This window comes from Scleropages formosus, chromosome 18, assembly GCF_900964775.1.
Source record: "Scleropages formosus chromosome 18, fSclFor1.1, whole genome shotgun sequence".
Lineage (NCBI taxonomy): Eukaryota > Metazoa > Chordata > Actinopteri > Osteoglossiformes > Osteoglossidae > Scleropages > Scleropages formosus.
In genome coordinates, this window is record NC_041823.1 from 10,977,959 (window position 1) to 11,049,616 (window position 71,658).

Genomic DNA, 71,658 nt, shown 5'->3' on the forward strand with positions numbered 1-71,658 from the left:
AAAATTTGTATTCCCCCCCGCCCCCTCGGTTAAAATTTTTGAGATATATTAACACAGTAAATAGAGAAGTTTCTATTCAGAAAATTACCTTTGTACATATTCCTGTAAATTTCTTTAAATACTTGAGCCTCTTGCTGAAGGGTCTCCATAAGAAGACGAGGATGAAGAAAGAGCCTTACGTTTAAATTTCTTCATCAGTTTGAATTTGTTGTATACAGGGATGCTCTTGTATAGTTTGTAAGTGCAGCTTAAATCCCTTTAGAAGTGTGGGGTATCAGTGCCCCCCCCCCTTAGTTTTTCATAGAATTACTTTTTTTTTTTAAAGGGAAGGGAGAGTATGTTCAGTTTTTTTTTTTTTTTTTTTTTTTTATTATTACTGAAAACTGAACAGTGTAGTAGCTACTCATGTTGCACTGAGCTTGTCAGTGATGACTGTCAAGAAGTCCTATGATCCAGTTCGTTGTTGGTTGTCTTTGCAGAAGACTGAACTGTTCGGAGTATTTAATTGAAAATAATGCGAGTGTATTCCAAACAAAACGTGGTTGTCAAGTTTTTATGGCCTTATGATGTATTTTTTTTTTTTCTTTCTACAGTGGAACTATGGCTTACAGACAAACTTAAATTATTTCCAGCTCCTCCTTCAATGTGGAACATGTTGGCTATTGCCAGTTTCTTACTTTTCAAGTTTGTAATTTTTAAGATTAAACACTTGTGTACAATTCACTGTCATTTATTTTACAGATCAGTGTGCTTCATTTTTGTGTTCATGACAGAACATTGAGCCCTAGCAAGCTGCACCAGGTGAACAGGTCCCGACAACAGGTGGCTGTCAGGGGATGATGGCATTCCTCTGGCACAACTACGGTCCTCGACAAGCTCAGCGTGTGCTGCTTTTTTGCTCAACCTGGGCTATTGTTTACATTATTGGCTGAACTGTCATCTCACCAGGTGTCTGTGGTGTCAATTAAGTGTTAATGAAGGTGTGTTCCTCCAAACCCACTGGGCTGTCTTCCAGCTAACACAACTCACAAGAAAAATAAATGCACACTATCCATCCAGTTTACCGTTAAACATTTTTAAATAAAGTACAGTATTAGGGGCCACAGTGTATCCCAAGAGAAAAAGGTTTTAAGAGAATTTTTAAAGGTGTACACACCTCGTCCGTGAGGGGGTGCAAAGTTCTCTTCTGAGACGAGCTTTGTTGCGTAAGGTAAGGCACCGTGACAAATTAAGTGCCTTGCATTGATGTCTCTGCTATTTGGGGGAAGACAGTTTTATGCTCGTTTCCCACCATCTTGGACCAAATCAGAATAGAGGATTTGCTTGAGGTAATCCATTCACAGAACACGCAAAATGCAAGTAAAAAAAATCTGTAAAAATATGAGCATTTATAACCAATCAATCATAGCTTTAATTCATGCAGATGAAAAATACAACAGCCCATACTGGAGCTTCAGAAAATATATAGAAAAGGGGATTCGAATCTGTAGTTTTGAGCCATTATACACATTAATCTAAGACTTGAACAATGGTTTGCAGCCCCAGGCCAAGACTGGTTTTGAGCACTTGATTAAGTAAAGTTATAAAGAAGGAAAATATAGTGTTAGATTTTTCCAGAGAGGAAAAGGGGAGTTTTGGGAGGTTTCATAAACAGAAACACCAGAAATGACTGAAGACCTCTTTCCCCTCCTGATACTGAAAGCAGGCAGTAGAGCAATTTTGGGCAGATGAGCAGTCCCTCACAGCTGCTGAGTCCCAGCCTACAAGGCCTGCGAGTCGCTGTCGTCAGAGTTCTTGAGGGACTCGCTATCAGGCAGCGTCTCCAGGACAGTGTCAGCCTGCACCTCCTCCTCATCCGACTGCACCACAGGGGAGGCGCTGCCCTCCTCGCTGGTCTCCTCGGCCCCTTCCGTTTCTGTGGCGGTGGAGGAGTAGGAGGACGATTCGTGGTGGAGTTCGGCCCGCGTGGGCACCTGTAGCGTGACCTCAGAGTCCAGGGTGTCCGGTTCTGGATCTGGAGAAACGGGAGAACTCTGGCTTGAGTCTCAGTCATAAAGTTACAGCCTTGACCCATTCAACCTCCTTCACCTAGCAAAACAATAGCGTTCATAGTAATGAAATGACCTCCCTTTTTCAGACAGTTGTAGAAAAAAGTATTCTTTCAGTGCAAGGGAGTGAAATCATGTCCAGCCCAGGTTTTTTCTCCAGGGACGGGGTTCATGCTGTTTCAGTACAGCACGCGCTTTCAACAGGCTCAAAGGACCTGGGGTCGTGGGCCACCCCAGGTGTGAGGTGTCATACTTGTACCCAGTGCTGGTGAGGCTGCATTGTTTTCCTCCGCTCCTGAGTTGAGGAACACGTCCAGTGCCTCCTGATCCGACACGTCCATCAGGTCCATCTGCTCCAGGATGTCCACGTTGACCTCCATTGAAGACATGCTCCCTATAGGCTCTGATAAAGGCAAGCGCAAATGTCACTCATTACCCAGAATGCATCAGCAAGGGTCTGAACCCAGGATGAGTAGCAAAAGTAATATTCATGAAGCCTTTATTCTAGCAAAAAAAATGGGCTCGTCAGACATTCCTGTTACTTTTTGTTACAAGACTGACACATCTGAAAATGCTATTTACAAAAAGAAAAACTGCTTAAATCCTCAGCAACTGAGGTGCATTGAGGAGGAAATACGACCCAAAATAATTCATCATGAAGAAAGTTGATGCCTCCTTGTAAAACTATGTTCTCACCACAGTGAGGTCCCCCACTGTGACAGAGTTGTTAAATTGGCTCCATGCAGAAGAAAGTTATCTGCAGACGGGAGTAATTTACAGTTCTGTCCCCTTTCCTGTACTGAATGTCTCATATGCAGCGATACAGCCAGTCTGAAATGCTATAATTATGCAGTTAACTAAAACTGAGTACATATTAATTCTAAACATTTTAAGCAATTGTTCTGTAATGAACGGAAGAATTTTCTGGAATGCATTTCACAAGCCCTCAGAACGCCAAGCAGACATCTTCGCCTCTTAATCACTGCGGACAGCTCATAGAACACCATGGGCAGTGAAAGGGGCGAAACAACACAAGCTGGAACACGTGAATAAGAAATGTCATTATGCAGCATCATGCATGACATGATGAACTTGACACCCGCAAAGCAGCACACGCTACAGGACATGATGATTAAAAAAAAAAAGTTCACAGTGGCACTGTAAAGAGGATCCCTGAGGGTATTACTGCGCATCACGTAATTCTGGGCCTTCAAGGAAGCTCTGACTTTCAAACTGATTATGCTAGACTAAGAATACATCTGTTATTTAATTTATATGCATAATGCGAATATTACTTACTACATTTAGTCATTTATTTAACTGTTTGGAATACTAATATCTGAACAGCTGCTTTCATGATTAAGGCAGTTAAGGATCGTGACCTCGTGTTGCGGTGAGCCGCCCGAAGATGTAAATGAGCCTGACATTGTCTTTGTGTTCCGCTGCAGCGCACACATTTGCTTTAATAATAGATAAAAATATCTACCGTCTGATGTCTGGAGCTCAGAAAACCCTGAGTGCTGCGCCGTTTCAGCGAGCAAACGTCTCATGTTTCTGCTCTGAATGCCACGTAATGATGTTTTATTTTCACATCTTTTTTCTGATGTCGTGCTGACATGAAACATTCATTCTAATGAAACGGGGCACCCAGCTCCAAGAGCGCACATGGTCTTAATAATCCGGACGCTCTGACACATCACCCCGAATCTATTCTGCTGGAATCAGTGGCTGTATTTGTTTTAACAAAGTGTCCGTCTCACTGACCATCAATGGAAAGGAGAGCCCGTCCATCAGGGTTACGTATGCGATGGGACCTGGGTCTCTCCGTATCGGCCAAACTTTGACATGTACTAGTGTAAAACAGTCTCTACTCACGTATACTATGCTTTACCAATGACAAAGATGGTTGCGGCAAAACATTTCAGACACCTGAAATCCTCCTGCCCCCATCAGTCCATCCGTCACTGAACACCCCCTGAGCCGCATTCAGACCAGGATCGGTGGCAGTCTGACACCTTCCGCTTATCTACAATGTGAAGGATTTCTCTATGGAAACGTTCACTTCTGACTTTATCGTCATAGATGAGCCAAGTCATCATGGTAAGATTATCAACTTTAACCTTGGTGACCCTTACTAAATGCAGGATGCCGCAGGCTCTCTTCTTCGGAGAGTTCACCAATACAGAAGAGGTAACACTCAATCCAGCCTCATTCAATAATGCTTAGTGATTTAAAGTGTTTTTGTAACAATCTTTCTATTAAAGTGACATCTGAGGAGATTTCTTTAAATGACCAAATTTAAACAATGTCTAATTTCTGCATTTCATTTTGTGCTTTCCTTGTACTATAAAAATAGTTTTTCCTCCTATTCCCTAATGAATCTGTAGTGTCCAGTGCTAAGCCATAATAACCATGCGCTTTCTCATTTCCATTTACAAACTATAACGTTTTGAACACATAAATTCTATAGCTTTGCGCTCCAGTGGTCACGGCAGACACAACGTGACAAGAGCATCCTTCTACAAGTGTGTGTTCTACTCAAGTGCTCAAGGCTCTGAGCGTCTCCTACGAGCACCAGGCCCACTCACCTCTTCTCTCTGCGATCTGCAGGTATCCTGTGGAAAGGTACTGCTCCATGTCCTGCTGGAAGGCCTCCTCAAAAAACTTCTGTCTCTCCTTCAGCTTCACCTGCTGGGAGTGCTCCATCTCCAGAACCTTCTGAGCATGCTCCGCGTCCAGCTCCGCTGTGGGGAGAGCAGTGCGGTCACAGACAGCCAACCTAGGGGCCCAGCAACAGAGCTTGTTTTACCACAGCAACAGTGCTACAGCACTCTACTGGAGTTATGTCCCATCAGGTCCAAACAGAGTGCAGGACACGGTTAATTCTGGCCAACAGTACGGACTCCTGACGGCTCAACTGAGAATCATGTCAATGACCACCGGTACCCAAGAGACAAGCCTGTAATCTATGGGTCTAATAAATTTATTTCATGCCTTATATTCTGAGGTGTGGTCAATTCCAGCTAGACCACTAGTGAACCACAAGTGCCGATAGCCATCAGGCGCTCAAAAAGCGACTGGGAGACCATTCGATCCCACAGAACATCCCCAGTAAACAGGCACAGTGTACTTTCAACGCTGTCCACTTGCGCAGCCCTGTAAAACACCAGATTGCCCTGGAGGGGTGGGCAGGGACAGGTACTTGGACCTCCGGGGGTTTATTTTTCCTCCCATTTCTTTGGTTTGAGAATTTTTTGTTTTCTTCTCCTCAGTTGCCAGTTGGCTTTCCTATGTACTGACTGCAAACCATTAGTTGTTCAGCACTGTCACCTTGTTGAGGAGAAAACAAAATAAAAATAAACTGAGCTGAGGAAAACATCCACTTCAAGGCTGTCAGAGATAAAAACATGGACAAGTTCTTAGACACACTGAATCCAAACACACCCTCTGTTTGCTGTTTGTCTTTATATAAGAAAATAATTAATTTAGCCTTTGATCACCAGAAGTATATTTTGAGCAGTTTGTAATTTTGAAATGAATCTTGCCAGCGTCACAGCCCCAACCCCATCCGGGAAGCCACCCATGCGCGGCACTCGGCACTCGGCACCCTGACGCTGGTTCAGAATAAAGGTCTGCAATGGTCACCTGTGTTGATTGAACCCGGGGACTCTCCCGAATGGTGGGAGATTTTTTACTTTTTCTTTCTTTTTTTTTTTTTTAAACTTCTTTAGAACTGCTAAAGAAGCTACAGGTCAACATTGGTTCAATTTTCACCTACAGAGGAAAGTTAAATATGAGCTCAGCGAAATATGGGAGAAACTGTCACACTGGATGATGAAGCCTTAAAAAAAAAAAAAAAAAAAAAAAAACTGAAAAAAGTTGAGGCCACTGCTCACACAACTACACACACTTTTTGTTCAGTGTAAACACAAGACTGATAACATCAATTTTGTATTTATTTTGAATTTAAAAAAAAAAAAAAAACACACATACAGTTACTGCTGTGAGTGCTGACCTCATAACACTATTTCAATTTTCAACTCCAATGTCTTTATATAAGGAAGAAAAGATTTCCAACATTCGGTGATGTGACACATCGAACTGGAAAGTGAAAAATCCTTAGAGCTGCGCCTCTTTTTTATGCTGAGTAACAACAGATAGAACACCAAATATCCTCGCATACTGCCACCTAAACTCCGGCAATGGCCCAGAAAAAATTATTTGACATTTCCTGCTGTTCTGCGGTTCCTGATTGTGCCGTTTCTGTCCTTATGAATGAAATGCTGACGACAGTTGTATGTGTACCGCGGTACAGCACGACTTCACTCAAACAGGACGGTCCAAATTAAATGGCAATGAGGAGGCCCAGTGTAAATCTCAGAGTGTCATAAGTACACAAGAGGGCAATTGTCACAGCCAGCGCTGTAAATTAACTCCCATAATGCATTTCCACACAGGATCGTTTCAGTAGCGTTCAGAGTTACTGTGATATACCCACAGTTGGTATAATACTATACTAATGATACTGAGCTACTATAAGATACTATGTTACTGTACTATTTCAGTGTTACATTTTCTATATTAAGAGTACGGACATAGGCGCAGCATTACAGTAGCCGCATAACACATCAACCAGAGCGTTGCATTTGTGTTTCTGGGAGGAAAAAGAGTTTCAGTTCCACTCCATGTGAGTTATGTAACTATCTGATCTGCCCGTTTGCTTAAATAGAGCAGCTGAACATATTCTGCTTTAGTCAGAGAACAGCCACATATTTTTAGTCAGGGGAAGCACTGCATCATTTTGGCAATTGCACTGTACAGCACTTCAGATTATATCCCCGGGAGGAACAGAAGCTCTACCTGCGGGACACGACTTATTTAAATTGTACAATAGAGACAAAAATAAAGAAGTGAATTTCAGTTGATCTTAATCACAGCCTTCAATAAAGGAGGCAAACGCAGTTTAAGGGACACGTACCGTATCTTCCACGGAGCGTTTTATCATGCCGCACCCTACACGTGCGAGTACCCTCCACCCTCCACCTGACTGTGCCCTCCTCCCCCCCCCGATCCTAACTCCCCTTTTCTAGGCTCGCCCAACACAGTCGTCTTTTCCTTTCGGAGAAAACGTGAAATGCATAGAGCGCGTAAAGAATACAGTAAGTCGCACGGGGGATGCTGGGGTCTGCAGCGCTGACGCTCCCAACTGGTACATGAGAGCTCCACATACTAGGGAAATGGTGCTGGACATCATCCAATGGGTGCAAAGACGTACGTGCACCGAGGATCTACACAGTGCCTAGGACCTTCTCCTCAAACCAACATGCAGCCCCTGTCTCCTCAGCCCTCCGGCTCGCTCTGGGGGAGTGCCTTCCCATTCGTGAATGATGCTGGGGCCTGGGGGTGTGGGGGACAGTCACTGTGCGATTATATACGACAGGCTTTTGAAAGATGCCTGCGAGAGACGACCTTCACGTGAGCAGCCGGGAGGGACGCGGGCACGCGTTCCTTCCAGCGCTGGTGTCACTCTACAGGACGCAGGATGACCGACGTACAGGTCATCCACTGCACCGCCACAAACTAAATCACACTTCCTAAAACACAGCAGATATGTGCATTAATACTGTTCATATTTGTTTTCTGCAATCATTAAACCATTCTACTTCTAAGGGCTCCAATTATATCTCCTGGACAACAATTATAGCCATAGTATTTAAAAAAAAAAAAAAAAAAATGTGTGTGTGTAGCAGCACAACCCTCATAGAAAGGATTGTGTCTGTGTATATACAGACACACACACACACACACACACAATCTTTTCTATGAGGGTTGTACTGCTATTCATATCTTTGAATACAAAGCCCATTAATTCAATATGCCTTTAAGGTGTCATTACTTGTCATTATTTTAGTTTGCATGACTGGAAAAAATAAACCACAGTATTTCAAGTGAGGGGATTTCAGGCCAACTACACACTGCACTAAAGAGAAGTTTATTTATGGAAGATGTGATTTGGATGGGTTGCTCAGGGTGTGATATGTTTAATACTGGCATCGTGTGTGTGTGTGTTCGTTCACAGGCATCAAGCCAAGCACAGGTCCCCAGTGTTCAGAACTCTCTGGAGAAAGCTATTTGGCCAAAGGTGAGAAGAGTGTGATCCCTCAGACCCTTAAAAGGAACATTTACATGACACTTTTCTCCAACGCGACTCACAATGTGAAGCTACTTTACCTGATGTTAACCTCATTTATTGGGCAGGACCATTTTTACTGGAACGACTCAAGGTAAGTACCTTCACCACGGGTACTACAGCAGGAGGTGGGATTCAAAACGGTGACTTGCAAGTCCAAAGGCAGCAGCTTTAGCACTACGCGACCGAGTCTTGGTACTCTTTACGCTGCAGGAATTCACCAGGGAGGTACGAGGCCATCCCGGGACACACGGCACAAACACAGAGACAAGGGACAGCTGTGATGACTGCACCGGTGCTCATCTCCCCTCATCTCCTCACATGGCCAGTTCCCTGAGAAGTCTCATGCTAGAGAGACGAAAGACAAAGTCCAGCGAAAGCAGCACTCCATGAGCACTCGACCCCCCAACCCCACATCCACCTTGGTCACACTCGCAAAACGAAAAAACGCACGTAAGCACCCCCAAGCCAAGTTAGTCACAGCGGGCCCCACGGGAGGACTGAGCACCCCTGACTCCCTCAAACGGAGGCAAACTATGAGGAATACATTTTTCAGAGGAGCAACAGTCTTGGTCCTACCTGTGAGAAAGCTCCCGATTCCCTGGAGTGTGCAGGCCTCCACTGCAGCCCATTCAGCTGTGTGAGAGGCAGGAAGTGAGAAGCAGGAAATGTGTGTGTGTGTGTGTGTGTGTGTGTGTGTGTGTGTGTGTGTGTGTGTTGGGTGGCTGAGCGAGGGAGCGGATACTTTAAGTGCAACTTCCTCTTTCACTCGTATAAACATACACTCATGAGTGGGCGGCACAGATAAATCACCGAGATATGACACTAACCTTTGCTAAGTGCCCCCGACGCTATGAACAGGTGCTGCCGAACATCCGCATCCAAGTTCATATACAACTTGGCGTTTTATTTCGTAGCACAAACAAATGGAAGGACTTCAACTGAGATATTCAGTGTCAAAATTATCATTTTGCAGGAAAAAAGTCTTAAATATATATCTTACATATCGCAAATATATTTATATTACGTCCCTCCCCCAGCCTTGCACCCAGTGCTTCCGGCATAGGCTCCGGTTTACCGCGACCGTGCTCAGGACAAGCGGTTATTAAAATTCGATCAATGAATTTGCATGTTTATGTTTAGCTGATGTTTTCCTCCAAAGTGACTGAGAATTTGCAGCGAGGTCATTTTTTACCGTACCGGTTCAGAGCGAATTTCTTGCCCAAGAGGTGGGATTCAAACCTGGATCCTGTAAGCACAGGGGCACAGTTCCAACCACCAACACCTGCAGGGGTTTCCTTAGGAAGAGCCTTGTAAAAAACGAACGAATACGGGCCCGCTGTTTGTGAGAAGCTGAGAACGTGTCCGTTTTCATACGCTCATATTCTCTGGGGAGGTGTTCGCGGCACAGTACGCTGACGTGCCAAGAAGATACTATGGTCCCACGGTTGGAAGAAAGCCTTTACCAGGGTGACGGTTTTGTGATATTTACGCCGGACTTGCGTGACATCACACCATTTATGAATATTATACCCACCTTGGGTGAGAGCGAGTTTCACCTGCTAATCTGGGCCTAAACAGTCAAACCAGTCTTTGTGGTTTATTGAGAGAAATGACACACTAACTTCGACGGCAGACTGCTCTGCAGGTATCGCGCAATTAAAACATGTTACCGAGCCTCCTACATCACAGTAATACGGTCAAAAGTCAGAGTAAAACAATAATGGGAGCTTTGTGGTTGTGTCCGAGCTGCAACTTCACACACTGGAAAATTGGCTCCAGAATTGCATAAACACAATTTAGTTGTACTTACATAGTTATACTAGATATTTACATTTACATTTACTCATTTAGCTAACACTAATATACTGGGGCAGCTGGTAGTGTAGTGGTTTAACCTGCTACCTTTGGAACCAAAGGTCACAGGTTTGAGTATCCTGCTGTAGTACCCTTGAGGAAGGTACTTACCCTAAATTACTCCAGTAAAGTTGCCCAGCTGTATAAATGGGTCAATAACTGTAAACATCAGCTACATGAATAAATGTAAATATGGTATATACAGTACTGTTTCTGTGATTTACCAGATCTTCAGTCTAGATCCAAGAGAAACCAAAAAAATAACCACACTTTAAATTAGTTCTTTACACTTAAGATGTCACTTTTTAGCACTTACTGCTCATACTTCATTTTGCCAGTTTCCAAGCACTTGTAAATCATTCAGCATTTTCATTCAGGGTTAATGCCAATGCAGTGTGAATAAACTATTAAACTAAACTCACAAGTATGAACTGACCAGATTACTCCAGTATTGTACTTAGCGCTCAGGTAGAAGGAAGCGCTCAACCAGAAGCGAAGACCGTCCCTCCAAGGACGGAGCTCTCGGCCCTGGTCCCCAGCATCTCCGTACATACCAAATTCAACCGGTTATGCATGACTCGAGCAAAGACCTAGGGCATATTCACTACTCTGAGGGGGGGATCCCTAAACTGATCATCAGTATTTAATTAGTGGCACAAATGCTCAAGGAACAGATCAATGTTCGGTATCGGTATGAACACGATGTCAAGGGGATCCTGACAAAGAGCGACAGGAAAGGGCAGAGGGCACCAGGTCAGAGCCAGAAATCGATAAACACCTCAATCAATCAACGCTAAGTGACTAATTGAGTGGGGCAAAAACAAGCAGGTGCAGTGAGTGGATCCCCGGGACCAGGATGATGAACCGCAGCTTTGGCGAGACAAACCAAAGTCTGACATGCAAAGCATATGAGATATTTTCAGCAGCATGAAGAGGGGGAAAAAAAAAAAAAAAAAAAAACACTGCCAGTCACCACTGGAAATTCACTCTTTGCTCTATCTTTAAGTCATTATTTTTTAGGCGCCGGAGCAATCGGCTTAAACCCACGAAACGTGTTATTGTTTCTAGTTTTCATCTTTCCAGCATTACCTCCTTGACTGTAACACCGAGAGGCCGAGTCTAATGCCGCATTATGCAAACCTGCACACAGAAGGTGGGGTGGGGGTTAGGGAGCCGAGGCTGTCGTACCCAAAGCGGAGTGTGACGCGAAGCACGCTGCCTGTATTCTCAGGTCTGGGCGTTGCGGGGAGTGAGCGAAAAGAGAAACAAATCCCTTTAGTTAAGCGCAACACCAACCATCACATGGAAACACAAAACGCATACTACCGTTTGCTTAAAAGTAGAAAAAGAGAGGCGGTAAAACTGCACACTCGAATCCCATGGCGAGCGTTGTCCCCTGTGGCCCCCCGACAGTAGTTACCCCCACCCTCGACCTTCATCTAGTTCAGCCACGTGGTCTCCAAGCTCCTACTCCCTCGCGTGGATCCTGGGCTGTTGCGGCACGTCCGACCCCCAGAAAAGAAGCACGTGTCCCACAAAGACCTTTCGCCATGGAGAAAACGTGACAGAAAACACAAGAAGAGGAGAACCCAAGGTGAACAGCGACCAAACCAGGGTAATTTGGTTACTTGTACGAACTGAACGCAGACCCCTTCGAGATGAACTTCATCACGGCGTAGACCAAAGAAAGCCTCGGGGTTCGGAGCACCGGGAAAGGCATCTCAAGCTCCCACCAACGCACAGTTTCCTGTCCCACCACCCAGACGGTAGCCGAGAGGACGGTCCACCCGAGAGGACAAAAGAAGGAAATGGGGGCTGCCGCTCACAAGCTGCGTGAGCGCGGTGACTCGGACACAACGGGTACGACGGCGAAACCAGGTCTCTAAGCACAGTGCTTTACCGTGATATTTCCCATACATCCACCGCAGCCTCTTGTCAGCCCTTTTCCGATGAGACATATTTATTGTGCTCAAAAATATGGCCACGTAACGCTTCCTGCGCTGCCAAAGAACGCTGCTTCCGGTCAAATAAAAAGCGCTCTTGCCAACTGTGCTCAAAGGAAAAGTGAGCATCAAAGGCTAAACTTAACACCTTGCTGGACTCGCGAGCGCAGCACAATAACTACGAACCACTGGCTGTCGTCTCCTCAAAATGATCATTTGCACGAGGAGAACCGAGCAAAGTCTTTCTCACAACGTGACCCGCGAACCCTTCGCCAAATCCGAGAGGCGCTCTAGAGGTGCGCTTCGAAGTCCCTCATCGTTTCTCTCTTTATCGTGCTGGAAAACGCACCACAACAGACGAGCCAGAGCTGGAAATTAATCATTAACAGAGCTGAACACAAGGACGGTTCTGAAAACTTAAGGACACGACATCCCGTATCTAATTGCGATACCGAAAGCAACCTGTCCAAAGGACCACTTAGCGACTCACCTTCCATAACGTACTGTTACATTCACTGCTGTTTTATTGCTGCCATCAATGTGGGTCATAAGCATTTCGCACAACAGCTGATTTATTATTATTTATTCCTTTAGATGACACTTTGCTCCAATGCAACTTACCACGTCAGGGTTATACACTCGGCTGCTTACAGTTACTTACTAATTTATGCAGCTGGGTAACTCTTACCAGAGCGGCACAGGGTAAGCACCTTTCTCAAGGGTCGTAGAGCAGTGCCGACAAGGCGCTCTTTGGGTTTGCGTGATGGAAGGGCAAGTACTGGAAAGTATTTCCGCCGCTTTTAACGAGCGAGACGGCGATCTTGACGTGAGGCGGTCAGACAGGTGAACGCCGATACGGGGAGAGCTCGCTTTGCGCCAAAACGACCGCACGCACTTGATCTCGGCCTCTGGGGCTTGGCAGATTCATTCCTCAATGTCGGGTTCACACTTTTAACCGAGAATTCCCACCTGGGATGGGATTATTGGAAATATTTCACAGAAAATAAGCAATAATCATTTCCAAGTGCTTTCGCAAGGTCTGGATTATGTAGCGCGTGGAGAAGGTGGTTTGTGGTTAGAAGCTCCCTGGTCACCTCCGTAAAGCAGCCTAAATTGCAGCACGCTGTTACTTGGACACGCGGGGAGTAGCACTGCTGCCTCACGGTGCCTGGGTGTAGCGAGAAAACATGGGTTCGATACCTGCTCACCCTGTGCCTGTGTGACTTTCCTCCTACAATCCAAAGACATGCGCTTCAGGTGGGCTGGTGACGTCAGATCGTGTCTAGTATGCGTGAATGGGCGACTCGGTGTGTGTGGGTACCCCGGGATGGACTGGCATCCCGTCCAGGCTGTACCCTCATGTCTTGCGCCCAATGCTTATAGGATAGGCTCCGGTTCACCACGACTCTGCTCAGGACAAGCGGTTATTTTTAATTGGTTGGATGGATGTCACTTGGACACTGCACTTCATTTAAACGAAAGTTTTCTGGTAACAAAAGCAAAAAAGAAAAAAGGGTAGTACAGCAGTGATGGGGATTTGAACCAAGGTCATTTGATTGCAAGGAGACAGCGCTACCCACTGCACCCCATTTTACCCCTGATGTGGGAGGAAATTTCACAGAAAAACAGGTACGGCAACAGCAGCGACAACAGGTCGTTGGCCTGAACAAACACAAGATGAGAGTGGACTCAGACACGCATGACAAAAACAACGAAAAAGCGACACTTGGAGCAGAGCGTGAACAGCGTCCACCGCACGAGGTTAACTTGTGCGAAGAGAAAGACGTGCACGCATTACAATAAAAAACCCACACGGCCACAAATGCTGAATATGGGCGATGACACAGCAGACAACACGTGACCTATCCACAGCAAGCTACCGAGCCCGATTACATGCTCCAAGTGTGGGTAAAGCACGATAATCATGGAGGCAACGTTGAGTGTCAGTACTACTAATCCACAAACAAAAGGTATCGGAGAAACGAACGTGGGTCCAGTAGTGACCGCATCAACATGTTGTTATCTTATGGAGGAGCACATACCCTCAAGTGCGCCGGGGTAATATTTGGCAGGTTCAGGCCCCAACGCCTCCACAAAGCCTGACGGGCAGAGCGACTCTGTCAGCCGCGGGCAATTCCTCCATTTGTCTCCACTGCGGCTACCGCTGCTGGGTCTAATCAGCTGTGAACCGTGCCCTGAGCACCACACATTCCTCCAGCAGTTATAGCTCTTATTCGCTGCGAGAGGTTTTGGTGACGCGCCGCCGTCTTTGTTTACCCATTCACCGCTCGATGAACTTGGCACGACTGATGCGGGCTCCTGCGGAGTTTGAAGAAAGATGGAGGAAGTTGGATCACGTGCAGCTCCTGCGCACAATTTCAACCTCAATCTCTCTCCTTCGCTCAGCCACGTTCTCCAGGAAGACCGGAACCTCGTTCGTCACGTGCGATGTAAATGTTGAACATATTCCGGATTCAAGCAGAGCGAGGGATGAAAACAAAGACTTACATGGTGGTGACCAGGTCAAGTCCCAAGAAAGGCCTTGAGAAAGATATCGTAACCCAGCAGTGGTTTTGTGGTGAAAGATCTTACTTTGTTAACAGGTAAACTAAGATGCTTTGGGTAAAAGTCATGCAATAAAAGAGTGACAATGATGAAGATGATGAGAAGTTGAGTGTTATAACATGTACAGAGGTGAGAGGTTACAGTACGGAGGTACACAAAGGCGAAGAGCAGGTAACTGATTCATATGCGGAGCCGCAGAGAGGTCATGTTTGCACTGCGATTTCATCACACAGCGAAAGTGACATCCTCTCCTGCTCGGGTGCTTTCTTTCACCCCGCTCTCACGGAGACGCGAGACTCCTCTCCAGCCTTTCCGCAGGGCTTTGCCAGTGTAGCGGCAGCCGACAGAATCTCTGCGAGGCGGCGAGCCCGCGTCCAACTCACTTCAATGCACCCAGAGCGGAAACGACAACAGACGACCCCCGCAGACAGCACCAACAAACAAAGAGTCCTTTGCACGAATAATTAATGAAAGGATTCATCTGTAATGCGAGAACGGCCGAGACTTACAGACGTCCTGCGGTAAAGTCACACGACAGCCTACGGGATTCAAAGGGAAATACGTAATTCGGTGTGAAGCAGTAAAAGCGGTACAAAGTGTTTCCGAAACGGAGTAACAAACGGCAGCATGAGGGTAGTATACCTGTAATAGGCAGGGTTAATTAAGCCACTGCTGTGATGCGATAAACCACAAACTAAGAGAGCCCTGATGAGAATAACAAACACATCTCTTCACCAGCAAACCATATGGGGCATAGTTCAACTCATACTGTACACAAAGGTAAACGCACCTCAACTCATACTCTACTCATACTCTTACTCTCCAGAATAATCACTGAATAACAACCACCTCGTAATCTGGAAGGGTAAAACACGGTACAGACTAAACACGCCTGTAGCACATACACGGCTATCTCATTAATGCAGCGCGAAGGCTCATCAGTTCTACGCCACTCAGTTTCTTGGCATTAATATTTAATGTGCAGAAGAACGAAACTTAATTCTGTGGCAAACGGGTTCTTGATTTTATTACATGAACAACTGCAGAGGAGCAGGAAGCGTGAAAGCAAGTCATCGATGCAGTTCAAAACTGCTCTTCGTTCAGCAGATCATCTCAGGCAGGGGTATCGACGCGCAACTCCCACCCGACCGATAACAGACGATCACGGGTCTGCATCTGAAGCTCTTTGTCCGTAATTCACTGCACTTTTTGCATTTCGCTTTGGAGAAAAGTGTGTGCGGAACGCATAAATAGAGACGTGAACGTAAACTGGGATTACGCAAACTACTCGAACCTAATTATATCAGGCTAGACTAACTAATCGATGCATTTCTTCCAAGAGACAAGTTCATGTAATAAAGTGTAGCTGGAGCTGATGGCAATTTCGGTGAACTATGCCTCCGAGTTGAACGCAAATTCTGCCGGAAGAGCTGTACAAGACCGAGCATCTGTCACCGGAGGAGTGGAGGAGACACGGACAAGCGCATTGGGACGAATGCGAGCAATCGAGTCCGCTGAGCAGCCTAGCAAAGACGCCACTGGTATTCACAGCACCACTAGTACTTGAGGACAGCGACAAAAAAACGAACCCTCGATTTGAGCTCCTCTAGGTTGCTCTCTCTACGCCGTGATGTTGACGGAGTCCGAGTTCGTGCAAATACCGGTGTCGGGGTACTGAGCGGAGGAAAATGACAGCGAAAAGAAGGACCGCTCTTCGGCGGAGACTTGTTGCGGTTCTCGGCAGCAGGGGCGAAGAAGCCGAGGGAGCATCGGAACAACAAAAGCAACAAGGAGACGCATCCGTCGCATGCGGTCAGTGTCAGTGGTGGAGGGCGCTCTTAATTACCGCTCCTACACACAGCAGAGAATCAAAGTGAATCACGCCGTGCTGTTAGTCATCGACGATCGCATCCGCTCGGGGTCCGTCCCCACGCCTCCGGCCGCCTTGCTTTCATGTCGAGGCTGCGGGAGCAATCCAGCAGAGGTCTGAAGTCTGTTAAAGGACTTTAAAAAGTAATTTCCAGCCAGAGAGGAAACAACCACGCAGACAGCATTTAGAGCACACGGCGAAAGGGCTCTGACACTAAGACACGACTTAAGACACCGACGCTGGATGAGGCGGTGCACTAGGAAGCACGGGCGGCAACGGCAGCGGGAACGTTTTCCGCTGCAGTCGCGCGCACACACACGCGCACACACAGCTACGCTGTCTAACGGGAGGTAATCCGACTGCAAGAACTTGACAAACGGTGAGGCATGTTTGCCGACTCAGGTTAAATGGCACTCGGTGCCATTTATTCATTTAACAAACTGTATTGAAACAGCAACTGAAAAAGATACTTTAAGATAAATTTAAGGTGCCTTTAACACAGGAATTCTGTAAGAGGCCTTTACACTTAAAAAATATACAGAAAGCTCATTATAAAAAGCAAACACAAAGGTCAACAATTTACTGAGTTAATATTAAACTCTGCAACCTAGACGACAAAGACAGCAACTAAAAACGTGATGAGGATTAAATAAATTTCTCAGAGTCCGTACGCACACAGGTGTGTATACACACACACACACACACACACACACACACACACACACACACACACAACGGGCCTTAGTGCCCCTGAACTCCAGGAATAAACTGATGAGGAAACAACGATGCCCCGAAGCGCCACATTAGGGACTCATGCAGGGAGACGTGCGAAGGCAAGGCAACGAGCAGAGGACCTACAGGAATCCCTAGTGCCGCCGTCCATGGATCTCGGCAAAGACGTTCCCACGTGGAGCGGCGGCGCAGTTGAACGCGGAGCCGTGAGGAGAAGGTAGCTGCTGGCAGCTACGCGGTGCTCATCCCTTCGGAGCTGCCGGAGGAGAGCAGCACGGCACAGCCAGAGTGCTCCAGTGGCGCTCGCTCGCTCATTCACTCTCTCTCTCTCTCTCTCTCTCTCTCTCTCACACACACACACTCCGCAATGGCACTACACCAGCACACATGCAGCCCCCGCGTTCACCCGCTCTAACCTGCGGTCTGACGGTCGTGACACGCCCAGATCGTACCACTCGCTCTAGTTGGGGGCGATCGCTCTACGGACGGAGGAACAATCAGCCAACCTTACAAAGACTTTCCTGCATCGAAGCAGTTTGGGCTAACCGGAAGTCCTGACCTGTCCAGGCAGGAGAGACCAAACCCTCACGAGGGGACCCTCACCATCAACAAGGATGGCTTTGACCTTCACCGCCAAATGCACACTTCATCATTAGAAACTCCACCAACCTCTCGATCCCATGAAGAATCCCACTGCGACCATGTGGATGTTTTGTGTGGTGAGAAGCTGCCTCGGACACCAGGCAGGCTCCATCGTAGGGAAAGGGAACGTAAGATCGGTCAAGGCAACAGCACCTTTACTTGCTCCAGAAGTCCCTGACACCCCTGTCCTTAACACCCCAAGCGGAAGACATTCCGGCTGGTATCATCAAGTTCAGACTGTTGCGTCATGGCAAAAATTAACTCTGGTGAGAAGTTTCACTTATCAGTAAGCAGTTAAAGTTCTGACTCGGCACATAATCTGCGGTTCGGTCGGCAGAAGCGCTTTCGGGATGCCCCCGGCAAGGTGGTCCGTGCCCACGGGCCTGGACTCGATGCCCACCGGACATTTACATTTATTCGCTTAGCAGACGCTTTTCTCCAAAGCAACTCACAACAGATACTATGTAGCGTTACTAGCCCACACACCTTATTCACCAAGGTGACTTACACTGCTAGATTACACTACTTACACTGGGTCACTCATTGGGCCACTGCAGCTCTCTGGCAAAACTCTGAGTCATAGAGTTCATCTGTTAATCAATCACTCCTGTGAAGTGATCTGTTTATAACCTTCATCCTGTTTTTAAGTTTTCCTCTTGCTTTGCTGATTTTTCACACTTATGCACTTCAGTTACTTAATCTCTTCGGTAATGAATAGTACACTTCCATCTTATGTTAATATCTTTACTAAACCGTGTAATGCAAATCGCACTTTACAAAATAACATCCGTTATAAAGGCACAAAGGATAGCCCACACGATAAAACTGACAATTTCTGAGCAATTGCAGCTTTCTCGCAATGGAATTACCTGGAAAAACTGAAAGCTTTTAGCTCCAGGGCAAAATCTTCACTGTGACATTCCAACCCAGCCCAAAAAGGATAATTTTTATTTTAAAAAAAAAAAAAAACAAAAACAAAATGCATAAAATTAATACTGAGATGTCTTTTTGCACCCAGTAAAGACTTTGTTATAAATGTCACTTTACACATTAAAGGGCTCGTAAAGAACCGAATAACAAAGCATCTCCTCCACTATGCGTTGCTTTATAACATTTATAGGCGGACACGGCAGCCGAACAGAGCGCAGGCAAAGCCCCTTTGCATTCTACGCGGAATTGCAAGGCGTCACCGAATACGCTGTTATTACCCGCTGCGCCCGGGGACACTTTCCTGATGCATCAGTGTCATTGTGTACTTGCAGTTCATCCATCATCCTGGTTTGCTTTAGGAGAGAGGAGAAACCCGCCAGTTTCTTCTTTATTTACTGTGATGGGAATGAATATTTAGAGCGTTTCAAGTCCCCAGAGTGATGCTTTTTAATAAAGAGCAGAAGCTCATTGCAGGCAAAGAAAAATTTCCCCGCTACACAAAAGTGAACACGATAAATACTTCAGCATGTATATTACTGCAAGGTGCATGGGCTTTTACAGAGCAGTGCTCTCAATGCAGTTCAAGAACAAATTAAGATACGAAACATACAAAGTGATGCGCACTGGTCTCCTGCGTTACAAACATCTAACAAATTTTCAAAGACACAAACATTTTCAAGTTTATTTATTTATAATTTCATTTTCTTCACTCACCTCAGGAAATCATAGGCAGACAGCTACCAGCAGTCCAGACACCTACACCACACACTGCCTCAGAAAGACGATGCGCATCATGAGAGATCATAGTCACCCCGCACGGGCACTTTTCTCTTCCCTGCCATCTGCAAAACGGCTTAGGTCTATTCGAACCCACGCAGCTAGGTACAGGAACGGCTTTTACCCCATGGCTGTAAGAGTATACAACACTAACCAACGTGCAACCTTTAGTAACTAGAGTTGTACTGCTCCACCCAAGCACATTGGTAAATTACACTGCCACTTTAAGCATTCTCATTCTCTCGTTCCGAGTTCTCCGACCGTCAACTGGCATTATTGTTACTACTGCTATTATTTATTGCTATTGCTATTGCACTACTCGGTCATTGTTTTGTTTGTGCAGTATTTCTATTGTCTTTGTCCATAGTCTGTGGAGAAGCATTCAGGAAGATTTTCATGACAGAAATGGTTTTATGGTCTGAAATTTCATTTTCAGACAGTACTTGCATCTATGAGAATAAACTTGAAACTTGAAACTATTTTCTACCATTTCTGTCTGTAGCGGAGCGAAAATCAACCTGCATTTCCCCAGTGAGCCAGTAGTTGGCAGTAAAAAGCACTCAGATGGGAATGTGGGATCGGCTTAATACAACTCGCTTCCACGCCGTTTACGGCTCGTGTGGGCTGTTCCGAGGCACTGATGATCGACAGCAAGATGCACATTTAATGAATCGCTTTTGTTCGTAACTGGAGAAGCCAGTGTATCTTGTAGTATTTAAAACACGAGCTCTGCAATTTCCTGGAAGGCAGTCTGATAGCACACGATCTTATCTCCACTTTACAATCTGCACCCAAGCAGCAATCAATGCGCTCTATCGCTGATGCATTACAAGGTTAATAAAGGTCTACCGGGCTGTACGAAATCTATACAACCAATTTACTAAACAACCTTATTAAACAGTCTTTCAGATGATTAAGCGGGTAATGAGGTCTATGAGGCCTAGCAGAAAATGCACGCAATCCATCAAAAGCAAAACAAAAAGAAAAACGGCACTCGCGTATTAGCTTTTCCACTCACAGCCTGTAATTATACGGGGCTAATAGCACGGCGAACTTCACAAAGTGCCCACAGATGTCACGTTTGCACCATCTCCCTCTGCCGTTTGCTAATCAAGCAAAGGCCCGGAAAGTGTACCAGGCTTATACATTGCCATCTAATGTACAAGCAGCGTATGAATACAGAATTACCTGGCAGGAATCTGCCGTGGGTTCAGTAACTCAAGAGGAATGATACGGACATCAGGGCGCTGCACTACATTATCTGGCGTGGCTCAAAAAGTCAAACGGCAAAAGGAATCCATTTAACTTCTTTCAGAAAATAAATTCGCAGAAAATTGTATATTCGAGAATCCTTTCCAAACACAGCCTCGATGTCTAACTTGCGGAAATCTGACTGAGGAGTGGGTCGTAAACTGCGTCGGGAATAAGACAAAGCTATTGAACCTTTAGGGAGCGCATACTCATCGACGGGAACTCATCAAAGTGTCAATCTGCAAATCTGAAAAAGTGACTCGTTGCACACAATCCAATGTGAATGGTGGAATGAAAGAACCCTGTAACTGCTACAAGGCTACAACGAATCTTCACTTTATCCTTCATAAGCACACAAGTAGTTGGGTAGGGCTAACATCTAAGATTCCTGGACAGCTGGTAGGGTAGTGGTTAGCGCTGCTGCCTTTGGACCCAAAGGTTGCAGGTTTGATCCCCCCCCCTCTGGGTGTACTACCTTCAAGCAAGGTACTTGCCTCAAAATTGCTCCAGTAGCATTACCAACCTGTATAAATGGGTAAATAATTATAAGTACCCCAATGCTGTAAGTTGCTTTGGAAAAAAGCATCAGCTAAATGAATAAAAGTTTAAAAAAAAAACACACCACTCATTGCTGAGGCCATAAACTGTAAGAGTCAATAACATCTTCAAGAGTGCGGGCTCCGGCTCATCCCATAACTCACACTGGGCAACAGCATCTGTGCCACGTTGAGCATCTGCTGACATATGGAATCCCTTGATTCTTTCAGAACGGTTTCTTGTATACAGTTCTTTGTATGTCTTTATGCTCTTCTTTTTAAATTCAGCACCTCAGCAAAAACCACATTTGAAAAAGAAGAAATCCTTTCAAAGCTGCAAAGCCCTATGATGATGCGGCTGCATTATGTCGACTCACTGGCTGGTTGACTCTGTCACGTCTGACTGCTTTTAAATGCGGTATTAGTTCGATTTATTCATTTCCGGGAAGAACACAGACGTGAGACGATACTGCAATCTCGTGAGCAGAGCAGAACATACTGGTGGTGAAGAAAAAAAACACTCTTACCTTTAAGAGACTCCAGTTCTTTCCTGAGAAGGAAAAGAAGACACTGTTAAGATCAACATGATGGGGAAGCAACAGAGGAACCCACGCGTCATACAACGGACATGACTGCGAGAACAGGATGATGACCTCGCGCTTTCGACATCTACATTTTTTCGGCAGACACTTTTTTGCTGAGATGAAATGGAAATTGCATGCTTTTAATCTCAGGGTCTGTGCAGTATGGACATGGCAGCCCTTATAATGACAAAAAACATTAGGCCTGACTGGGTCTACACCAAGACAAAGGAGATTTTCTTTAATGGGCTTCCTCACTGATCTGAGAACCTGGAAGTATCTTCACAGTTCAGTAACTTATTGCGGTTATCAGCCAGATATTTCTTCTTGGAAACAGACCGGGGGTCAAAGGGAGAGAGAAAGAAGAAAGGAAGGAGACGCTTTGAGCAGCACTAAGTGGGGAACTGGGGATTCGAGGAGTGCTGTACTGGTCAGCGGGACTCAAAGCCTTGCTTTTACACCTCAACACCTTCGGCTACGACAGCCTGATTGATGTGGCCGTGGCCATGAAGACAGCCATGGCTGAGTGTGCAACCTTCTTTCCAATCATACTCTACTGTGTGCCAAGCTTCCAGATGTGACACAAAATGCGAACAAAGAGCTAAACTGATGTTAAAAAGGAATAAGGACTAAGATAGGGAAAAAAAATAATAACTCAAGGGGTATTCTGCACATTCGAAAGGTATCACTGCAGACACCAGGGTTACTATGTTTCACGGTATATGCAAGCAGATGGCTTTTGAAAGCACTCAGAGTGCCAATTATCAATAAGAAAAAATTTTCAATTATCAATAGTCACTAATAACTATATTGTCTGAGCAAAGGCCTAAATCAGTGATTTTTGAGGAGCAGTATAAATACTGTTTTTTTTTTCTTTTTCTTTCTACACTGAAAGAACAGTAAGGGAAGTCACTTAACCTTTACTGGAAGTGACGACAAGGGAATAAAGTGAGCAGCGCAATGTGTGCTTCGACGACGTAAATATAAGTTCTCCTCCGATCTACTACAAAGCAATATGGTATATACATTGAAATATTTCTTACAGGGTTATTTTAACACTCGTGAGCACATCTCAGTAAAACGGCAATACAACACACAAGTCATGGGTTCAAGAGGAATGTGAAACATTCAAATATAATCAGCTTTTCATGATCAGCGGATATGCGAAATATAGTTTTTGGATGCACTGAAGTGTTCCTTAACAAGACAAATTTCTAAATCTGGGCTTTCTGCCACTACTTGAATAAAAGCCAGTTTTTGCCCAAAAAGGAAAATAAATATGTGGTATTAAATGTAAACTGCTCAGCCTTTAACACGTGGAGAAACAAAAATTATTAGCGAGGCACAACCGATTATGCCGATATGTGCAAACAAAAAAATGCTGCATAAAATATTCCTATATGAATGTAGCTGCCCTCAATTTAATAATAAGTAAAAAAAAAAAAAAAAAAAAATGGTTAAAGCCGTTTTTCCTTGTTCGGCGGCCTGCGCCTGAAGCACGGCATTACAACATTTTAAATACATTTCCTTTTTGTTCTTTTCCTCCTGCGGTCGTACATACGATAAGAAGCACAATAATGATGATAAATGAACTAAGGCGTCTGGCAGTGCTCAAACCCTGGGCAAAACACACCGTCCATAAGCACCAGAGGGAAGACAAAACAAGTGACATTTCCGTCATGTCCAAAAACTTCTTGTTCGTGACATTTTTATGGAACGGCCTCTAAATTTTCTGATGAGGGACCACAGCCAAGTAAACGACAAGGAGCGAAAGAGACGTGCACATACAACTTGTCAATGTGAGAGATTACAAAACAACATGTGAAAAATTACTACTTTCGGTACAAAGCAGAAGTAATAAAAAGGAAAACTAATCACTTTTTTTTTTTTTGATGGTCACTGCACCATTTCACTCACCACGTCGTACCAATTTGCTAATTTATTCAACGTTCACAAAACCCTACTTTTACGAAAGGCCCCGCCATCCCAATTTTCTGAAAAACATAAACAATGGATTCAATTCAGCACATGTGAATAACTCTCAACTGGTGCAGAGCCACAGTAAAATTACCAAGCAATCTTGCACTAAACAGATGTTTTTCCCGATCCAATTAGCATTTCAATTTCAATTACGTTTAATTTATAACCTCGGAACGCGATAATACTAATACTGCCATTTTTTCTCGCTAGATGCGCATAATGAGGTGGAAATGGGACGATCGCACTGGTCTTCCACCTCCCAGTGTTGCGCTTCTATTATATGCGTTTATGCCATACGTGGGTGCAATTTAAAAAAAGAAAAAAAAAGAAAAAATTCACTCCACAAAATTTTTCAAACAGGTTGATCTTCATATGCTTCTGTTCAAAATGTGCAGTTTTTACTTTAAGAAAAATACAATTTTTAACGAGTGCATAAAACATGTGGCACCCAGCAGCCGGTTCCAGAGCCTCGACGCGCCAATCAGCTAACAAATAGTGCAAACTATCACTCCTTATGATAGAGGGAAGAGAAAAAATCGTAATCCAGACTATCGTCCTGACCTCCCGATGCCCGAGAGTCAGAGTCACAAAAACGAAACAGCGGCCCTCCTTCGAGCCCATGACATGTATGCTGCACAATACAATGATTCAGCTGTGCTACTCTGTTAACGTTGATACTTCCTCACTTAGCGGTTACTTTAATCCAGAGCCACTTAGACGGATGAAGTCCCTGATAACGGCTGCTATAACGGGTGATGCAGCTTGACATCGTACCTTTTTTTCTTCTTGTAGTTCTCCAGCTGCATCCTCCGGTGCTCCTTGAAGCGCTGCAGCTCACACTGACCACACAGGTTCTCCAGGTGCATCAGCCGACTCTCCGTCTCCTCAAAGTCGGCCTCCAGGTGCGCTACGAGACAGACGACAGGCGCGCGCTAGGATTGTCACGGGCCGACCGTAGCGTTCAATGACGAAGGGCACAGCGGCACGGCACCGTGACGAGCAGGCTTAAACAGTCTCTGTATGACACAGAGCCTGGGTGGTGCGACAAGAGGACGCGAGTTCAATCCCCGCTCAGTCTCTATGGAGTCTGCACGTTCTCCCTCTACCTGCATAGGTTTCCTCTGAGTGCTCTGGTTTCTTCCCACAGTCCAAAGTCATGCTGTTCTTTGGATCGGTGGATTTGTGGTGGACTGCTCACTCCAAGTTACCCATAGTGTGTGAGTGATAGAGAGAGTGTGTTTCACTGATGTATGGATGAGTGACACATTGTAAGCAGTGTATTTAGCAGCTAAGTCACTGTGGTGAATAAGGTGTGTGGGCTCATAACACTACATAGAGTTCATTGGAAGTCACTTTGGAGAAAAGCATCTGCTAAATTAAGTAACATAAACTTGGGACCTCCGAGACCAGCGGAAGCAGCTCTTAACACAACAGGACCTGCTGCCCCAACACTAACCAAAGCATTTTACACGATTTCCCTGCTGCGTGCAAAATAAAGAAATCCTCAAAACCCTTATAATATTCTTTCTTCACGTTACACAAACCCCGCTTCCATTCCGTCCCACTCAATCCAGCAAGTCCCTTCGCAGCAGACGTTTTTGTCGACATGTGAGCCAGAGATTTTCCAGCTGGCACTGACAGAGCAGGCAGCCCTGTGTCTTCTGACGCAGAGATGACATTCACTGAGCTCTGGTGTCATCTGTACCCCAGTGTCCCGCAACGGCTGGAGCATGAAGAGCCTCTTCATAAGTGTCAGGGCAGCATGTTTTCTCTCTGTCCCGCCACAAGTCAGAGCTGTGAAGGGACACCCATACAGCAACACACACTGCCTAGAATTGGATTTCAGAGAGTTAAGACTTGGCTGAATGTGTACACAGTGTGGGCTACATAATTACATCACATAGCGAAAAATAAAATTTGATTTAAAAAAAAAATAAATAAATAAATAATCCTTGAACATACACAAAATCAGTAAGTTTATGAAAGGCAGGAAATGAAATCTCAGATGTGACATTAATGACACAGAAGCAGACTCTGTGCGTTGATATTAATTTGACCTAAATAAATTCTACGAGTAGCTGAGTTCTAATAAAAAAGAATTGTATTTACCCGTCTAATTACAACCAAAGCGCCATCATCCTGACCTGCCTGCTTTAGTACTTGGGACGGAAGGGATGAGTCTCATTTAGCACACTCTTTTTATTTGATTTCAGTACTTGTCAAGGTGGGACTAAAAGCCACACTTTCATGTTCAGATTCCTGTGCCACATGGAATTTAGGAATAAGACACTTTACTCTGAGCAGTGCGACTCTTGACAGCAGTCGCCTGTCGCCATCTAGTGGCCGTTTGGTGCAAACGCTCGTGAGCTGTGCAAATATTTTATCCCATTATAATTAGATTCCTCTCCACTCTATATACAAGCTGCTTACAAATTAATTTAGTGAAGAAATAAATAACGCAGGGAAATATGGACAAGTAGACTGGACAGAAAACAAAAGAAGAACTCACTGGTCAAGCTGGCATGGATTCCTGGTGAGGTACAGCTGGTAACATAGTGGTTAGAGGTGTTGCCTTTGCACCCAAAGGTCAGAGGCTCGAATCCCACCCTCAGCTGAGCTACCCTAGCAAAGGATTTACACTAAATTGCTCCAGTAAAATTGCCCAGCTGTATAAATGGGTAAATAATTGTAAGTTGCTTTGGGGAAAAGCATCAGCTAAATTAATAAATGTAAGAGTTGTGCTTAGAGGTGACAGCCTGCACTAAGTAGATGCCAGGTTTGAATCACACCTCCTGCTGTAGTACTCTTAATCAAGGCATTTGCCCTGGTTTGCTCCAGTAAGAAACACTCTGTGTTAAGAGGTAAACAATTTTAAGTAGTTCAAACATGGTTTTCCTAATTTTCAAGACATTTCACCGGCTGGTTGGGACACCAGGTGTGAATTGGGTTAGAACAGCACAGGAAAATTAAATACTGCGTCCAAAAACACACCTCCACATGGCAATCTTGGAAGGCATGGGGTAACTTTGCTAAGGGTTTCAGAAAAACTAAATGAACAATAATGACCAGTCTGAACTACTGTATATAAACAAAATCCTCCTTTTCTGAGTACTTGCTGGGTAGCAAATCAGCTCATGGCATCAACCCATCTCTCTAAGAGCCTTCAGCCAACACTCATTTCATTTTCTCCATAAACCATATGCGACACTCCAAACTCTTGTTCCTCAAAATTGATCAGCGCTCCCATTTTTAGCCGAGACTGCAGCAGTACGCTTGCCAGTTAAAAAAAAAAAAAAGACTAAATGAATACTTTGTAAGATTAAATCTAACGTTTACCGAACCAACAAAACTGATGCAAAATAACAACAATAAAAAAGGGTCATAGGGAAGCTGGTAGTGTAGTGATTAGAGCTTCTGACTTCAGATCCAAAGGTCGCAGGTTTGAGTCTCATCTCCACTTGCAGTACCCTTGAGCAAGGTACTTACCCTACGTTGCTCCAGTAAAATTATCAAACTGTATGAACGGTACTTGTATTAACTTGACATTGTAAGTCGATCTGTAGAAAAGTGTCAGCTAAATGAACAAATGTCATGTAAATGTATCAAAGGAAACCCCAGCGGAGAAGTTTAAACAAGCAATTTTTCACCATGTTCTCAGACCAAGTCTGTTAGATATAATCCCCTCTGACAGGCATTGGTGGCCAAAAGCTGTAGCTAAACATTTTTTTAACATAATGAAATGCACGTGCAATCTGCTGACCTAGAAAAGGCCGCTCAGCGTGGAAACGCTGCACGTTTACCCATTTCACGCTGCGGTGAGGGTTACGTTACCCTGGTGAGGGGTTATGGGGAAGGGGGGCGTCTCTCAGCCCACAGAGGAACTGGTTCAGTCGTGGGGATCATGGGCAGGAGGTCTGGGGATGTTCTGAGCCCAGCGAAACACTAAAACTAGACATGTGACCAAGTTCAAACGTTTTCGGCACATCCAAAACCCCTCCAATTTTACATTTACACGTATTCATTTAGCAGACGCTTTTCTCCAAAGCTATGTACATCTCAGAGAAAGCACAATTTGTACATTACGTTAGGAAAAATAAATATTTAAATATTTATCTTTTCCGTTGACACGTGCATGCGGATTAGTGAAGACAATACTTTTTAGACCATTTTAATTTTCATTAAAAACCGTATCCATACGGATGCATAAGTTTAAATCTGGACTTAGATCAGCTTGCTCACATCCCTAATAAAACCCCTCTGCTGACCATGTCGGCAATGGCGCTGACCGCTGGACACAACCCCGACGCAGCAAGAGGTGCAGGGGCCAGCAGGGGGTGACCATAAGGGGCTGAATTTCCCCCGGAACTGGGGAGGACCACAGAAAGACTGGCAGCAGCCTTAATGACAACAGAAACTGAGGACTCATACTAACCCTATTAATGAGGTCCGGAACCACCAAGACACTCACTGTTATGTCTGTTCAGATAAAAAGCAGGAGTAAAAAGAGTTGCGTATTTCTGTACCAGTTCCTTACCGGTCAGCAGTCAAGGTTTCAATCCCAGCCCTCTGAGCTTTGCTCTAAAATCGGCCCCAACAGAAGCTTTAAGACTTAAATTTGACTGATTTTTTGCAGCACAGTAACATAGCAATGCCTTTTTCCTTATGGAAACAAGTTATCGATTCCCAGTCGAAAAACATCACCAAATATTTAAAAAAAAAATTATTTTTACACATGCCAATAACACCAATGTATTTTATAATATTTGTTACACAAAGTTAAATAGGTGCCCACCTCAAATGTGCAGGAAAAATCACCACGGCGAGTTCAGAGGTCCATCACGTGACACTCGTGCAACAATCATTTGTGTTTGTTCACAATAAAAGATAGGCATTGCTGCGAGATATATTCCATACTTTCAATTCGGAACAAAAAATATTTCTAGCTGGTCTTTTACTGATATATTTTCACTCATTTATTAAGAATAAATGCTCATCCAAAGCCAGGTTGTGGAGCTCCTCTGCATTCGAGGAAAACTCTTCCTGAAAACTGGGACTCAACTATTCCTTTTTTTTTAAAAAAAAAAAAAAAAAAAAAATCTGCTTCTTAAAAACTTTTCCCATCCACTGTGGAAGTCAAATGACCGCATAATGAGCAAAAACGCCAGTCTACTGAATAATAAGCATGCTGCCTGAAAAAAAGAATACGTATTTTCTTAAGCTGGTGTACAGGACCCTGTTGTATGAGGACCTGTCAGCGAGTCCTAGATGGGGGCACTGAGGCTTACCGATGCGGGTGGTGATGGACTGCAGATCGGCGAGGAAGGCAGGGATCTGCTGCAGTTGGTCCAGGAGGTCCCCCAGGGCAGCGCGTCTCTTCTCCCAGTGAGCCGAAAGCATCACCACCTCCCCATCCACCGCCTGCCGTGGGGAGAGGGCAAAACAGCGTAAAAGAGCTGTCTAATGAGCCCGCACGCTGTACGGAAAGACGTACTCGCAAAGAGCACTTCCGCACTGGTGCGCGCATCACCAGTACATTTTTACACGGTAATAGAGTCCTTTTGGTATAATTTTTATGTCTTCATCACGAAAAATGCTGGAGGAAAATGTACTTTTTTTTTGAATCAGGACAATGCGGGGCATCGCTATACATCTGTCTTGGCTTGCAGTTAGGGGAGGGTTTTCGGGAACTTGTACAGCATGATAATTGTTCAACAGGGCAATTACCTGGACTGCAACCTTATAAACAATAACATTCAAATCAATTCTGAATAAGTCAAAGCTCTGCTCTGCTCCTGGGCATTTTGCAGTTAAGAATCCTCTTTGCCCTGTGCCAACATAAACCTGTCACATTATGTAAAAAAAAAAAGGGAAAAAAAAAATTGTCTGTAACCAGCAAGCATAATTCTGCATTCTATAAACACATTCTGCATGCACATATGTAATTATAGTAAAAATAGAACAGAGTGGATACTAAAGAAACCAATTTCAGCGTCATTCTTGAATGAACATTATCTGGCCATTTCTAGCACTACACGTTATTGAGTGTATTTATAAATCTACCCTGTACTTGGTTTCATTACTGTCACCATGGAGTAACGTAATTTTTAAACAGTAACCTGAATTGTGATTGAGAAGAAGAGGGGGCGAAACGAGATGCACGCCGGTACAAAACACATCCATGGAGGAACAAACAGAAGAAGTGCAGAAAGTACGTAAAAATCACACACACAAGCATGCACGCTGGCTGAAGCTGCTTGTCCCAAGCGGGGTCACGGTGAGCTGGAGCCCAACCCGGCAACACAGGACGCAAGGCTGGAGGGGGAGGGGACGGTTTGGGGTGGATAAACAAACTGACCCTGATGCCAGAGGATCACATGCTACTTTTGACAGCGGTGATAACATCACTCCATGTGTTGTGCATACACACACACACACAGACACACACACAGAGAGTTGGAAACCGCTTGTCCCGAGCGGGATTGCAGCAAACCAGTTCCTACCCCACAACGCAGGGCGCAAGGCTAGAGAGGGAGGGGACACATCCAGGACAGGATGCCAGTCTGTCACAAGGCACCCCAAGCAGGACTCGAATCCCAGACTCGTCAGAGAGCAGGACCCGGCCAAACTCGCTGTGCCACCGTACCCCCCATACATAAAAATACTTTGTACAACATGTGAGATTTAATAATATTTCACCCACGAGTGTGGATGATGCTGATGCCATATACAGCACCGGGACTCTCTCACAGGAGAAATGAAATAAAGGAGAGCAACTGAATAAAAACAGGGATCAATGACAGCAGTCACAGGTTTACACCGTCATCCATCTGAAGATGGGTTTGCAGAGAACAGCTTGACTGGCCCCAGCTCCATGCACTTTTAATATACACAGATTAATAAACGGGCTTCCCGGGGGGGCATGCTGTAAGAAGGTCCCAGCTGTGTTGAAAAAAAGGACCTCTCTAGTGAGGTCGTGCAAAATCACACCACTGCTCCCATGCAGTGCATCTATTAAGCTGCATCAACTGTATTCACAGTGCTACCCGGGTGTGAAAGACCCTCCATGGAACAAAAGCACATGTAGAAGACGACCTTTAAAGGACAATAACATCACAGTATTCAGCGCATCGGTGGCTAAAGCCTTGCCCCGGCTAGGTGGGGTCCATGGGGGGGGGTTCATTCAACCTCTACCTCACATGACACAAATCAGGCAAAAATCTACTGACATTGTCTCAAATGTCAAACTTTGTGTAACTACAAAAGTTCAAATTCAACTTAAATCGTGTTTTGAATGAATTTCGGAATATCTGGTCACCCTTTCAGAAGTTCTTAGACATTAGCAGATGTGGTAATGTAGTAAATAGTGTAACCTTCAGCCCTTTTACTGTAGATATGTATATGTATTTACAGCTGCTCAGTATAAGGTTCCTGCCTCTGTGTTGCCGTGTGCAGTTCTGTGTTGTTGATAATAACGGATAGATAGATAGATAGATAGATAGATAGATACTGGACTTGAAGTATGTGACATTTTCATTTCTACATGTTAAATAAAACTGTCCGCTTATGACATGTAACAGTCCTCGCTGAATTATGGAAAAAAACTGTGTGGAGGCTTTTGGTCACGAGGACAAGGGACAATGCAGTCAGCCACCCACTCCTCCAGGCCTCCCAAAATCACAAGCCTTCAATCCCATTAAGCAGTCAGACGGTCGTCTCGGGGACCACAAAGGACGGCAGACGCGGGCACTCGGCTAACCGAAGGTAAAATTTAAACATTTTTCACAAACCCCAGAACAAAAAAAACAAAGTAATACAAATATTTAATGTTCAGGTCCACTATGGAAGAGGGAGTCACACACACCTCTGCAGCTTTAGCGCATTCCTTAGCTCGTTTATGGAGGGCAACCCAGCTGTCTTCGTACCTGCATAGAAACACGGAATTGAAGACAGTTCTGTCAAAGCACTTTCTGCTTTGGCTGTTGCTGTACACATATACACACATTTTATACAGATATATATCTGCACGTTTACATTGATTCATTTAGCCGATGCTCACCTCCAAAGCAACTATCAATGTTATCTACACTTATTTAGCCATGTGGGGAATTTTACTACAGCAAGATAGGACAAGTACCTTGCTCCAGAGTACTACAACAGTTGGTGAGATTTGAACCTGCAACCACTGGACTCAAAGGCAACAGTTCCAAAGTACCATTGTCTATGTCATATTCCAACAATGTCTGCCTATGTGTATTTCACATAAAGCTTTGGTCTCAGCAATTTATGCCCTCTACAAGTAGGAGGAATCTTGCATACCTGCATTGTGCATTTTTATTTCAACTTATTTCTGTTCTCTGTAATAGAAGTTCATGAATACGTGCACATTTTGCGATAAAGTGTCATGATGAACATACCATCTGAGCAGCTCCGCTCCAGCCATAAACTGTGAAAGATTGCACTCCCTGCTGCAATGAGAAAACTGGTTAGAAACAGTGTACAATTATAACAAACTGCTGTTTAGAAAGCAAGCACTGATCAAAATCACGCGTTTCTCAATTCCGAAATACTAATCCAAGCAATGCTGCTCGGTGAATTACTTGCCTTTGTTTTTTCTTTTTCTTCACATCCTTTGATTTGTCACTCAGTGTCTTTATTCTGAAATTTCCAAAAGATGGAAAATTAGAGAGTAGAAACAACAGACATTTTTACACCTGGAAATCTTCAATTCAATTCAATTTATTTTTATAGAGCGCTCTTCTCACCCAGTGACACAGAGCGCTTTAACAGAAGCACAGGGGAGAAAAGAAAAAAAAAAAACCAAATAGATCATATAAGAAACAAAAAAGACAGTTTACTAATGACTACCATAATCCAGTACTTTTATAGAGCTATAAGTATGCCTACTTGCCAAGGAGGAAAGGAACAAAAACTCCCGATTGAAAGTTGAGGGAGAAAAAAACCTCTGGGGGTCCAAGAGCCAGTGGTTGCCCACCCTTCCTGGGCATTCTAGATTTAGTAACAATTTTACGCCAGTTAACAAGTAATAACGATATTATTGCTATAAGGTATCTTGAATTCCCAGCTCAGCATGGAACGTCTTGTCCATCACGGTAGCGATGAAATGAAATGCAGGTACAGTCATTTTTATTAATTAGAAACTTAAGACACAATGCACCAAAAATAAAAAGGACTAGGGCAAAATACAATACCATTAAGTGCAGCATTAACAATGCAATAGTGGAGAACAATAATTACCAACCATGTGCTCAGTACATATGAAAGTTACATCTTCTCATTTAGATGACACTTTTCTCCAAAGGGACTTAGAGTGTTAAATCACACAGAATTATTTTACCTATTCATACAGCTGTGTAATTTTAATGGTGTAATATAGAGGGAGTACAGGGTACTACAGCTGTAGGTGGGATTCGAACCTGCGACCTTTGGGTGTAAAAGCTGCAGATCTAAGCACTACGCTACCAGTTATCCAATGTAAAAGTTAAATCTGAAATAAAAGCAATGACTGCACAAGGACAGATAGCTTTAAGTGAACATTATTATTATTAATGGCTCAAGGGGGAATTATTAGAGGAGTTTCAAACTTAAGTTACTCGCTGTACGTACCACAGTTTTTATTCCAGCCTCAACACTATGAGTAATAGAACACTTACACAAATTAACCCTAACTGGAGTCTGTATTTGTTTGTGTCCTGCACTCTATCTTTTCGCGAATTTAAAGTGTCGATACCAGCAACAGCAGCAGGTCCAAAACCAGGGTAAGAGTTAAACCTCCCCCGCCGGTGTAAGTTAACAAACCCGGCGTCGAGTACGAAAGCACAGATTGAGATTCTTCGTGGGCTCAGCACATCACATGACAGTCACATGGCGTGAACAGAGTAAACAGGGTGAACTAGACACTCTCTCTCTGCACTGCTTGGCAGCTTATTTACTCTGCCGTCACTCACTCCGCTTGTGTTTTCCGAACTCACTTGTTTCCTTCCTGTCACCGAAGTGATCCAGGCCCCCCGGGCCACAGCACAAACACTCGTCCCGTGTCGTGTGAAGCCCCGCGACGGCGCGAACGAGCTCGTGCGAAACCGTAACCGAACCCGACCGGTTCATTCTGAGCAGGAGCATGATCATCATGATCATGATCATCATGTGTGATGATGAGGCAGCGGCGCGAGCCGCACAGGCGAGGCGGTACCGACCCGCTCGTGAGGTCCTGCTGCACGGTCTGCAGTCTCTCCCGGAAATTCTCAAACATCTCGACCCGCCGCTCCCGTCCCGGACCTCCTCACGCAACCACCATGTCAGGGTCCCGCGAGCGCGTTCCCGTGCTCGTGCTCGTGCTCGTGCTCCGCGTCGTCGTCGCGCGCGCGCGCACGCCCCCGCTGCCCGTGTCGCCACACCGTAGCGCAAGCACCGTGTGAACTGTGCGCGTGGAGAGCCGTGCGTGACTGCAGTGCGCGAGAGCCTCCATCCACTTCCTGCTTCCTCCACATGTGACTCGGCTGCTCGGACTCGGAGCGCCGCTATGTCGAAACCGCTGAACAGCGGCTCTCTTCGCGGACGGACCCTTCGTCTCGGTTTTTCATCATTTTTTTCCACAAAAATACGGTTTGAGCAAACGATAAAGAATTAATTCATTAAAATGTTTCTCATAATATTATTCAGTTTCTTGTGTCTATTTTCCCAGCTCAGCTGTTGCAGTACTAAATTTAGGAACACGAGTGCGTTTTTTTCACAACGTTTTTCTAGACTAAAGGGACATAATCATGATGTGAAAGAAACGTTTAGCGGTAAGAGCATGCATTAATGATTAAGATTTTAGTCAAACACAAACATCCTTGGCTATTACATCGTTGACATGTTGTTTACATTTACGTCAACATTCCATCCGTTTTTTACATATAACCAGCAGAGGGCTATAGTTACCGTTTTCCTTTTGGATTTTGTTTTTTTTTGTATGGTTAGAAAGATGGACCCCAGCGTTTAATAGAAGTGGGCGGAGCTTATCTTAACATAATACGTACAGTGGAGGACTGACGTAGGCGGGGAGTGGGCGGGGCTTATTTCAACATAATACGTACATCCGAAGACTGACATTGGAGACGTGTGGGCGGGGCTTATCTTAACACAGTGGAGGACTGGCGTGGGCGGGGCTTACCATAATTTCACATTTTGAAGCAGTGACGTTTCAGGGTGATGGGCGGCGCTTCTGCCAATGTAATTGTTCGAAGCGCAAGAGAGCGATGACAAGGGTTCGAAGGGAGTTGAGAAGTTGGAGCGGGTTGGGTGTTGGAATTTCTAAAGAGGGGCAAACAGATCAGTTTGACGTTATACGTAAAATAAGCAATAGACATTATTTAAAAGAGCAAGATGCTTTGCCATGTTACCCGCCCGGATTCGGTGGTGATGGAGGTGGAGGTGGACCCGAAGGCGAATGGGGAAGACTGCCTCGCTAAGGTACCGAACCGAAAAAACTTATTTGTATTTTCTTCAGAGACATCTTCACCTTACTGATCATGATCATGTCCTCGGACACACGCGGCTTGCTGAAATCATCATAATCATCATCATCATCATGTGTGTGTTTTGGGGGAACAACGCAAGCCAGTTGCTATTTCTTAAATCATCATGTTTTCAATTCTCACGCTAGCCTGAGTCGTATCCTGCCTGGGAATTATTGTTTTGTACTGAGAATCCAAGTTATTTGAGCATTTGCCATTTTTCTTCTCCGTTGGTTGTAGACATCGGAGTACTTGGTCTTGGGAACACTTCTCCCGTCACATGTGTAAAGATGAACTAATCTAAAATTAAACACACAGATTAATATTTCGTGACCTACTAACCACGTCTTTTCCATCTCAGTCGGTTCACACTGGAAATCATGTTTTGACAGGGGGAAAATACTTTTACTTGTATGCTGTATCCTCGCAAGACAGCCTTCTTCTGTATGAAAATGATGGGGGAAAACGGATATTTTAGTTATAAATGTACATTTACAAGGTCGGGGGGCTGTTTATGCTTGATATTTTTGTGACCGACGGAACGTGGTGCCAACGTACGGGGCGCGTGGTGCGGGCTCGCGCGCCTTTTCCATTCAGCGGTCGCATCCCTCGGCGCGTGCTGCCGCTTATATAACTGACGTGTGTGTGTGGGGGGGGGGGTGGAAACTCGTATGGCACCGATCACAGAAATCTTTTTCGAGCCAATTGTTTTCCGCCAGCACTGAAATGCTGCCTGAGACGCTGGCGGACATTTTAAGAACAGCTGAGAATTATTGTTTTTTTTTTTTTCCCCACAACTGAACGCGAACACTTTTTTTTTTTTTTTTTGCAGTGGAGTAACAGCAGGAAAGAATCTGTAATGACGATATCATAATGATGGTGAGAAGTGTGTGATCAGCGCTAGCGGTGTGTGTTGCATCCCTGTCAGCTGTCTCTGACTGTGACAACCCCCCCGGACCGTGTGCTCGTATTCGTGTCCCCGTGTCCGCCAGGTGTGTGCCACGCTGGGCACCATCGAGACGGACTACTTGGGCCTGCAATACACGGGCTGTAAGGGTGAAACGCTGTGGCTCAACCTGAGGAACAGGATCTCCCAGCAGGTGGACAGCCTGGACCCCTGCAGGCTGAGGCTGCGCGTCAAGTTCTTCGTGAAGCCGCATCTCCTGCTGCAGGAGCAGACCAGGTGGGCGTCACGTGACCTCGGGAGGCGCGGGCCGCTCCGGTACACGTGGGTGAGGATGTAGAGCCTAATGTAGTACATCATGCTCAATCAATCAAAGGTTTATTTATCAAATGCACAACAATACAGCGTACAGCAGTGCTGGCTGTCAATGAAATGTCTCTTCTGTAAGCTTGTGGGGAGGGATAAAAAGTGACAACATACATTAAGATTACAAATAAGTTAAAAACATGTGCAAAAAACAGCACAATAGGAATTGGGTAAAACTAATAAATGTTAAGTGAAACTAACAAAAACCAGATGAGTTGTTGCGTGGATGCTGCTTGACTGTTCAGGAGTCTAACAGCCTGGAGGTAGAAGCTATACCATGGTCTGTTCGATTTTTGATTTGATACTTTGGAAATGTACGCAGGATGGCAGGAGAGAAAATAGCATTTGACCAGGATGACTGGGGTCCTTGAGGATAGCCCTGGCCTTCTTAAGGCATCTGGTTGCATAGATGTTCTGGATGTTTGGAAGCTCACAGCCGGTGATGAGCTGTGCCGACTTCACCACCCTCTGCAATTCTTTACAATGCTGGGCTGAGCAGCTCCCATACCAGGCAGTGATGCAGCCAGTCAGAATGCTCTCAATTGTGCACCTTTAGAAATTGGCCTGGATATGGGATGGTACGCCAAACTACTTCAGCCTACCGAGAAAAAAACAGGCGTGTCCATGCTGTTTTTACCACAGTGTTGGTGTGGTGGGCCCAGTTTAAGTCCTCGGTGATGTTGACCCCTAGGTACTTAAAACTGCTCACTCACCCTCTCCACTGCTGCCCTGTTGATATGGACAGGTGTGTAGTCTCCTCCCTGATGTCCCCTAAAATCCACAATTGTCTCCTTCGTCTTACTGATGTTCAGAGAGAGGTTGTTGGCCTGACATCAACCTGCCAGGGTGTCAGCCTCTTCTCTGTATCCAGTCTCGTCACCATCTGTGATCAGGTCAATGACCATTGTGTCATCTGCAAACTTAATGATAGTGTTCAAGTTATGCCTGGCGACAGAGTCATGGGTGAATAAGGAGTAAAGGAGAGGGCTAAGCACACAACCTGTGAGGCTCTGGTGTTCAGAGTGAGTGTAGAGGATGTGCCACCTGCTCATGTGATGTGCTCATGATTATTGCGTTCATCACCACGCCACGGTGTTCCTATCTATCTTTTATAGAAGTCACCTTTACAAGAGCAGTGACACAGTGGCGCAGCGAGTGGTGTCAGTGTCTCACAGCTCTGGAGCTGTGTCTCAGACCTGCCTGTTGCACTGGTTGTGGGTTCAGTCTGGGTGGCCTTTCCATGTTCTTTCCATGTTTGTATGGGTTTCTCCTGCAGTCCAAAAATTAAAAAATCAGTAGCATACGCCTTCCTTAGCCTTCCTCGCCATGAAAACCACATGAGTGGACACAGTGATTGGAATTCAGCCCCACAGCATTTACCCCCTTACCTTACTACTATAAGGTGTGACAACTGGCATTGACCTGAAAACGAACAGCAAATATCGATCTTGTGAATGCAGGCCTGCATTTTTATGCAGACTGCAGTTTTATTGGTAAACAAAAGAGGCTGCTGCATTTTTGTCCATATTTAATTTGCCTATTGAAGAATGCATGAAGGTGTGGGGGTGCGGTGGCGCAGTGGGTTGGACCGCAGTCCTGCTCTCCGGTGGGTCTGGGGTTCAAGTCCCACTTGGGGTGCCTTGCGGCGGACTGGCGTCCCGTCCTGGGTGTGTCCCCTTCCCCCTCTGGCCTTACGCCCTGTGTTGCCGGGTAGGCTCTGGTTCCCCGTGACCCCGTAAGGGACAAGCGGTTCTGAGAGAGAGAGAGAGAGAGAGAATGCATGAAGGTGGTGTTTGTGCTGAGAATCATCTTTTAAAATATGTTTTCTCCAGAAGATATGCTTTGACCCTGTGTTTAAATCATTTGTACAACAAACTCGGAGCAGTTCACCACATAAGGAATGAAGCACTTTGAGTGTTTCACAGTTGAGAGGAAGATCAGGTGGAACATGACGATACTGGTGCAGTTGGGAAGGTTCACCTGGTTTAAGCAGCTCCTGCAAGGCTTACTGAAAGTGCCCCCCATTTTTCTGTCTCTGTGCTGTGTGCAGCATTGTCAGCAGCTAGCACACATTTCCTTCATTGTTTTTAGAGACCTGACCTTTTCCCTCCTTTCCTTTATGTACCAGTTATGCTCTATTTACTCATCAGAGGAGCAGGAATTCAGTGACTCTTCCTGGTGGGGCCAAACATGCTTCCACAGGCTGTGCTTGAACAAACGGCAAGCTTCTCCAATGATCTGTTTCCATATGATTAGATACAGCAGCGCAGAACAGTGTTCCCTGGAGAACGGAGCTGAATTTCCTGGAGGAAACCTTTGGACTTGCCATGCTATGTCCCATTGCAGGAAAGCGTGACATACAGAATAAGGGGGAGAGCTTTGAAATGTATGTACAGCAGTGGTGTAGATTGCTGACGCGGTGCTTCTTGGTCTGGTTGTGTAACTATCTCAGCAGCTGCAAACACTTGTAAAGACCTTACATACATTTATTCATTTAACATGGGCTTTTTTCGCCAAAGGTGCATAAAATTACTAGTATTTAGCTAACACCTTTGTCCAAGGAAACTTGCTGTGGTAGATGCACTTTACCAAACTCTCTAGTCATTCACCCATCTCCGTATATAGCAGAACAGTGTAACATATACATATATACTGCAATCAAGTTGAAGTTACCAGTTCACCTGAAACACATAGAACCATAGTAGGAAGAAACCCACATGAACACAGGAAGAACATGCAAACTCCACACAGACTGAGCTGCATTCTAAAACCACGTGCAAGCACAGGCATTGTGCTGTGTGGCTCCAGCGCTACCCCCTGTGCTATTGTGCCATCCTAACATAAAGTTCTTGTGACAAAATTAAAGGTATTTTCCCAAGGATTCTTTTCTCACAGGGACATAGTGATCTAGTAAAAGAAAGGCCTCAATATATATACAGTACACTTTTTTTTTTTTTTTAAACTAGAGTATGGTTTGCACCTATATAGAGCAGTAGCCTCAGAACGTAATGTGCCCCCCCCCCCCCCAACCTGGCGTTTGCAATATTCGTACAGTCAGATACACAACATGACTGTTCATCCTAAAGCCGCAAAGCTGAGCAAATCCATAACTTGTTGAGCGGCTGAAGAGAAACCATGTCCAGTGTACAGGGACACATTGGGGTGGATCATTTGTAAAAGTGCTCTGCAGTAGCACTTCAGTGAAGACAGGGACTCTGGAAGGTATGCTGTCATTAGGTCGAAGTGTTAACAGTGACCTTAAGCTAACCCTATGAAATTTTTGAAAGTGTAATTAGTGCTGAAGTGACTCAATCTTCTCTGACCAGTGACAGATGGTGGAAAAGACTATGGTTTGAGTCACAGCTGATGTGGTATGAGCATGGGTCTTTTAGACTGACATTAAATGGTGACAAAAGGACAGTTTGGTGGGACCAGCAACCTCCTTCAGTCCAGGTCTATAGACCAAATAAAAATTCACTATATGCATAGCCATCGGAAATTGTGAAAATTAACCAGAAGGTTAAACTTGAAATTGGGGAATAAATAGAAGTTTCAGAAGTTTTTTTTTTTTTTTTTTTTTTTTTTTTCCCCCCCCCCTCCCCTCCTAGTATTGTAATTATATGTGACTGGCTTCAAACACCAGTAATCCTTTCTAGGCATCACTTTAAGAAACAGAGTGAAAAGGGGCACTTTGTGATGCACCCAGCCAGTCCCACTGTTGAGTTAAAACCAGAGGAGAAACGGTCCTCAGCAATTCATTTGGGGGTGATTGGTTCTCAGCAGAAAGCCTTGTGTGCTAATTTGCCAACAGCAGCCCTTCGTGATGCAGCAGCTTTTATTGTCTGGCAGTGAAATGGTGGGAATCCAGAGCCACCTGCCAAGCAACAGTGGAATCAGACTTCTTCCCCACTCAGCAAGCCAGGAAAAGTATCCTCTTGAAGCCTGCAGAGGCTTGTGTTGGACCAAGCAGCTGTTCACACAGTGAAGAGAGCTGCTTTTGTCAGTGCTCTCCTTTTATCATCTGTATTTTTATAAACTGACTACAGCTCCTTCTGAAAGTAGCAAGGATTGTAACGTTCTACCCTCCTCTACTCCTCCCAACAGGCACCTGTTCTTTACACACGTGCGAGAGGACCTCCTGAAGGGACACCTGCACACGAACCCCGAGCAGGCCGAGGAGCTGAGTGCCCTCCTGGCCCAGGTCCAGTTTGGGGACTACAATCCAAACACGGCGAGGTACTGCTACACGGAGCTGTGCGGGAAGGAGCTCAGCTCAGCCGTTACTGACAGGTAATGATGAATCGGCTCAAGGGTACAACAGCAGGGCTGCAATGGTTAAGAGGTCTGTTGAGTGCCTGTGCAAGCTCAGCTTCAGTAAGACTAGAATGTCCCACACAGCCAACCTCACAATCATATGCTGAGCTTAAAAATATGTCACTCACTGGTTGACACAGCTTTGCTTTCTGCAGCAGAGTAAATGCATGCTCTTAGGGTTCTTTTTCTGATTTACTGGATTTTGATGATTGATTCAAGAACTTGCAGTGCATCTCAGTTTAGATATTAACATTTATTGTTTGTTTCAAAGAAGGGGGAAGAAAATTGTAGTGAGTTCAAAGATATGCTTTGAAGTGAAGCTTTAGTTTTTTTTTTTTTTTTTTTTTTTTTTTTTTTTTTTTAATGGAAAATTTTCAAGGTCACTGTCATTTCAGGGAACAGCATTATTAAATTTTACCCACTTAAACTAAAATGGAAACTTGGACATCTTTAATTAGGTTAGGTATAATAAGTTATTTTTGTGCTTTAATGCACATTTCTCTCATTTCAAGCAGATGCATATATGTACTTTTATTTTTATGGCAACTTATTGTAACGTGTTCTTACATTTTACTACTTGTGTAATCATAAAATATTTCAAACGTTGGTATGCATACTCGATTTGGAGATTGCACGTTGTCCCAATGTTCATGTAGGTTTCCTCTGATGCTCTGGTTTTTACCCACAGTCCAAAGGGATGTTTCATATGAACTGGTGCTTCCAAATTCCCCACTGCGTGTGCGTGTTTGTATGACAGAGACAGAATGGCTGTCTGTGATTACCCTGTGATGCACCAGCATCTTCTCCAGTAGCTGTGGTCCTCAGTGCATCTCATCAAACACTTGTTTTGTTGATCAGATGTGTGTTGGGTTTTAACTCTGATCACACACTGTAGGTTTGCATATTGATGACATGGTTTTGTTTTTTCAAATGACTTCTTATGAAACACCGTAAGCACTGAGTCACGCCTTTGGTTACTAGCTCTGTGGAAACTCGTACTCTGAGAGATTAACCCACTGGTTTGTTCCCTTTGCTGCTGAATAATAGACCCACTGTTGTGTGCTTTCAACTGGCAGCATCGTGGCGAAGCACAAGGCGCTGGAGGGCCTCACCCAGGGCTCAGTGGAGTGGCAGGCCTTGAAGTTGGTGTCCTCGCTGGAGTACTATGGAGTGGAGTGGCATTGCACTCGCGATGCAGAGGGGCACAAGCTGGCTGTGGGGGTGGGTCCTGAGGGGGTCTTTGTCTGCAGAGAGGACTTGACTCTCATCAACAGGTGAAAGGACAAGAACATTGCAATGTGCATTATTTCTCAAATGGTAGTTGCAAAAGGACATTTTAAAATCTGTTTATAACTGATCATGTTTGTTTTCATTCTCTCTTGTCCCAATTTCCTACCCAGGATTACTTATCCAGTTATTCAGATTGCCACCCAATCTGGAAAAAATGTGTATTTGACCGTCACCAAGGAGAGCAGTGACACTGAAGTGCTGCTATTCAAGCTGATAAGCGCCAGGGCAGCCAGCGGTCTCTATCGGGCGATCACAGAGACACACGCGTTCTACAGGTCTGGTTGAGCGAGTGCTATTGCATACGGTCTGACTCAGAAACAGCCACAAATTCCATGTAGGGTTCTAATTAAATTAGTTAATTCGACATTCATTGTACTTCCATCAGCATTATTGTTATTGTTGCTGTTATTAATATTAAACTGATTCCTTTGTCAACTTGCAGGGTTGGGTTTATACAAAGCAAAAAAGTGTTCATAGTCCTGGCTTCAGGTGTGTTAGGTTGTAAGGTGCGGTTTTGTTACTGTTCAGGTGTGACACTGTCACAGATGCAGTGATGATGCAGTACAGCCGGGACTTCAAGGGCCATCTAGCCTCCCTGTTCCTCAATGACAACATCGACCTGGGCAAAAAGTACGTCTTTGACATCCGCCGCACATCAAAGGAGGTGTACGACCAGACACGCCGGACACTCTACAATGCTGGCAAGGGGGTCGGAGCGCCTTCAGGAGTGGAACACAGCCCTGCCCAATCTCCTCTCCAAGGCCAAGGGGAAGAGGATGACTGCGGCAGCTGCCAGCGGAGCCGTGTCCTGCAGGAGCAGCTGGAGAGACTGCGAGAGGCACTGCTGTGCATGATGTGCTGTGAGGAGGAGATTGATGCGGCCTTCTGCCCCTGTGGTCATATGGTCTGCTGCCAAAGCTGCTCTGCGCAGCTCCAGGTGGGTGTATGAAAATTATAACCTGACTGACCTCGTTGGCAGTCTAGGTGGACGCTATACCCTGTCCTCCCACTATACACAGCGGGGGCTTTGCTTATAACCTGACCGTCCTTTAGCCTTGTTTATTCATATGGGTACAAACGGTACAGCACCAGTGCAAAGTGTGAGTGCATCTGGGCAACACCTGTATGGGACAGACTGGACTGAGAGTGAAAGCAAAGCAACACACAAGTGTCCCACATCTTCGGACACTGCTGCAGGAGAGCTGGGAAGACATGGTAGCTCATTTCCAGACTTGTTGACCAAATGCCTTTTAGAAAGAGCTAGTTTCTAACAAGCGGCCTCAGTTTTCAGTGGTGCTGTGTGCTGACGTTCCACCACGTTCAGGAGGAATGAGTGTTACTTGGTAAACTCCCAGTGATTTCAGAGGTGCTTTTGATTTTGGAATGATGGTTGTATGGTTGTATATATGGCAAGGCAGAGTCCGGTTCTGCATCGGAGTCCCCACAGAGCCCAGCTGCTGTCAGGAGCTATGCAAGCTGAGGCTTAGCTGTTTGTTCACTAGGTGCCTGAGGTGCCCCCCATTGCTGGGACACATCTCCCTGCAGGCTGTAGCGAAAGCGCTCCTGTGTGATGTTTAAGTGAGGGTCCAAGCGGTCTGTCCACGTTAAGGTGCCCTGCCGTGTACCCCACAGTGCTGCCCAGTGTGTCGCTCGAAAGTCGACCAGGTGCAGCGAGTCTACCTGCCCGCATGTAGCAGCCTGATGAGCCTGGCCACCCTGGGGGAGTCCAACTGCTCTGTCCACAGAAGTCAGGAGGCCTCACACGTCTGCACCTCGGGGGACAACACTGCTGCTGAACAAATCCATCAGACGTAAAGGAACCCCCTTCCCTGCTGCTCTTTTCTGTGGTTTTGTTTTTATTTTTTTGTTCAGATCGTTCAGGGAATTGTTGACATGGAATTAACATTGTACCAGGATTTATTTTTCTTTTCAAAACTAGTTTTACTATGTCAGAAAAGAAACATCAGTTGTTCTATGATAAACTGTCTTGTTTTCATCTTTTTAGCACAGCCACACATACTTTTTATAACACATTTTGTAAGAGGAGAGATTATTTGTATGTTGTTTTTATAAATCACACTCCATGCATAGTCATACATTTACCTACTTATTTTTATGATATTTTTATATGTAGTCATTGTTACGCATAATCATAACACCTGACTCCGTATGTATGTAAAGATTTAAAATTTACAAAGAGTTAATTCTCAGCTGCTCTTTTATACTTCTTACTGTTTTTGAAATTTCAGGCTGCAATTAGTGCAGCTACATTGCATCTTCTTCCTCAGTTGTCTCATAGTAAGCAGTGCTTTTTATTTTAAAGAGCTAAAAACTCACTTGTTTACAGCAGTGCAATTTCTGCAGTAAACCAATGTTAAACTTATAATTAAGTATTCATCTTTAAAAAAAGGAAATTTAATTTCTTGGTCAAATATGATTTATGTAATTAATTTTTTTTTTTTTTTTTTTTGCCTTTGCTCTTTAATGTTAAGTAATTTTTTTTACGGGTCCTTAATGGCTTCAAAAGCTGTAGACCTGCATGTGCAATATGAAATTTTTTTTTTTAAAGCACACAGAATGTCAGTTTGCAGTTGTCTTAATGTAGCAGAGATTTATTCTTTATGCACTGGAACTCCTTGCACATTTTTTGTTGAATGCTAAACTGAAAAGAATTACTTCTGTGTTGTTGAAACTGAACTGTGCCGTCACTACGGGGATGTTAGTGGACCAGTCAGGAGTAAAATATAGCCTCTATAAATGTAGAAATAACTGAAGTTTTTATATTTATGTAAGAAGGTATTAATAAAATAGTTTTTAAGTTACTATTAGACTTGAGGCTTGTCTTTTTCCTCTTTCTAAAAAGTTTTACTTATGTAATTAAGGTTTGTTTCAAAGTTTAGGATTCTTATAGACAGATGCTGAAGTCCATGATGGGTCAAGTTTCCCACTGGCTAATAGTCACTGTTTTAGCACTTTATTTCCCCTTTTGGCTCTTCTGCACAAGGTGCATGTTAAGTGGGGGTAAAATAATAGAAGTTTGTAAACATCTCAGGAGGGTTTCTGGAGTTTACCCTTTGGCGAAGTACTTGAACTAAATTATTGCAGTGAATGCAATAACAGTTTATTAGTAACAATAATGCTTTTATGTTTAAAATTGTATGTAGCTTTCTGGCATTTTCTCTCATTTCTCATTGTTCCGTCATCAACCATCACCCCAGTGGAAAACCGAAGAGGTTCCAATAGACTAACAGTTGATCCCATTGCTCTATTTTTTAAAACAGGAGTTGTAGCAAGTTTTGAAATATCTGAGAGGAGGCAAGACAAAGTAACAGAGCACAACGTTACCACACGACTGACACACAATGTGTCCTTGCTGTATCGGAGCACACGGTATAAAGAGCAGCAGCTATAGACCCATAACCATATTTCTGTGTTTATTTCTGATATTCAGTACAAGAAGTCTGAATTCAGAGATGTGAAGCACTTACTGTACACAAGATGGTGAAAAAATGATGCTGCAGTCCATACCGTACGGGTGAGATTAGCATGTCCAGGAAGGTCGGGGCGAGGCTCGGGGGGCGCTTCTCTTTGACACCAGATTAGTATTTTAACCTTTCAGCAGTCTCTCCTCGGCCACTGGGCGCAGATGGTGAGTGTTCACCCCTTTCCCCGGCTCGTAGGTTCCGAGAAAAGAAACTGGGTCCATGAAGACAGGACATAGGACAGAGAAATATCATGTGTATGAGATATACTGCAGAATTTTTTTTCATGTTTCATTTATGATTTTGAGTACTATAATTCACTCCCTTTTCTGCCTGTGATCTAATTATAAATACCATTACAGAGGAAATTGCATTAAATTTCAGTTTCTGTGTCTGTGATAATGATTGATTGATGCAAACCCAGTGTGCAATTTGTACTGCTTTTCTTGTGTGGTGAAGGTTGGTTTGAATTATTATTATCTTTATTATTATTATTGCATTATTTTTCGCCATCTAGTGGTAAAATTCTGTAACTAACTCAGGTGATTTCAAAGGACATTCACTTTCAAACATGCAGTTCTCTTTATTTATAGTCTTTGATTTATACATTTTCTTTTGGGACAAGTGTTGCAGAGTATTAAGGGGTTATATTTTAACCAGAAATCATTTGATAATGTTTCCTATGATGTATAAATGTCATTCAGTTTTTTTCAGGTTAAAATGTTCTCTGAATTGCTGAAATGATGTTGAGGGTCTGAGAGCAGCTGTGAACTGGAATGTGCCACTTCGGAGTGTGTCTGTCTGTCTGTCTGTCTGTCTGCCTGCCTGCCTGCCTGCCTGCCTGCCTGCCTGTCCCCTGGTGTCCCTCATCTATACATGTGCTCTTTCTGAGTGAGTGTTTGCATATACGTCTGTCACCCTCTCGTTCTCCTTCACTTGTTTGCTCCAGATCCCTCCTGTTCCTCATTCTCCCTCCCCTGCGTGCGTGCGTGCGTGCGTGCGCACGCGCGCACAGTGGGTATTGATTTCACTGAGTCCCTGCCCCCCCGAGGCACTTCCCCCACCCCTCTCCTGGACTGCAGCTGTGGCTGTGCCCTGTACGCCACTGCGGTGCTACCGATCCTCTGCAGTGTGTGAGCCAGGCTGCTCTGACGGGGAGTGCGCACACACACAAATACGCACAGGAGGGACGCAGCTCACAAAGCAACACTATGGGGGCCAGGGCTGCGGCTGGAGCTAGATCTGGAGCTGGATCTGTCCCTGCCTCCATCCCTGCCTCCTACACACTATAACCCCAGTGTGCATCAGGAGGCTGGGGCCAGGCAGCTGGGGCTCTGGGCTCCGCGGGACGGCACGGAGGCTCAGGTCCATCATCATGCCTCGGGTGGACGCCGACCTCAAGCTGGACTTCAAAGATGTCCTTTTCAGACCGAAGCGGAGCAGTTTGAAGAGCAGGTCAGAGGTAAGGATGCTTGCTGCCATCACCATCGGACATAGATGCACCTGATTCTTCTTGTGTGCTTGCTGTCACTTCTGAGATCTCCATGCACTCCTGAGGTCTTTTATGAGTTAGAGGTGATGGTGGTCTGGTTTGGAGGCTCGTGTGTCACCGGGGCAGGCTGCACGAGAGCACGATTGACCTTCGGAGGAGAACGGGCCGCAGATCGGGCCCTGTGAGCTGCTGGTCCTGCGCTGGACCACAATCCGTATTCTCCTCCTGAATCCTAAACCTGGACTCCCTCTGTCAGCAGAGAGAGCAGGTGAATAAATAAGTCTGCATTAAAATGACAGAAATGGTGTAGCTGCGCTATTTTAATTGTCTAATCTGGAAAAGGTGGCTTGCACACCTGCTCCGACATGACTTATTGATGGAAGAACCCCTCCCCAGCAGATCGATACCAGTGATGTTCAGCGCCCCTTAAGGACCATGTCATCCTAATACACACACACACACACACACACACACACACACACACACACACACTCTGTCTGAAACCACTTGTCCCAAGCAGGGTTGCGGCAAGCCGGGGCCTAACCCAGCAACGCAGGGCACAAGGCTGGGGGGGGAGGGGACACACCCAGGATGGGTCACTCCTAATAATTTGTCCCTTAGGTCAACAAACCTGAAGGACTCCAGGATTCTGCAGGACATTTGGGTCAACAGTGTGACAGCAGCACACTAGAGGCAAAGGAAAGAGCCACTCCCTATTCCTCCCGTGCTGCAGGATGATCTCATAGAGGAGCCTCACCCGGTCCGGTCACGTCGCTTCAGTGGCTCTGCAGGTCCAGCCTCGTGGGGACGGCTGCAGACCAGGCTGTGATGTAGGGGATATGGAAATTCACTTGAGGCTGTTTGTTTATGATGTCTGATATACCGCACTAGTGGCACCTTATAAGACAAAGTGGCACCTAAAGCAGTGCGCTGGCATTTTATTTCCTAAAGTTTCACTAAACCCTCTTTCAATGTAGCAAATCTACGTTGAAGAAAGGGAGACATGCAGTTTGTATAGACCAGCTCCCCACATTCCTTGCTTTTAAGCCATTTTATGATGCAATAACAACAAACGGGCTGCATTTTGTGAAAAATTTTCTATGTGTCATGGGGAAAGCTGGTAGAGTGGTGGCTAGACCTGTTGCCTTTGGAGCCAAAGGTGATAGGTTCAAATCCCACCTCTAGCTGTCATACCCTTGAACAAGGTACTTACCCTGAACTGCTGCAGTAAAATTACACAGCTGTATACATGAGTAAAAATTGTAAATAGCTTAACATTATAAGGTGCTTTGGAAGAAAAGTGTCAGCTAAATGTAATAAAATCATACAGTATGTATCATTCATCCAAAAAAGCCTTAACTGTGCCATTAAGAGCAAAAGTGGTCTTTTGGCAAGAAACATGATTTTTAACAGGAAGTAGGCTATTTATATTTATTTCAGACTTCATCACGTCCCAGTTTGTCTGTATTTATTCTTAATTTAACATAGAATGTGGATCATAAGATACTGGGTTTCCATCACAAGGTTCCTTTTTATGACTTATATGTGTGCGCTGTGTGCCTTTTGCTCTTAATTCTTCGCGCTCACCTCTCCATTCTGTACTTGTGCACTTGGGTTTGTTCAGCCTGTGCAAGCTGTACAATAAAGTATTGATTGAAATGTCAAGGCGCTTTTAAGAGGGGCATCGGGGGAAGACGTACCAGCTCCGATTGCCTCGGTCCTCTCGTGTGTGTCCGATTTCAGGATCCGTTGCCCCAACGTTTCTGAATTATTCACTGCCTCGTTGCCGGAAGGGTTTGGATCTTGAATCTTTTATGACGGAAGCGCACCTGTCCGTTCAGTGAATGAAGTAATTTCTCACCGAAGCACCATGTGCTCTTGTCTAAAAACACCAGGACTCAAACTGCAGAATGTAGACAAAATTGTGGGGGTTGTCACTTTTTAGGAGGAGTGCAATAAAAATACTTTGAGGCCCTAATAAAATAAATCTTGTTTTTATTTATTTTATTTACTTTAGAACACAAGGAAACCATGGATGTAGAGCAGATGTGGTGTCAGTGCTCACAAACCATTGTGAAAGGAGGGGTCAACAGTGTTGTATTATAATATTATATCATAACATCTGCTGCTAGTCATCGTTATTACTCACTCATCTCTCTAATTCAAATCTGTCCAGTTATCTGCTGCATTCTATGCATGCATTAAATCCAGGGTGAGGGTTTCAGCTGCTCCTGCCATATTGATTAATTTAGCTGACACTTTTATCCAAACCGACTTACACTGTTAAGCTATTTAGCACTATTTCCCTATTTTTACAGTTTGGTCATTTTACTGCAGCAATTCAGGGTCAGTACCTTGGGTTCTACAGCCAGAGGTGGGATTTGAAGGCAGCAGTTGTAACTGCTGCATGACCAGCCCCTCATTACTTACCCAATTTAGGGTAAGTACATTGCTCAAGGATACTAGAGCAGTAGGAGACATTCGAACCAGTGACCTTCATGCCAGGGCACAAACACAGCTAGTCAGGTGGCCAGGATAAAGAAAAAAACAATACAGCAGGTGATGGTGTAGCGGTTAGAGGCTAGTGCAGAAGTTAGATACACGCTTAAGGTACTTACCCTGAATTACTCCAGTAAAAATGATCCAGCTGTACCAGTATTTACAAAATTGTTAGTAGTAGTTTAACACTGAAAGTTGCTTTGGAGAAAAGCACCATTTAAGTGAACAATAATAATATAATATTAATATTAAATATGTTTAATACTGTTATTAGTGGGGGGGGGGTGCGGTGGTGCAGTGGGTTGGACAGGGTCCTGCTCTCCGGTGGGTCTGGCGTTCGAGTCCCGCTTGGGGTGCCTTGTGACGGACTGGCGTCTCGCCCTGGGTGTGTCCCCTCCACATCCAGCCCTTCGCCCTGTGTTGCCAAGTTAGGCTCCGGCTCCCCGCGACCCCGTATTGGACAAGCGGTTTCAGATGATATGCGTGTGTGTGTTGTTATTAGTATAACATTATTTAATAACTACATAATAAAAAAATCATCCAAAAAAAACATCTCTGTTCGCACAGGATCTCCCTCAGAGTGTTCAAGTGTGTTTTCTCTGCCAGTGAGGGGCTGTGCTCTGAGCAGTGACAGCGCCCTGGAGGTCACCTCTCCTCCGCTTCCCGCAGGTGGACCTGCAGAGGACGTTCACGTTCCGGAACTCCAAGCAGAACTACCATGGCATCCCCATCATCGCAGCCAATATGGACACGACGGGGACCTTTGAGATGGCGCAGGCACTGAGCAAAGTAAGTCCTTCCTGCAACCGTCAGCTCGTTCTGTCTTTGCCTGCTGCGTGCAGGTCATGCCAACATGCCAACAAGGATCAGGGCCTTCTGTCCTGTCTCCGCTGGCAGCACACGCTCTTCACGGCCGTCCACAAGCACTACTCTGTGGAGGATTGGAAGAGCTTTGCGACCATGAATCCAGAGTGTTTGGAGGTAAGTGGACCTGCTGGGACAGGCAAGAAATGAAAAGAGGGATAGAACCCAGAATGCTCTTCGAGGCCTTCTGCTTTCCCTACAGCCACTACAGTGTGTTCTCATTTTACATAACGGACTGTCATAACTGATATATGTATATGAATATTAGTTCACTGAGGGTTTTATAAATGCACATCAGGCCTGGATGGAACTGCTTCGTGGCTCAATGCTCCCTTTCTCCCAGCGCGTGGCTGTCAGCTCAGGCAGCGGCCCAGCAGACCTCGACAAACTGTGTAAGATCCTCAAAGAGGTTCCCGCTCTCAGGTACATATGCCTGGACGTGGCCAACGGCTACTCCGAGCACTTTGTCGAGTTCGTCAAGACCGTCCGGGGAATGTTCCCTGGCCACACCATCATGGTGAGCTCACAGGTCTTCGTCTTATTTGCTTATGGCTAGTCGTGTGACTTTACATCTGTTCTATCAGTTACCTCTAGGATTAAGAAAGGTTCACATCCATCCATCCATCCATCAATCCATCCACATTCTAACTAATCAATGCGCCTACAAGGGGGTCAGATGACAGTTGATCCTTGCTGTGTGCAAACAGTGGAATCTGTGTATCTACATTGCTGTGTAAAAAGAAGACACTCGTCTTTCCTGTTCTACGCACTCATATTGCTCTCTGTGGGAAATGCGGATGTTTCCAGGCTGGAAATGTGGTAACTGGGGAGATGGTGGAAGAGCTGATTCTCTCTGGTGCTGACATTATCAAAGTGGGCATCGGGCCAGGTAGGTGTCCCCCCCTTTTTTGTACCATGTACAGCAGGTACTGTAGTGACTGAACATGTGACTTTGTAAAGTGCAGGGTACAGGTTCAAGTCCCAGGACAGTCCCTCCCTTAGGAAAAACACACAATACAAATTGCTTTAGGGGTATAAATAGGTAAAATTATATGTTGCTTTGGTTGAAAAAGTCCAAACAAATAATAATGTTAAAGTTGTGAAGAATGTTTACATGACCGCTTTAGTGCTGTCATGGCTCTTGAGAGATATGTTTTTCCATACAGGGTACGTTACCTGGGGTAGCCAGTAGTGTAGTGGTTAAACAATCTGAATCCCACTTTTGGCTATAGTACCCTTGAGCAGGGTACTTACTCTGCATTGCTCTGGTAAAGTTACCCATCTGTATAAATTGATAAATAATTGTAAGTCACTTCGGAAGAAAGCGTCAGGTACATGTCTGCTTGTCCTAATTCTCATTTGACTGAGTCGTTACAAAAACCAATCCACAGGATCTGTGTGCACGACCCGCATCAAGACAGGAGTGGGATACCCCCAGCTGAGCGCCATCATGGAGTGTGCGGACTCCGCTCATGGCCTCAAAGGACACATAATCTCGGTCTGTCTCCTGGGAGGGTCTCCAGCCTACTAACCTCCTTATTAAAACAATCTCAAAAGCCTTTATTTGTTGTATAGGAACCAATTTTAAATGCAGATATTAGTCAACAGTAGGCCTATGCTTTTTAAAATTGAGACCCGTGGATCGCCAACACGTTTACGCTGCATCGGGGGTCAAGAGAGGAATTCTCCTCTAAATATGTATTTTACATTGAATTCATCATATTATGAGGCCAAACTTACAAAAACATAGCTCTTCACAGCCATGAAGTCATTTTGACCCAAACTCTTCACTTTTATTAGAAATGTGTAATTTCTGCTATTAGGCAACGCTGTTTGGTGAAGAAATTATTGTAACTGAATGCTGTGTGAAGGACGGATGGGATCGATGGTGTGTTTCGTTCACTAGGACGGAGGGTGCAGCTGTCCGGGAGACGTGGCCAAGGCATTTGGTGGGTGTAAATCAACCAGCGAGGCGGTACAGGATAAATGTTCTCAAAACACAAAGGGCCAAAAGATGCACAAACTTCCACCAATGTAATTGTTGTTTGTTCTGCTATGCAATGTTATTTTATGTAACAAAACACCGTATGGGACAAGCGGTTTTGAAAATGTGTGTGTGTGTTTGTGTGTGAAAACACACACTATCACTCAGCAACATTAATTTTAGTAGCCCATACCATTCAACTGATTTCTGAAAACGCAGCCCTGGTTGGTTAAAACCACGAGAACTAAAGATGTCAAATCAGAAGTTCTTTTTTTGTCTTTGAGCTGGTCTTAAACACACATGCTCATTAGCATCGCAACCAGGATGGAAGATCAGTTGAGCAAATGCTCGGTTCGAGAGACCTCAGAAAGTCATCTGGGGACAGCTGGTAGCATAGTGGCTCAAGCCACTGTCTTTGGACCCAAAGGTTGCAGATTTGAGTCTTACCTCTGGCTGTAGTACCCTTGAGCAAGGTACTAACCCTCAATTGTTCCAGTAAAATTACCCAGCTGTATAAATGGGTAAATAATTGTAAGTAGAATAACATTGTAAGTTGCAATAAGGAAAAGCATCTGCTAGATGAATAAATAAGGAAAAGCATCTGCTGGACATTCACTCTGGCTGGGGAATGAGGTGGACTGTGGCTGTGCACACTCTGGGATGTGCTGTGTGTAACAGCTGTGCACCCCCATGTGAAGACCTGCTTGGTGTTACTACGACAGGAGGTGGGGAGGCAAGTGCTGACTGGTTGCAATTGCTACTGTTGTATGTTTGGCTTGGCTTATTGCACACGAAGAAGCAAAAAATTAAGAGAATGAGCTTGGCAGGATGAACCACAGCAGAAGCTGGAAGTGAATCTGAGTATTTGGAGGCTGGTCCTTTGCTCACAAGCTATGAGCTGCATCTGGCTTTGTGTCTCTTGGACTCTGTCCACAGGGGCCGGTGCGGACTTTGTGATGCTGGGTGGGATGTTGGCAGGACATGACCAGTGTGCGGGTGACATCATCGAGAAGAGTGGCAAAAAGGTGAAACTGTTCTACGGGATGAGCTCGGACACAGCCATGAAGAAATACGCAGGTGGAGTGGCGGAGTACAGGTACCTCTGACAACCCCAATCCCGATGAAAAGGGTGCAGAAAGTTCTGTACAGGGACAGCAGTCACGGACAGCTTGTAACTCTGAACCCTTAGACCATTTCAAATGATGCTCTGGTGCATTTCCTTCCACGTGATGTGTGGAGAAAACTGAAAACATCTCCGTGCAGAAATCCCGACATGCATACGCAGGCCAGCGTGGCTTGTTGATTTGATCAGGTCACATTTATTTGAAGAATTCCTTTGTTCAATGGGATACATCACCAACTTTTTAAGCCTGCTGAGTGTCACTGCCCATATGTTCTCAAATACCATCACATGCTCACCTTGCCATTTGTGTTGCAATGTTTGATATCAGGGGGGTGCGGTGGCGCAGTGGGTTGGACTGCAGTCCTGCTCTCCGGTGGGTCTGGGGTTCGAGTCCTGCTTGGGGTGCCTTGTGATGGACTGGTGTCCTGTCCTGGGTGTGTCCCCTCCCCCTCTGGCCTTATGCCCTGTGTTGCTGGGTAGGCTCCGGTTCCCTGTCCCCCGGTGTGTGTGTGTGTGTGTGTGTGTGTGTGTGTGTGTGTGTGTGTGTGTGTGTGTGTGTGTGTGTGTGTGTTATCATAGTGCTTCCTTTTGGGTAGGAGATATAATTCTGGGTATATAGACACTAGCTGGACAGCTGGTAGTGTAGTGGTTAGAGCTACTGCCTTGGGACCCAAAGGTTGCAGGATCAATCCCTACCTCTGGCTATAGTACCCTTGAGCAAGGTACTAACCCTAAATTGCTCCAGTAAAATTACCCATCTGTCTAAATAGGTAAATAGTTGTAAATACCTTAACATACTAAGTTGCTTTGGAGAAAAGTGTCAGGTAAATGAAGCCAATTTTATGAATTGATCTCTGGTCAAATCAGGTGAATATGTATATTAGTACATTTTACATGACTATTGTATCATATTGAAGATATCAGTTGTTAACTGTACTTACTGTGATGTAAAATAGGAAGGAAGGAGCCCACCGAGTGTTAAGTTCAGTGGTGTGAACTGTAGCCACAGATCCTCTCTTCTTCTTCTTCCAGGGCATCCGAGGGCAGAACAGTGGAGGTGCCTTACCGGGGGGATGTGGAGAGCACCGTGTTGGATATCCTGGGTGGGCTGCGCTCCACCTGCACTTATGTGGGGGCTGCCAAGCTGAAGGAGCTGAGCCACCGAACCACCTTTGTCAGGGTCACACAGCAGTGCAGCGAGATGTTTGCCTAGTCGTGCGTGCTCACTCACTTACACGCACATACACACACACACACACACCACAGCCTTCTTACTATCCATTCCTCAGGTCTGGATAAAGACAGAAAGAGCAGATAATTCTCATTACAGCACATTAATGTCTCACATTTCCAACCTGCCCTTTACAGAGTACACACCCCGAACCTCGGCTGCTGAAATGGATCTGTTTTTCTCCAGGAGGCAGTCCTGTGCAACAAAGCCATATCTGTGTAACATTTGTCTTTCCCTCAGGACACAGAAGAACAGACAAAACCTTTAACTAAAACTCAATATTTGTGAATGTTGACATTTTGGACAGAAAAAGAACAGCAAGGCTTATCTGAGCACGTGCATATGTGTAGACAACTTGAGATAATGAATGCGTACATGGCTTTTTGTCAATATGTCAAATGCTTACACTCATGCCATTTGCTGATCCAGCCCAAAGAATTGATATAGTTTACTGTATGCTGCATATAATTCAGGTTGCTATACTGTATATATTTAAGTCTCCCTGTATGATACCTCTGCATGCGATAGCCGATCTGACGATTTGCCCAGATGGTGACATTCACACTCTGATGGCTTTCCTGCTTATTTGGAGTCTGTACCACTAAGTGACCTATGTGCTCTGGCATCACTGCTCTGCCCCTCTTTGTGACAGTCGTATACTTGTAATATGGCAGCTCTCCCATGGGAATGCGTGTGTGCATATTACTAGAGTAGGCATGTGCTCTTGTATGAGGTCCTCAGGTAACTTGCTGCCTACTGAAGCCATTTGGCATGAGCTGTAAGAAAAAAACAGCCTGGACCATGGTGTTTCACCACTAAGAGTGCTTTGAGATTCAAATGTTAAAAAAACAAAAATACACATGAAAAATGGAAATGATCTAATCACTTAATAAAGCAATTAAGCTGAATTCCGAAGTCATTAGCAAATATACTTTCTATGGCAAAGAAGGTAAAAAGTGCATTCTGTACAACAAAATTTGTCATTTTCTATAGCTATTAAACATTTGAAGTCCTCAAGAAAAATTCTATTAAATGAGAAAGGCAGTCGAAATTGGCACTGTTATTTTATTAGTATGAGCATACTGAAACAAACGGACTGGTATACAGACATTTTCCTTTTCGTTAAAACAAATTTGTTCAAATCCTGAATCAAATATTGTTTTATTATTCATAATAATGAGTTTCTAACTAGAAAACCTGCAAGCACCATCAAAGGAAAGGACCATAAAATTCAATAAAGAGATTTTAGTGTATCCTACAAATAGACACACCACAATTAGAAAATAGAATCAAACTTTTTTTTTTTTTGGAAAAAGCTAGTGCAAGTACACTATTTTACACTAAAGTTACAGAGAGCTTGCACGCACATGGAAACAAGGGCGGAAAAGTACGTTTCCGTTTTAACAATAAAAGTTAACTACCTCTGTATGTACTTTGTTTCTCCTTTTATAACAGTAAGGTGCAAAATGTTTCCCCCTCTTCCAAATCGCTTTGCTGTCGGCCTGAGTCTTGGTACCTCTCCAAATGGAAGACTTAATCTCGTCATTAGCTACTTCTCCACCCGCAATGTACTGCAGTCTCTCCGCTCCATATAAAGTGATCGTGGCCTCCGCTTTCAATACAATCATCGCATTTTTTCTGTCAAAACACTTTTAAGAACGAAAGGAAAGAAGGACAACTGAAAGAATAAGAACAGACTAGAAGAGCAGATGAAACTAGCAGAAAATTGAGGAGGAAAAGTGCGCAAAACTCTGACCAATCAGAGAAGAGGGGTGGGGACTAGTGTTTCTGGCCAGCCTATCAAAAGAGGGTGCTTCTGAAACACTGGGCATTAACATAACACATAAAATTTAAAACCTACGCTCAGAGTTGAAGCATTTTGGACACAAAAGGAAACTCATATCATTTGCTAAGGCATGAATGGACAAAACTTCATTTGTAACATGATCAGAAAATTAAGAATTTTTTCGTGATATGGATGTATAAAGACACACTCTGGGTGAAGACTGTGAGGGCTGCACCACTCCATACATATCAGTTATTGTTATATTTTTATCTTTTGAGGTACTGGATTGCTTGCCCTCCTTCTTGCATGCCGATTGGTGAAATGCAGCCATTCGGCTAATCATCAACGTCCATCAGAGGCCAAGGTGTGTCAGAAGCTCTCCGATACAACTCAATGCCAAGGTCTGGACTAAGTGTCTGGACTAAGTCTGGTGCGGCCTGGACAACGACAGCTCACATTTCACAGTTTTATGTGGCCTAGCAAATGATATCACCTGAACTCCTCGATAGCTACTTAAAGTTAGAAGTCAGAAGTGTGGCACACTTTTATAAGGGGTTTAGGACTAGAGCACTCTGTCGCAATCATTTAATGGAAAGAACACGGCTGCAACATAACGGTCAGACACATTGTGTTGTTATTATTATTATTGCCCCATCTGTTTTTTTATTAGCATGTATAGCTATCATGATTATAACAGTAATAATAGTTACATTAAAATCATTGTGAAATTAAAAACAACAACAAAAAAAAAAAAAAAAAAACCCAAAAACTCAAGTTTGTTCAAAGTACATTATGTTGTGGGCCTGTCCATTCCTCAGCCAGAGAGAATTCGGGCAGTCTGACAAAAGAAGCATGACAAGATGTCAAAAACAGTCAAGAGGAATAGAGCAATGCTTTGATTTATATTCAGTTTAAAAGGTGCCATAAGTCATTGCAAATTGGGGGGGGGGGGGAATCCTCCCCCCCACATACCGAAGCTCTCACAACATTCAGATTTCATTTGTGCAACTGAAATGAGAACAAAGCAAACAATTAAAAAACATCACCTTCTCTGAAAGGAGAGCGCTTTTAAATAGCTCAATCAAGTTAGTTTAAAAGAAATATAAAACAAGATTGTACGACCCTACTAAAAGGTTATAGTGCTACAAATATTTTTTGTTTAAGAAAATTAGAACATTAAAGTAAAACATTTGAATCAAAAGTCTATTAGAAAACAAATGAACAATAACACAAAGTGTTGCCCGAGAGAAAAGGTGTCCAATCGGTCAGGAATGGGTGACCTGGTCACACTGCGACCCTACGGCTCGGCCCTCCCACGGCACGCTGCTCTCCCCACAGCCGGCTTCACAGCGCCTTGTCTCTTCAACGCTAACACGAGACCTTCAAAAGGTCCAGCCTTGGGATGAGTGGACAGAGACTCTCCTGGCTTTTCCAAAGTGCATAAAAGAGATTATTAAACCTCCCCTAAAAAGGATTTAGTGTGCATTTTTAAAGTGGTCCCCATTTCATGAGGTTTTTTTTTTTGGTGATGATTTTTCCCCACTATCTTTTCATCAGTCCGATGGCAGATAGTGGACACTGAAAGGACAAGAAATCAGAGCCATGAAGTACAGCCCCAGGAGTCTGAGTGAGAGCAGCGTCCGCCAAAGGTCTCTTTAAAACACCTCAACATCAGGGAGAAATCCGTCCGTTTCAGCGATCAGTCCAAGGCTGACTGCTGCAGAGCAGCGCTCGTTTGCCATCTACTGAACTTTCACGTCTGTCTGATGTTTGCGTGTCTTGATCGAACACCTCTGCTCACGGGCTTTGAAAGTGCTGCTTCTGGTTACATCGGTGTACCACACACACACACAAACACAATGTCATCAACCCCATCCCTGAGAAGGAACTATGAACTATTTTTGGCCTTCGACGGAGAGCAGCAGATGATGTCACATGCCACGCAACCTTCTCTGTGATGAGAAATCGGATTGAGAAGTGGCAGCGGACACGGCATACGTCATATTTGCAGTAGATGGAGTCTGGGTATTTCTACAAGCACAAGGGCCAGTGAGTATCTGTGGAAACCCCTATACTTCATAATACCCCCCATATAACCTCCTGTTGATTCTAAATACCAAGGCAAATGACATCATGTGACAGCTCCATATGACACGGCCGAAACATTAAAAGCAATTTACAAGTACAGTTCTTGCCAGGAACAGTCAGTCCTTTTCACTTCCTTACAATCTTAAAAAAAATAGGTTCTCACACTGAGAAGAATTCATATGTTTTAACGTCAAACTACATTATCTTCAACTTGGCTGACAGATAGTGGCCTGCGGTCCATTTCCCAAAGGCATTGTAGCATTACGATGATCGCGGTTCAACAGAAAGGTGGCAGATTCAACAAAATTGTAATAACATGACTGTTTCCGGGAACGGCAACCGGTTGGGCTTCTTGTGAAGGTTCAACTGCACTGATAGTATTGCAAGACAGACGTGGTAAAGAGGCACGTGGTTATTCAGGTAAGGTTCACTCTCACTGCATATTCTCCATTTTGAGGCAAGAGCTTGTGTATCAGAGTATCGTAGCACAAAAAAGAAATACCCAGTAATATGGAAAAGGTGACAAGTCTGCCCACGGTCAGAAAAAGGAGGGTTAGGGTTATGGGGAAATAATGCCACACCAGCCAGCGTGTATAAAGAGGAAAAACCAAAGGCAAGACAGCAAAGATGAACATCTCACAAAATTATGGACTAATGTCTTAAGGGAGCATCTTTCTTTAAACCCAAGATATCCTCCTCCAATAGTGAGAAGGTGAGGATCAAACACAGAGCTTACAGACTGCGTGCCAGCAGTATGGCTCGTCGTTTCTGCCGTCACCGTTCATGGCCTCGTGAGGAACATGTCGCCTTCCCGGCCGCAGCCACCCGTACTTTCCTCACGTACCCAGTTCTCCCAACACTTCCGCTTTCTCCGGATCCTCACAAAACTGACAAAAGAACCACTGACACACCAGTGCCCTGAGAAGATGAAGAAGCACCGAGAGCATGCAGTGTCCAGTTGGTGAACTTGTCCCAGCGTACTCGTGTGTCAATTCTAACGCACAGCACAGGACAGCAAAGGGCAGAATTCGGCGACTCGAGATGCTCGCCACACGAGCCCACTTGCCTTGATGGTTATGCGTGCGAGATACTAACTACTGAGACGTTTACCGGTTTACCTCGGAGTGACTGACCCATAGTGCTGACCATGCGCACCGGCAGAGACCGAGTTTGAGTGTGTTCGAAACCAGAGGGTTAATATGCACTGGGTCAGCCAACCTAGAGGTAGAACTATGCTACAGTAAGCCAGGACCAGACTTCCACACTATAGACTAGATGTGGAAGCACGACAGAACATAAGTGGCACAGAAAGGCCGGGTTGGGTGGACAGCGATGATAAAGAAGGTCTTGAGAATGATAGTACCATGTGAGCCGAGGATTACCTTGGATTATCAAAGATGAGACCAGAGGCTATGCAAAGAGGGTGCTGGGCAACTCGTCTCCACTAAAAGATCCTCGTTAGGCTGTTCCTGCATATTTGTTTGTGAATGTCTTCCCTGAAGTTAGCAATGGTATACTGCAACTGCAAATATAACTAAACCCCACGTAAGAAAGCAAGTGAAAATATCTGATTGCTCCGTTGGAGTAATAAGGGTTGGTTCTCTTGATTGAATTATTTCGTTTCCAGCAGGAAGATAGAGGTCTAAAGTATCGTTCTCAGTGGAAAAATAAACCCACACAAAAACAAGATACAATACCAACGACAATGTGTCATTATGTGGCAGAGTTGACAGAATAAAGCAAAGCTCATATGATATCACCTCATATGATACGACCTCATATACAAGCTCACGTTAACTATGTTTTTCTCAATCAGACCCAGATCTGGAGCCAAATATGTGCTTGATTCTTGTCATAGAAAACTACTGTTTATGTAGGTTTTATAGCAACAGTTTACACCACTTAACACTATAAACACACAGACATTTACAGTCCGCCTGTTACCGTAAACAGTACAGTACACAGACGAGGAATGGCACCTGAAAAGTGCAGCCTAGACTTTCATTACTGATAGTTAAGGTATGAAACTCAGGTTCTTGGAGCAAAGGTTCATCGGATTAAACAGAATAGCAGAATAGCTATAACTATTATATACATTAAGGTCATTACCTAAAATGACCCTGGCACTAAACTTGCATGCACTGTCCAAATCAAGGACACTAGAAATGAGCACTAATAAACTTCATTTTCATTAAGCCTGGCCACACTCAACCAATCTCGTTAGGGCAACACTGAAGATTTTAAAAAAAAAAAAAAAAAAAATTAAAATCACTGGCACCCGAAAAAACAATTTTATTAAAAAAAGTAAAATCATACCAAATCTGTATGGATGCACACAGTCCCCCAGCCTACATGCCCATTTGGGATCGTGCTCCTGCTCTGTGTTGTTCCCAAACCTTCACATGAAATCAGTTTAGAGAACGCTCACACACGATCCACCGTCAATCAATGAGCACACCTGAAGTCAGGTATTGCCTCTCAACCAACCAGAGAGCCTAACATTCTTGCACACGCAGCCCACGTTTTTTCCACTACCTTCTTCGTAGTCATAAAAAAATTAAAACACTCCGAGCAACAGAAAAGTCTGGTGTTAAAGTAAGTGGAGAGTGGTCCGTGTAATTGGGGGGGGGGGGCGTTATTAAACACTGGAAACTGCTACATCTCATTGAAGGGATTCTGGCTTCCCGTAAATTCCCAATATGAAAAAAAAAAAAAAAAAAAAACAATGCTCAAGTCGTTAACTCTCTGTATGTGCAAATCGCAAAATTGTTTTAAGTATAATTCTTAAAACAGAACACACTAGACATTTTCATTATGTACACAACGTATGAGCCTGTGAGTATTTGTGCACTTACACACATACACAAGCACACATAAATAATACACACGTATACGCGGAATACATGCTACAGAACACTGAAATCACACCAGCTCTGGTTCACGTCACAAAAGTGAGTCGTTTCAGTGTTGTGTCGAACTGATATGCTTGTGTGTGCGCGTGTGTGTGTGTGTTAAATGCATCCACACACATTCAAAATACATTACGCATAAAACATGCACAAAAGCACGTGTTAATATGTAGAAATCCATACACATGTACATACACACATTTTTGAGGATGACAGGCACCTACGTGGTCAGAACTTCTGATGACACCCAGAAAAATCTCCTTTCCCTTATATCTTACACCTATTTTCTCCAAAACGAACCCTAAGGCATGATATCCACGGGGCATCTTGAGAGTCCCATCAAAAAAAAAAAAAAAGATGACTACAGCTCTGTAACCTGTCATTTTTCTCATCTCCTCTGTCTTAGGTCCTACTGCTCCTACAAGTGCTTCAGTGTGAGAAAAGTGACAGGCGAAGAGTACTTTCTCTTTGGGATCGTGCTCTTGCTCTGTGTTGTTCCCAAACCTTCATGTGAATTCAGTTTAGAGAACGCTTACAGGATGGCCAATAAAAAGAGTATACTGGTCCATCAAAGAATAAAATCAGTACAGTATTGCTGAGTATTGAGACATGATCATAATATTACTTGCCAGATAGTACTGACTTACTCCCATTTTCTAATTCTGTGATGCAACTTTGTTCTTTCTTCAAGAGTTGCCGTTAAAAAAAGGTTTGTATGTAATGACATCCTTCCTCAGTCCAGTCATATCAAGATGAAGCCCATGGTACTACCAGTAATAATCCTGGACACGACCTCCAGTAGGAGGTCTGCGAACTCGAAGAGTCGGAGTGCCACGAGAGGCTACCCGTCCCAAGAATTCGCTGCTGAACAAGTAAAGTAAATCTAAGAAATGACCAGAGTCTGACAAAGACGGTCTGCTACACAAACATGAGACAACCAGTTCAGTGCAGGAGCGACACAGGGTAGATTATGGTTTCCATAGCTCTTATGCGTGTGTGTTGTGTATTTTGAAAAAAGAGTCAGTGTTCATGTGAGCACAGAGAAGTTGTTGAATGAAGATGAATGGCATGGAAATGTTCTACCTGAGCTTGCATCTGCTGTATGTGAATACATCATGGAAACTTTGCCTGTAATCAAAACCCTGTCTATTCCTTCTCTCCAGCATCCAAAATGTGCATTACATTTTTGGGCAAATGCTGGCTATTAACAGAAAAACACTATTTAAACAGATGAGCCTTTAAAGATGCCAACTAATTCTGCATTAATAATCTCAGTCTATAAAGAGCAGATATGGAGCTGCTATTAAGCAATGCTTTGAGTGGGGGAGGAGGGGTATTTATTGCCATTCCACTAACTTTAAAAACTACATTTTGAGTTTAAATCACTGTTTTTTTTTTTTTTTTTTTTTTTAAATTTTGCCAAAATATTAAACTTTTTATAACACATAGATGTGTCAGCCAAAAACACACACAGTATGTTAAGGCCACGGATGGAAAGTGGACAAAAGCAGAAATATTTGACTGTGTGGGCAGTTTGAACACACGAAACAGCTTAATCAGCCCTTACATTCCTCTTACCATATAAATAGATAGCAAGTCCTGCATTAAGAGATGTTACACCTGCATGTTGCGGTGACAGCAGATGATGGAACGTGGGCTGTGACTATTCTGCCTGCAGCAAAACTTTACAGTTTTGCTACAGCTCAATGTTCTGAGTACAAGTCACTTCTAACCCCTGGCAGCTCACAGGCCTGATGGTGGGAGAAGCATAAGGAGGTCACTGCCCTGTACTGGAAGAATGCAATATGGTCCAAAAGGTCATCTTTCACTGTTTTTCTACGGTCAGACACACATATACACAAACACACATATCTGCAAGCCTTAGAGGTTCCACTGCCTGTTCCAACAGTACAAGCCTCTAGGACATCATAACTCTCTGGCCCACAGACAAAGCATTCAAAGCACCAGACAACAAACCCCAGAAGACCACAGGACCTGCAGACCACTGGAGACAAGGTGCTCATCGCGGCTTTCCCCTACAGTCAAGAACATCATTCTCGTGCGACATCTCCAGATGAAGGCCACCATACTGTATATCCTTATGATCTAAAGGTGCTTCCATTTTTGTCCACTGCTTGCACATCTTTATAATGTATCTTAAACGGAATTCTAACTCAACAGCTAACTCTGTATCTTTGGGTAATCCACAAAGGGTATGAAAGCATCATGGCTTATGGGACCATTATGAAGGCTATGTCTGTTTTGTAGCCTCCAAGGCTCGAGTAAAGTGTCCTCAGGTTCGGTCGGTCATAGCACTTCCTGTACTGGAGCAGAACATTAGGTCTCGACTGTCTCTCCTTACAGTTGGGGTGACGCAAAGAAGCGCAGACAGTGAGAGCTGCACTGGACTGAAGCGTACATAACTCATGTAAAAGGGCTAGGCTTTACAACGGAACGACCGATGTCTTGCGAACTCCCACCCACAGCCTGGTTGTCAGGAAAACAAACGGTACAAAAGAAATTTCATTCTGCCAATCCACACAAAGCAGTGAATTGCTGAGATTATAGAGTACAGCTCTGAATCATAGACACCTCAAGCAGAACAGCCTGCTCTGCATCTGTCTCATAGAAAAGTTCCCACTAGCAATTCTTAACTCACCGGACCTAATTTGACCAGCTTTGTCGGTACCTTTTAAGGACAGTCTGATTAAGACCTTTGCCTAATTAGTTTTTTCCTTTTACTCTTTAGAACACGTCAAAATGCTAAATATGTGTTATTTTGTTTGGGGATTATGTACTTCATATGGTACACCCAAGTCCTATTTGCTTCTTTGTCTAACAAATATCTGGATCAATGTAGCCATGTGCTTCCAAATGCAACTACCCCAAAGTTTTAAATTAAAATAAAGGAAAATTAATAAAATGTAAATCCTAACAGACATTTAGCCTACAGTACAGTAATCTGGATTGCTGGAAACCAACCTATAAAGAAAAGAAGGTTTAAGGATATTTTTCTCTTCCCCTATTGTAAAATAGTGCTTTTAGCATTCATTTACCTATAATTGATCTGCCTTCAATACAATTTTTAACCTCCTGAGAGACAAAAGAGGGTTTGGGTAAAGTCAACGTGGGTTCCTTGGCGATTCTCTCCACTTTGCGCCCCTCTGGCGCAGACCACCTCCTCTTCCTGCCTGCCACTTTGTGATTCCCACCTGGCTCTGCTGAGGGTGATTCTGGCAACAAGATGTTCTTCTCCTTGCATGTGAACTCCCCATTGGCCTGTGTGCTAGTGGCTTCTGAAGGCCCACCGGCTCTCCCCACCCACTGGTCCTTTCCGTTCTCCCGCCCCCCAGGGTGGCTGCCCCCACTCCGGCACTGCCTGTCCGTCTTGGGGGATTTCAGCAGAGGGCCGTTGCTGCCGTTTCCTGCAGCTTCCAGAGTCTGGCAGCTCTTCAGGGAGCCGTTCTTCGAGTTCTTGAGGGTGAGAGAGATGCAGACGTCCCCCACAGACAGCTTGGCGCATGAGAGCTCCAACAGCTGGGTGGTCCTATCCGGGGAGCAGGAAGACCAGCCCTGGCCGAACACAAAGAAAGGGTACTCTACGAGGACCTCCACGCTGACCTGGCACACAGAGATTGGATGAGATCATCAGAGCAAAAGTCATGTTCACAGACAAACCTTACCATGTACTCCTCAGAATTATAAGAATGTACATGCGGTACAATGACCCTATTCACTCAATGCCTCAGCAGATGTTTCCTAAGACATTTTTCCAAGTATCACATTAAAAGCATAGGGATGGTTAAGAGACTGGATGCTTTTGGCAGAATGAATCAAAGTGTGGATTTCATATGTGACATGACTCTTTGCCCTTCAAAACTGATTCCAGGAAAATTAGAACTTTTCTAACATGAATGATAGAGAATTAATGTCACATCAAAATAGATATATTAAGAAAGAATTCTGGCAGCAGAAAGTGAGTGTTTCTATCGGGCTCGAGAAGTTACGGCTGTGAATCACAGATACTACAAAAGTAGAGGATAACAGGATATGAGATGTACCTAATGCGAAAGTAACACAGACCCCAGAATTCCAGAGGGACAATACTTGGTGCAAACATTTACATTCTCGTTTTTGTGTCGATGCAAATACAACAATTAACCATTGCTTCCCCCCCACCACCACCACCACCACAGAGGGGACAGGATAAATGCCTTGTTCCTCTTCTTGACTGTTTCTCTGTGAACACTAAATCAAATGCCATGTGCTTATACTGTACATGCTTCATGTTACAGAGACAGAGCAATCAATGTGTTATTTCCTTATGCTTTTCCTGAATAAATCATGGACAAGGATTTTAAACATCACAAAATCTCCATAATTTATATCAAAAATAAAGGAGGGAATTTAAAAACTTTTCAGGAATGGAAATATATATGAACTGAAACAAAGACTGAGCCATTTCATGAGACCACTGAGTAAAAGATACTGGACACTGGAACCAAAACACTGAACAAGGAAGCTTTTCATAAATACCTTTTACACTTGATACATTCATGAGAAGTGAGTACACCATCCAGAACCATTTATTTTCTTTTGAAACCCAGCACACAGACTCACCTGTGCCTTGTGCTCTCCAACTGCAAACTGAATAATGGCAGAGTTGGGAGTCTGGCTTCCCTCAATTCTCTCCACCGTGCTGGAGTCGATCTTCAGCTCGCTGCTGATCTCGGCACTCTGGATGAAGTCCTCAGTCTTGAGGTCCTCGACACGCTTCAGCTTGCCGTCTGCCAGCTGTATGATGGAGCCTTTCATGAAGTAGGGGGGCAACGAAGGACAGGTGGCAGACAAAGGTGAGGCAGGCGGGGGCAGCGGTGACGTGAACACGCTGGCAGCGGTAGCAGAGGAGATGACGGGCAGGTGGAGCTCCGTCTGCACCATGGCACCCGTGTGATGGTAGGGGGCCGGTGGCGGGTGCTCGCTGGAACCAAAAGGGTCGCATCTGGGGAGCGTGGCAGTGACATAAGCCTGAGGCACAGCTGCGGCAGCTAATGGCTGGTGGGTAGAGGCAGCTGAGGGGGTTGGCTCCAGCTCGGCTGCCCCGCTGCTGCTGACCGGGATGAGCAGGTGTTGGCTTGCTGGTATGAGCAGCTGTTGGGGAAGGCCAGGGTGGTAGCTGAGCGGCTGTGGCGTCGGGGGGCCGCCACCTGCAATGTAGCCAATGATGGGCGGCTGGGTGGCGGGGTAGAAACTGGTGGCAGGGAGACCCACTGGGACCTGCTCAGTGGCACTCTGGGTGGTCTGGATGACAGTACGAGGGGAGAGAGCAGCGACTGGAACCTTTGGACCCTCCGGGGAGGTGAAACTAAATGGGGAAGCACGGGAAATGGGTTTCCCAAGGATGTGGCCACTCTTTTCACTGTGTCTTATGGAGGAGGCCAATTTATTCGGCCCCGTCTCTGCATCGGACCTGCTGCTGCGGCTGTTGGGCAGCAGCATCAGAGAAGCACGTAGCCCTGCTGTGTCCTTGGCGTAGTCTGCAGGGAGCAAGACCTGTTGGGTCTCATAGTGGTGCTGCTGGCTGGCAGCTCCTTTCACTGCAAAGCTCTGCTTGGCCTGGTTCGCCTCCGGCAGAAGATCACAGTGCCGGCCCTTCTCTGTCTCCCCGTTCAATAGCTCTGCCTGTCCCTCCTCTTTCTTGGTGGTGGGCCCCTCTGTGTACTGGACCACCACCTGTGAGGGGGCCAGGGTGAGGGCATGGGGGATGACAGCAGGGCTGTGCTGGAGGTGCAGGGGCACATGGGTGGTTGGTGCGGAGACTGCTCTGGCTGTAACGTTTAGAGGGGAAGTGGCAACCTGGATGTACTGGCTTGTCGGGTGTACAGAGTGGGGAAGCGGAGAAGCAGCCCCAGACCCCAGGACTCCCAGTGAGCCACTCAGCTGTTGGGGCTGCTCTGTTCTAGAAGTCTGTGAGATCACGGTTGCAGCGTAACCCTCCAGGTGGGCGTGCTGCGCTGAGGTGGTGGAGGCCAACGTAGCCACGGGGGAGACAACCTGTGAGGAAATGTACCCGGTGTAGGGTCCCGTGTAGGCAGGGCCTACGAGCTGCAGGCTGGGGGGCAGCTGGGCATATTGGATTGTCCCATCCTGCTGGGAGAAAGGCGAGGAGTAGACAGCTGGGAGGGGAGTCACCACCGTCCCAGAAGCAGGCAGCCTGGACAGGGATGATGAGGACGACGAAGAAGAAGGAAAGTGTTCCGCGGTCATGGGGAGGGGCTTATACGAGGGGCTGTCGGAATCAGCAGGGATGCTGGTATGCACGCCGCCACCCTGCCCAGCGGCCACATTGGCGAGCCAGCCCAGGTGCTCCCCTCGCTGGCTCTCATTGGCTGGTACCACCACTACCGGCTTCTCCTCCGACACCAGGTTGCTGGCCAGGATCTCCCGCTTCTTGGGAGGCAGGCATTCGTTGCTGCGCTCCTGGTTTGACTTCATGTCTCGCTCCTTGTAGTCGACTCTCCTCTCCTTTCTCCCCACCTCTTTCTCTCTTTGGTTCTCGCTTCCTCACACGCCCTCTCTCTCTCTCACACTGTCTCTTGGTCTCTCCAGGCCTTCAGGAGATCCTGGGCGGCCACTTGCTCGTGGCCTGCGTGACCGCCTTTCAGCGTCGAATGGGCGCAGGTCTCAGCCTGAAGAACGGAAGGCAGCGCCTGCTGTTGGTGAGTGGTCCACAGACTTCATGAGGAATCATCTCCCTCTGACCACAAGAGCCCAGGTCTGTAGTAAAAAAATCTGCAAGGTGGAGAACACACATTCATTAGGGTGGTCTGAACTGAGAGGGACACTCAGCCTCTAGAACTAGAGTGACATCTGAACTGGGGGGGAGGTTTTCGTTCAGTAAACGGCGAACTACCTGATTTCCTCCACTGTCTTGATTAAATGCATTTCATTGTTATTTCTGAGCTTTGAACAGTGTAAAGAGAGTTGGTGGACCTGCTGGAGAGCCCTGGCGTAAGGATGGTAATAAGTTGCATCTTTCTCTCATACTTGCAGCTAGTATACATTACTGATGCCTGTAAGCACAGCATTTAGAGTGTGGTATGACCCCCTTTTGTGTCCTAAGGAGCACATTGTGGTCTCTCGGCATTTACTTCATGAATAATCCATCAACAGCACTGCACTTGACTCCATTTACAACTTTGCATCGAGATGAATGGTCTAGCAGCATACAGTTACCACCAGGTTAAAAGTTCTCTGCTACCCAGACACTGGCCAATGTTTTCTAAGGTAAAAAAGGGTGAGAACGATCAAAACTGATAGCTTAAAAGATTAAAAGTACATTCTTAGATGAAGAATATTAATTGTTTATGTCCCAGAATATGACAATAATTTAACGTAGATAAAATTCCTAAAAAAGAATCCTTCAGTGATCCTTATAAGTGGTCCAAAAATATTACAAATTAATACTTTGTGAGCTTTAAATTTCTCTTATTTTACAGTATCTGGAGATTACAAATTGGAAATAGATACAACACAGCTGACAGTTTTCTGAGACCATTCTCCTGCGGGAAGCACAATGTTCAGGCACCAAGACCTTCTCTAGGACTTGCGGGACGAATGGCTGACAATGTTAAGTGTTTTGGTCACTAGTTCTTAATTTCGTCATCTACAAACAGTTAATTTCTTTGTGATGTGACCCATCATTCACAAACTAATTGATCAATTGATTAATAACACAAAAAAATAAGCAAGCTCATTTTAAGGAGATATGGTTGATAACCCCTTTAAACAAAAGTACCACTGCAGACTTTGTCCTGTGATTCTATGTATGTTTTCAATGAGTTCAACAGATATTTTCTGTTTGTTACTCCTGTACCGAGCGGATCGCATGCCCTCATGTGGCGACTCGGGGGAAAGTATTACGCTCAAAGGAGCTGAAACTGAAGATCACGTGTTTCCTGGAACTCCCAGTAATGCACATTTCTGCGCTGGACAACTCCTGTAATCTAAGCATTGGGTTAAGTTGTAATCCTGAACACCGGTGTGTCAGAGCCCTGCATAAACTTGCAGCATCATGAGGCAGACTGAGTCAAACGTAGATGTGACAGTTCGCCAGTCCAGCATGACTAAGGACAGTGATTTACATTAAAAATATTTTGAGCATTTTCATTTAAAGTCATGAGGCCAATTGGATTTCTTCCCAAAGACCAAAACTCATAATTTGGTCTCTTAGAAAAGTCAAAACACGTCTAACAACTTCAGGTCCTTGTGCCAGTTTCTTCAGCTGTATACGGTATTTTCGAGCTTGAAAAAAAACAAAGCCGACCTTCTGTATATTCCAGTGAATTTCATACTAAACTGACGTAGCTTCCGTTTTACGCACAAACAGCCCATCAGATTTGAGACACAAAACACACACTGGTAAATAGCTTTGACAGGACCCTATAGCACTTTCTGGTAATCTTAACAAAGAGCAAAAAAAGCAACCGCATCCCTGTAAGTGAATCACGGATGGAAACTGTCTCCTCCTTTCCTTTGAGCACTCAAGGGAGCCCGAGACAGAGAAGTTGGGGTTTCCATGGTAACTCCCCCCATAAATGTAAAAACAAAAACTGTGAGCAAGAACCAGCAAGCACTCGAGTTCACAAGAAGCGCTTTTGTCCTGAGTTTAGGTGCTGACTGAGCCACTGGAAGCGCTCTGGGTCCCACACGTCCGCCGCTCTCCCGAGCGCTGACCACCGAGCTTGTTGGAGCACAGAAATGTTGGGCCATTGTTCTCGTTCGATAAAGCACAGCGAATACCTGTTCACACGGTGAAGCATGGACGTCCGACATGACCCTGCAGAACTTGAAGCTTTTAGCTGAGTGTTAGGAAAAACAATATAGATTTAAATAAAAAAACCACTCTATCAGAACCAGACACCGTAAACAAAAAACGTTTAAGTGCTGAGCAGCTGTTATTAGCCAAGAGTGATTGGAAACAATAAACCACCTCAGTCATCTAGGCTACAGTGACAGGAGCCATAGAGCGAAGATGTTGGCACATTGGATTTGTAATACTGCGATCAGAGGTAGACTCAGCGGCACAGCGAGTAGTTCTGCTGTCTCACAGGGCCTGAGTGGTACGAGAGGACATGGGTTCGATCCCCGCTCAGCCTATGTGGAGTTTGCATGTTCTCCCCATGTCTGTGTGGGTTTCCTCTGGGTGCTCTGGTTTCCTTCCACACTCCAAAGACATGCTGTTTAGGTTCATCCCTAGTGTGTGAGAGAGAGAGAGAGAGAGAGTGTTCCACTGATGTATGGATGAGTGACCCACTGTAAGTCACTGTGGTGAATAAGGTGTGTGGGCTGATAACACTATATAGCATCCACTGGAAGTTGCTTTGGAAAAAAGCATCTGCTAAATAAATGTAACTGTAGACTCTCATATACTATTTCTACATTTTGAAACAGTTTCAAAAATGTACAAAATACAATGAGTCTACCAGTGATTACAGTATTACAACAAGGGGGGGGGGGAAAAAAAAAAAAACAGAAACGGTGATTCAAGAGCATTTCAACCATGTAAGATGTTCACGTCACTCTATGACAAAGGTCTAGTCCTGTGGATCTCACCCCTATGTTAGGAGTGGGGCGTCCAATGCAACTGCGGCCTCAAGGAGCGCTTCAATGGGCACCAGCTGTCACTTGTCTTTTTTCAGCATCATCTGTACACCAGCGAGCAGAGGCAACTGAGTACACAAGTCATCTGAAGCTGACATCTTCATTATTGCCACTGTCAATCATGGAAATGCATTAAAAAAATTAAAAGATATCCTCTTACTCTATATATATATATATATATATATATATATATAATATTTTTTTTTTTTCCCATATATATTTCATATTCAGTTAGGGAAGACTTTTTT

The 71,658-nt window shown here is 44.8% G+C and overlaps 3 protein-coding genes and 1 pseudogene across 7 annotated transcripts in view; 2 read left to right on the plus strand and 2 right to left on the minus strand.

Annotated features, from left to right (window-relative positions):
• Positions 1–1,616: 1,616 nt before the first annotated feature.
• dtnbp1a (dystrobrevin binding protein 1a) lies at positions 1,617–34,603 on the minus strand. 3 transcript variants are annotated; one of them, XM_018762954.2, is made up of 10 exons: positions 34,114–34,603; positions 32,504–32,557; positions 32,317–32,364; positions 31,764–31,824; positions 29,188–29,320; positions 24,677–24,809; positions 21,869–21,891; positions 4,637–4,792; positions 2,302–2,451; positions 1,617–2,014 (listed from the first exon to the last, which is right to left on the minus strand). In XM_018762954.2, the coding sequence occupies exons 1-10, from the start codon at positions 34,167–34,169 to the stop codon at positions 1,761–1,763; spliced, it is 1,068 nt and encodes a 355-aa protein (XP_018618470.1). In that variant the 5' UTR covers positions 34,170–34,603; the 3' UTR covers positions 1,617–1,760. The 3 variants fall into 3 exon arrangements, with proteins under 3 accessions (XP_018618470.1, XP_018618471.1, XP_018618472.1); XM_018762955.2 differs by having other exon boundaries at positions 2,308–2,451; positions 34,114–34,504; XM_018762956.2 differs by lacking the exon at positions 34,114–34,603 and adding an exon at positions 33,892–33,996.
• Positions 34,604–35,151: 548 nt separating this feature from the next.
• On the plus strand, positions 35,152–44,299 carry mylipb (myosin regulatory light chain interacting protein b). Its single transcript, XM_018762871.2, has 7 exons — positions 35,152–35,371; positions 36,408–36,598; positions 40,790–40,975; positions 42,076–42,273; positions 42,400–42,564; positions 42,818–43,226; positions 43,922–44,299. Exons 1-7 carry the CDS (start codon positions 35,285–35,287, stop codon positions 44,102–44,104), a joined length of 1,419 nt encoding a protein of 472 aa, XP_018618387.2. The 5' UTR covers positions 35,152–35,284; the 3' UTR covers positions 44,105–44,299.
• Positions 44,300–46,877: 2,578 nt separating this feature from the next.
• On the plus strand, positions 46,878–55,232 carry LOC108940521 (GMP reductase 1-like; annotated as a pseudogene).
• Positions 55,233–61,460: 6,228 nt separating this feature from the next.
• The window catches only part of atxn1b (ataxin 1b), a 14,077-nt gene continuing 3,879 nt past the window's right edge, over positions 61,461–71,658 (minus strand). The window contains exons 1-4 of one of the 3 annotated variants that reach the window (XM_018762967.2): positions 70,740–70,870; positions 70,550–70,608; positions 66,368–68,539; positions 61,461–65,368 (exon numbers count right to left, since the gene is read on the minus strand). In XM_018762967.2, coding sequence (XP_018618483.1) covers positions 64,796–65,368; positions 66,368–68,242 — 2,448 coding nt within the window. In that variant the 5' untranslated portion in view covers positions 68,243–68,539; positions 70,550–70,608; positions 70,740–70,870 and the 3' untranslated portion in view covers positions 61,461–64,795. Of the gene's footprint in view, positions 65,369–66,367; positions 69,100–70,549; positions 70,609–70,739; positions 70,871–71,658 lie in introns of those variants that run through there. The other 2 variants (XM_018762966.2, XM_029259884.1) reach the window with 2 other exon arrangements.

Coding starts and splice junctions, on each gene's coding strand:
- dtnbp1a (XM_018762954.2), bottom strand. CDS start 34,169: ATGTTTGAGAATTTCCGGGAGAGACTGCAGACCGTGCAGCAGGACCTC. Junction 32,558..34,113: donor CAGCAGGACCTCACGAGCGG/GTCGGTACCGCC, acceptor TGGAAATTTCAG/AATAAAGACACTGAGTGACA. Junction 2,452..4,636: donor GCAGATCGCAGAGAGAAGAG/GTGAGTGGGCCT, acceptor TGCCTTTATCAG/AGCCTATAGGGAGCATGTCT.
- mylipb (XM_018762871.2), top strand. CDS start 35,285: ATGCTTTGCCATGTTACCCGCCCGGATTCGGTGGTGATGGAGGTGGAG. Junction 40,976..42,075: donor AGCTCAGCCGTTACTGACAG/GTAATGATGAAT, acceptor TTCAACTGGCAG/CATCGTGGCGAAGCACAAGG. Junction 42,565..42,817: donor GAGACACACGCGTTCTACAG/GTCTGGTTGAGC, acceptor GTTACTGTTCAG/GTGTGACACTGTCACAGATG.